The sequence below is a fragment of the Gossypium arboreum genome, chromosome 6 (assembly GCF_025698485.1).
Source record: "Gossypium arboreum isolate Shixiya-1 chromosome 6, ASM2569848v2, whole genome shotgun sequence".
Lineage (NCBI taxonomy): Eukaryota > Viridiplantae > Streptophyta > Magnoliopsida > Malvales > Malvaceae > Gossypium > Gossypium arboreum.
The window spans coordinates 140,882,189-140,946,232 of NC_069075.1; the positions used below are offsets into that span (position 1 = coordinate 140,882,189).

The following is a 64,044-nucleotide window of genomic DNA, read 5'->3' on the forward strand; positions in this document are numbered from 1 at the left end:
GTCCTTGACAAACAATAATTGTTAAATTCATTCAATTAAGTTCCGCGACTTCAAAAATTTAATGCGACAAGCATATTATCATGTGGAATGTCACATCACTTTGTTATTTCTGTATATTACTTACTCAAAATTTAGTTAATGGATTAATGATTGTTGGTTGTGTCAAGATTACAATTTCAAAATCTAAAAAGTATAAGGATTTTAGAATGGTCAATTTGGAAAATATATTTTAAATCTACAATTGTACGCGTAGTACATGACTAATAATTAAATTTAACCAAACTACTACTAATTGGATTAGGATTAACATTTCATAATTCAAAAGTATAGAGACTAAAATTGATCATTCAAAAATATAAAGATTAAAACTGATCAAATTAAAGTATAAAAATTAAATCCACAATTTTTACAAAGTACAGAGATTAATAAAAAATTTAACCTAGGTTAAATCACAAGTTGAATTAAGATTAAATTAAGGTTTAGAAATTCAACAAATTACAAATTTATCACAAAGTTGAAATAATCCAACTTGTAACAACATTAATTTGAAAAGAGCGAATGTTCTTGTGGGTTTTTAAATTCGGCAATTAAAATTTGTCTATAAAACTTTGATTTGGGGTTGGTTGAAATTCAATATCTACAATATGATTTAATGTGTTTCCTTTTTAAGTGTTTTGCTGAGGAGAGCTATTGGATGAGTCATGGTGAGCTTTTGGTATGCGTATTTGGATATATTACAACCGTCCACGTGATCGACTGAACGAGAGTGTGAAAATGAGAAGGGTTTGAGTAAAAATATAAATTAAAAAATGAGTTTAGATAAAAAAATAAGGTCCGTTTAGAAAACGGGCCACGTCTAGGGTAAGACTTTTTTGGCCCGAGCCCGGCCCAGACCAAATATACGAAAAAAAATTGCTGCTTTCTTTTTTTTTCCTGTTCTTACTTTTTTTTTGTTATTTTCTTTTTTTTTAGCACTATTTTGTTACCATTTCACTATTATATTGCTATTATTTTATTTTTATTGTTTGGATATTATAAATTTTTATTTTATTGTTAATTTTGTTACTATTTTAAAGGCATTTGATTGTTAAGTTGTCTTATCTTAGTGTTATTTAAGTGTATATACTTTTTTAAAATTTATTTTTAATTTGTTGGGAAACATTTATTTTAATGTTTTTAGTATTTTTATGTATTATATATATATATTAAAATTATATAAAAATTAATAATGGCGAGCTAGGCCCGGGGTTAATATTTTTTTATTCGTGTCGAATTTGAACAAAATTTTAAGCCCATTTTTCGGGCTGAGCCTAGCAAACAAGTCAAAATTTTTTGTTGGACCCGGCCTAGCCCATGTTAGGCAAATTCTCCTCATTATTTCTTTAGTTAAGATAATAAGTTTCAATGAAGTGATTAGATAATATAACTTGTATATTGCTTATTTAAAACCTAAAAAAGGACTTATATAGTTGATTCGTTTAAATAAACTCTTCATGCTGATAGTTAAAGGCTCTTCAGCATAAGTTTCCTCCAAAACAGCTCAAAATTGTGGGTATCAGTACATCAAACAAAATTGAATTCGATTCGATCTATTTAAATTTCAAAATTCAAATCAATTGAATCTAAATTTATCTTACACAATATTAATATGATCCAACGAATTAAATGGTTTGATTATCAACTATTTTGATAGGAATTTTTTGGACCGAGCCTAATTGTTTGATTGCCAAGACTTATTCATAACTTACAATTGCATCAAACCAGACTTAAAAGGGTAATTGAAGGATATTGTTTAAATGAAAAAAAATATTAATTTTATTTATTTAAAAATAAAATATTCATGTAATTTTGTTTTATTTATCAAGTGAGTTGATCTCACTTATTTTTATATTAAGTTGATATCATTTGATTAAGTGATATAATATGATATTTTTACTATAGTTTCAACTATCCTATTACTGTTCCTCAGTAATATTTTATTTTTAAGTTTATAGCATTTTATGTCAATGGCGTATTATCACAACACAAAAATGAGAGGTGTTTTGTTATGGTGGTCATGCCATAAAAGGGTGTGGAGAGCTGTTAATATAGGGACGGTTCACATTATGGAGAGTGTGAACAATTGCTAGACTAGGAAGTTAGGAAATAAGTGGGGTGGAGTATTGACAGTGTAAAGATTCTATGTCTCTGCCTCTTTTACCTCGATGATGAGGGGATATTTATAAAGGAATAGAGGCTCCCGTGTGCCTAAACCACTAGAGTTTCTTCCCATGGGTGCAACGATAAAGTGGCATGTGTCAACCTAGGCACTATTGGTGTCTATTTTAACGAGAGGTGTATTGTATATGACTGATTGATGGAAAAAAAACATTATATGAAATAAGGAAGCCATATAATATGTATTCCTTTTTTAATAATTTTATTGGACATCAACATATTTTTTTAATTAAAAAATAACAAATAAAATTTTTCTTATTGAAAAAAAGATAGGATAAGGTAGAATCATAATTTTATTCAATCATTTCTCTGTTTAAGTGAGGTCATAAAGCTGAGTTTCTTTGGTGTGGTATTGGTGAGGCTGTGTCATCATTTGAAGTTTTGAAAAGGTACCATTTCTTTCTGTCGTCATTTCTTTTGGGATAGCACTTCGTTTTCCCGCCCTGGTGCCTATAAAAATGTTGCCCACCAAGTTTTACGTTGCCTTGTGTTCTTTTTCTCTTGTTTTTGATTGCATAATCTTTTCTTCTTTTTGCTCATTGTACTTGGTTCTTGTTTTCCCTAAAATGGTTAGCAATTCCTTGATAAAGGATATTGCAGTGGAGGGTGAAGAGTTGCTAACGACCACTAAAATGGAAGTGATGGCAACCATGCTACGTTTATAGTGTTTGCAGTCGAGACATTATAGGTATGAATTTTTAGCTTCGTCGGACTTTCATCTAATGAGTGATGATACAACATGTGGAAGGAGCTTCTACTTGCCCTTTCATTTGTTTGAGGTAGACTTTCACCAGCCTTTTCACCTTTGGTTTGTGAGGATTATTCGAGTTTATCGTATTGCTCATCCTAGTGTTTACTAGTGTAGTATTTTTTGGATTGTACGAAGAATTGGGAAAATTCTTCTATGAGTAGCTTTGGAAATTTGTTCATATTTACCTTTGACGACCCTCTTGTTGTAGGGGAATTCAGACCACAAATTGATGAAATGTCTGTTGTAAATAATTTCCCAAGGAATGTCACCTTCTACCATCACAAATATATTTTAATAAGGAATTAAGTTGAGGGATTTTCCACTTTTGCTACTATGGACAATTCTTGCTCCTACCAGGCTTATTATTCTCCCGTTTGCTGGGTCCTCCGCCTAGGATCAATATCATCACCTTAGGACTAGGGGAATTGTATTTGTCGAGACTTGGACTCTACATGATTTTTGGAGGTTCCGTCTCGACAAGCACTGTCAAACAGACAAAGGTTGAATGAAAAGACGAACATTATTAATATGTAAGGAGTGATTATTCCTTCGATGTCACATTCAATGTGGCCTCATGACAATGAGGATTATTTGGAAACGAGAGGGAGCTTGCCGATTTTGTATTCCATTATGTGCGTGAACATTTACACATTGAGACTCCCTTTGCCATGAATCCTGAGGAAGGTCCTGTCGATGGCCGAGATGAGGGCCCTACAACTGTTGTTCACTTTTGATTATGGGTTTGCCATTTATCGTATTAATCATTTGCTTCATGCCTCCAAAGAGTGTAGGTTCCTTTAATAGATCTCGTGCTCTAGTTACAGTGGTGTTTGCAGTTGGTATTAACACTAGCGAACACCATGTGCCTTGTTGAGACAGCGGCAGAGGGTTTCGAGGTAGCTCCTTCTAACTCGTCGTCAGGGTTGGACCAAGCATTGACAGAGAATAAGGACCTGAGGGACGCAAATTGGGGCCATCATGATCTTTACTCAAATACAAGAGGAATAGACTATGTCTATTTATAGGCTTGCAAAGCCATATTCTAGTAGGATTGAAACACCTTATCCTAATCAATATAAAATAGATGGAGTTTAATAAGGTTTAAAAACCTTATTCTAAAATAAAATAAAAGAAGTCTAGTTCTTTATGGATTTTACTTTTATTTTATTTTCCATCGTATTTTATTTAAATAAGAATTTGGGTCACTTAATTCTAACATGGATATGTTAGGGGCACTTGCATTAGCTATCAAACCTCTTAACGATGACTTGATGAAGAGATCCCCGCTTGATAGGAAGGGAAACTTCATCACTAAGTGGTTTGATTGTCAACTATTCTGAAAGGATTTTCATGGGTCAGGCTTGCTTGCTTGCACATAAATTACAATTGCATCAAACCAGACTACAAAGTTTATTGAACAAAAATTTTAAAATGGAAAAATATAGTGGTTTTTATTTATTTAAGAAAACTATGGAATAAGGTAATATTTAATTTCAGGATTTGACAATTTTTTTTCAATTTTGACCCATGTAATGACACTACATTTTAAGATTACACCACATCATCACTTTTTTAATAAAAAAATAATTTTTAAATGATGATGTGGCTTAATATCAGAGTGTCGTGTTATCACATGGACCAAAACTTGAAAAAATTGTCAAATTCCAAGTTACAAGATGTGAGCGGTTTGATTTTGTTGATAAAAAGATATAAATTGCAATAGATAACAAAAGCTTTGGACATTAGTTATGGCTTCCCTTTCTCTTGTGTTCTTTCTTTGTATTCAATTGAATCAACAATGCCTCAAGCCTAAACCTTAAATCATCTTAAACCATACTTTAGAATAAAAATTTCAAAATTAATGTTCATAAATGAAAATGACCTTAATGCATAACATTTTGGAACAAATTTTTTGAAATTTTGATAATAAACAAATTGGTCCTTCTAAAAAAATCAAAGTAATTTTAACCCCTGTTATATTTTGAAAGTGAGCAACTAAAAACAATTAATCACAATGATAATATTTTTCGTTAGTTGTACGTATTTTTAGCCCTCAAAATTTACATATCTTATCAATTTGGTATTAATTTAATAAATCTAGCCCATAACATTTACACATTCTGTCATCATTTACATAAAATATATAAACATCAAAAGCTAAAATTGTTATTATACCAATAAAAATTATGTACAATTGACGAAAAATATTAAGCCGTGATTGATTGCTCTTAGTTGCTCGATTTCGAAATTGACATGAATTAAATTATTTTAATTTAAAAAAAACAATTTACTCAATATCAAACTTAAAAAAAAATCCACAAATATCTTTTCACCAAAACAAAGCATATTAAAAAACAGGCACATATTTGATAGTTACAATTCGCTGATCAATTAAGCCTGCCATTTTTCACACTATGAAGTTCTGTGCACAGGATAGTTTTCATATATGCTTGAATACCTGTATATATATCCATGGCTATACATTATTGCTATGTATATACTTAAATGATACCCTATCAAGATTGTTGCCATGTTCAATTCAAATAGAAGCATTCACTGAATTTTCTCTTAACTTATAGAATAATATCATGCATCTATAAGCATGTGCTCTGTGACATTCAGTAGGAAATATATAATATACAAATAGAATGAAACAGATAGGATAGTAATTCATTCATTACTGCTCATGATTGAAAATTTTCATTTAATTTCATTCATACTACAAGTCAGCAACTATATATATATATATATATCATAATATGATATAGTACAGTATTATTATTCTCTTCAGTTGTTGAACCGTTGTCAATTAAATTAGGTACTTATAAATTAATTCAGTGTAGGGGCAACTCTCCATTTTCAGTGTCATAAAAGTGTAGAGATCTTCTTGTTGAGTGCCACATCAACACCATTGTAAGCAATGGGAGCATACATCCATAGATCATCAGAGCTTAAAAGCTGCAACCCATGCATCATGCAAAAAACAAAAAAAAAAAAGGCAATTTCATATTAGTAATTTAATGGTTTAAGACCCTAATTTTGTTTCAATTAGGGTATCAGTAAATTTTCTTTTTCTCAGTTTACCTTGATTTGTAGCTGCAAAAACTTGACATAGTGGACAGCCTCTTCAAGCATTGTGCTGATATCAACCTGTAATTTCATCAAATTGAATGTATTAATTATAAATTAATACAAACCCCATATTTTCTATCAAAATAATATATAAATCCAATATATAGGTTATACAAGTATAATGATTTGATCTCTCTACTATACTCAAATTTGAGATTTAATTTTTTACTTTAATTTGATATATCTCATCTCTTTCATTTTATAATGTCATTAGCGAGAGCGAAGTTAAAAAAATAAAATTTAGAAACAAAATTAAATTATGTATTTTATGAGTTAAAATATAATTTTACCAGTTCGATGGGACCCTTTTATCACTAACTAAATCAAATAGGTAACACTATTAAAAATAATTATTTCGATTATTAAAATAATAAACAGGATGCCAAAATGGAACAAAAATCAACCAATTGGTTAATTACCTTAGTTCCATTGGGGACAAGGTGCTGCAAAATCCTCAACCTCTCATTAATCCTCTCTCTTCTTTTCCTTGCATAAAGACTTTGGGGATCAGTTGCTGATCCTCTACTAGCTCTTGCCTTTCCGTTCAAGTTAAGAGCTTGAGAAGCTTTGGTATCCGAGGTTGCACCCCCACCATTACTATTAATGTCTTGACAAACACTATCGTCCTCTGAACTACATGTTGTACTTGAACTATGTCCATTTTCCACACCAATGTAATTATTACATTCCCTTTCATTGCGGTTCTTCTTTGACCTCTGCACATTCTTACAACCTTTTGACATTGCCTGCACATTCCAAACCATGAATTAGAAAACGCTATAACAAGACACATACACATATATACATGAGTGTGTGTATGTACCCGAGGTCGTTTCTTTGTGTTCAAATCTTCGATGACATTGTTGACATTGCCTTCCATTGGAGTGCTGGGGAATAGTGGGGGAAACGAGTCAAATGACATGGTGATGTCATTTGTTACAGCAACATGATTTGAACAGGTAAGGTCGTAGGTTGCAACAGAATTGTAATCGAAAGCATTACTAGAAGGCAATAAAATCTCATTGATTTCAGGGTTTATAAAGCTCAAACCCTCATCATGTTCTAATGGAAACGAGAAATCAAGGTGGTCATCAATGGAGAATAATTTGTTGAATGAGTACTCCCATTCTCCATTCGGGAAATTTGCAAGTGACTCCATTGAGACAAAATAGGAGGAGGATTTTTGGGGTTTGTTTGGTACTTGAAGGGTCTCAAATGGTGGTTTGAGGTGAGCTAAGAGAAAGAGACATTTATATATCCCAAAACCCTAAAAAAAAGTTGAAATATATTATAAGTCTCTATACTTTTTAAAATTTTAGAATTTAGTCTCTTTATTTTTCAAATGTCAAAAATTAAGTTCAGCTGTTAACATTCTTAATTTTTTTTGGTAAAATTTATTAATCGACATTTTGAAATTAAAAAAACTCACTTAATAGTCATGTAAATAAAAAATAACGTAATGAACCTAAATTTAATAAAAAAATTAACAATATTAATAATTGAACATGAATTGTGAAATTTGAAAAGTAAAGTATTAAATTTGCGACAATAAGAATATAAGGATTAAATTCTAAATTTTTAGAAAGTATAAGGACTTATATAGCATATTTTACCAAAAAGAATGTAAGGGATTTGACTTATATTAGTTTATAGAGTTTCTTTTTTTATTTTTATTTTTAAATTCCAGATAATTATTGTGTTACTAATCCAGGAGTCCACTGTGTGGGGCCAAAACCAGGCAAAGTACAACTCATAAGGTGGCTAAGTTCATGAATTGATAGATTAAAATAATGCAAAAAGGGTTACAATGACCCTTAAACACCTTGGACCTATTAAAAAGTGCAATTAAAATGACTTAAGGGGTCTAACAACAATCATTGAGAGGTCACTAAATGTGATTAATTATGATTAGTGAAGTTATATACACTACTTTAGAATTATTTTTTAAAAGTGTTTTTAAAAATTATTGTGAAAAAAAGTTTTAAAAACTATCGCAACAAAAAGTTAGAATGTTTGATTTACATGTTATGTTATAAAGCAAAAGATAATAATTTAAATGATATTTTAAAATATTAATTTTAAATATTTTTAAACAATTAATATAAATTATTTGTAAATTTTAATTTAAATGAAAATATATTAAATTAACATACAATCTTTAATTCTTATCAATTAATAAAAATTCCATAATTGATAGAATAATTGAATCAAATACTGAAATATACTTCTTTCCTCATTTCTTTACTATTTTGTAATATTTTAATATTAATAAATATTTAACATAGATTATAATATAAATATAAAAAAGTATATTAACTTATTGTTAATATTATGATATATAAAACATAAAATTTAAATGTTTTAAATAATTAATATAAATTATTTGTAAATTTTATTTTTAATATATATAAAATTTGTATTTAAAATTTGACCCTTAATTTTTTTTTGAAAGTGTTATAAGCATGATACGATGAAAATATAAAATTAAATACATATCTAATTAACTATAAATATCAAATTATTACAACATAAATAAAATCACAAAACTATTACAACACAATTAAAAACTAATACAATGTAAACTAAATCGATAAGAGTAGTCTTAATTTGGCCCCAATTTTTTAATGTAAGAACGTGGGAGTCTTTCCCTTGAATATAATAAGCATGAGGAATGTTAGAAGATTAAACAAAGAAATTGGAACAAAAGGGACGGCCAGATCGTGGAAAATGAGTATGACATTTGTGTTTTTTTTTTTTTAAATGAACTTAAAATTCCGACAATGTAACCGCCAAACTCGCTCCTTGTCCTAAACGGGCTAACTGGCACCAACCCTAACACTTGTTGTTTTTGCAATTTAATCCCTTTTCTTATCTTCTTGCTATGAAAAACTATCAAATTAATATTATCCATAGGTTAGATAATTGGTAGTGTACAAACCCATCTCTTTACAACTCAGTTTTGACGCTTCAAATGATATATATACACATCTTCTAATATTATAATAGTATTTATCATACACGTAAAATTTTGTATTAAATCGAAAAAATGTTACACATTTTTAATTTACTCAAAATTTCAAATCTTTAGTATAAAGTTTAGATCTTGGACAATCCCTTCTCTTTTAGTATAAATAGATTTTGTGAACAGAATGTGATAAGTGTTTCTGATAGATTTATATTAGCCTTATACTAAAAGTATTCGATAATTATGTTTAATACATATTCGAATATGAATGAAAATATATGATCCTTGAAATATATATACACATATTTATACTTATATGGTGGGTAAGGTTGACTCTCATAGCCAATAGCTGCACAAAAAGCATGCAGCCGATGAAGAGTTTTATTTATAACCCTAAACCATGTGAAAGTTATAAATAAAAATGCAAAAAGTATAATTTGTTCCCCAACAGATGATGAAATGTAATAACCAGACAGGCATTTTTATTTTCGAATTTCGAGCATCTTTCTTTTTTTTTCATGTTTATAATTTACGTGGCAAATTAATTAAGGACATGGATTAGCCATGTACGTGGCAAATGAACTAAAAGATGCTCCATGTTTAAAATTATACCCTAAATAAAATGAACTAAAATCTCTGATCAGATTTTGTGAACACCCAAACTATAGATATGAATATAAGTAACTTCGTGAGAAATAAATAAATAAATTAACCCAAGATTCCTTCAAAGCTGAAGCACTATATCTATGACAAACTCATTATGATCCCACTTGTGGGATTTTAGTTTATATATATAATAGGTTCGTATTTAATACATTATCAATTTTGAGTGAGGTTAATTAATTTAGATTTTAAGTTATTAAGGTTTGAGATTTAGGGTTTTTAAGTCAGATCATTATAAGTTGTTCAAGTTCTTTTAAGTATTTTGGGTTTTGGTTGTTTCGAGTCTATTTATATACGCTCAAACCCATATCTTTTTTATTGTTATAATAGTAATAATATCAACTAAACTATGGTTCAATCAACATATAGTTAAGTCAAATTTGAATTCAAGTTGATTGGATCAAGTTTTTACCTTGGATAGCAAAATAATCAAATATTGAATTAAACATGGTAAAAAAATAGATAATAACATATAATAAAAAAGATTTAAAAATAAATCCAAATAAGCTGATTGAATTCGAGTACGCTGAGTCGCATTATCCTCCTATTTATGGTTTAGGGAGAGGGACGATGGGTAGTTCTAAGCTTTGTGCCAAAAAGAACATATATGATCAAAACTTATAACGAGATTATTCAAAAAAAATTCAAATAATTACATTTATAATGATGTATTAAAATCTAATTCATTAATAACATATAAAATTAAACCTCGTTGATATGTTAAATATAAATCCATATATATTTATATACTAATCCACGATGTGATTGATAATTAATCCATTAGATTACCTGAACAAAGCCAAAAACATACTTCAGAATTATTGTACTTTTAAGAACCCTATGATTCCGCCGAAACCCTCGTTGAGAAACTTACGTGTCAGCCGGAGACTTTTTAAGTTTTTTTTATAAATTTTTTATTTATGAAAATTCTTTGTTTTGAAGGGAAAATTTTCGATAAGGACACTTGGTGTTGTTAGGAGCTTTGCACCGGCCATTGCACGACCTTTCAAACAACAAAAACTCTAGCATGTCGGAAAATTTGTAGGAGCAAAATCATGTAATAAAAAAAAAAATTAGTTGCACTGAGTTTTTTTTAACTTGTCAAAATCTGATTTTATTCTTCATTTTGGAATCTAATATTAGCTGTTCCATCCTCACTAATTTTCACTAATTTCTTGGTATTGGTTTACATTTTTTCTCCTTGATTTTAGGAAATAAAAAATGACAAAATAATAATATAAGGTGGGATAAATATCAATTATATATATATATGAACTCTAATCTAGTACAATTATACACATGAAACATGAATTGTGGTTCATATATATATATATATATATATATAAAACTTTGATTTTTACTCAATTGTACATATTTAAATAAATGAATACATAGATTTATTCTTACATTGGATTAAGATAATCATTCGTGTATGCAATATATCAACATAAAATTATGATAATTCGATAATATTGTTAGTGATTTATGAAAATTGAATCAAATTAAGATTTCATGCATAAAATCGCACAACTTTAAAGTTCATATATGACATTACACATTAGATTAAAGTTATGCATAGTTTTTATATTTATCCCTATAATGATTGCAGTTTTAAATTCTTTTAAAATTAGAAGGATTGAATTCCAAATGAACAAAGAATACAAGGATTTAGAGCATTCTCATTGCCTGAATGAATTGCTACATTCTTTTCAAATTTAAAAACATGAAAAGAACATGGTTAATCCTATGATAAAAAAAAAGTATTTCTTAAAAAATTATCCAAAAATTAAATACACCATATGAAAGAAAATAATCTTTAAGACGAATAAACTGTGGGTCGACTTTAATTGACAAAGATGAAAGGGATTTTTTTTGTTTAAGTGCTAAATAATTTAAGTAAAGACTTAATTAGGTATATTCGTATATATGTATATAATAATTAGAGAGATAAGTCTCCAAGAGAATGAAATGGAGTAGTGTGAAAATTAATATAATTATTATTGATGTGTTGAGAAGCCATGTTAACGTGGGGGGAGTCGTGGTTGGTAAAACTAAGCTTTCAATTTCTTCAACAGCATCAACATGATAGAACTTGTTGGTACAAAAGGTGGGGTTCGAGAGTGGATGTGATTCATACACTGTGTCGAGGTTAGTGGTGGTCTGAAAGAATTTTGAAAGGTTTTAAAAGAGATACAATTGTTAGTGTCAAAGCGGTGTTTTGGTGTCTTCTAGTGATGAAGAGAACTTAAATTATTAGTGGTTAATTTTCAGGTTGTCACTTGTTGTCTGTTTATTTAAAGTTAGTTGTAATGGTAGTTTAGTTGTAATGGTAGTTTAGAAAAAAAAAAGTGAGAAAAATATAAGAGCAAAAAAAAATCGACGTAGCCAATCTTTGTTAACGTAATTCAGACACAACGGTCTTATGTCTACGAAACCTCATCTAATGAATGATTTTATTTTAACGATCATCTGAATCATCTGAATCATCTATTGACTTAAGCCTAATCTATCCTTACATAAAGAAGTAATTGCAGCACCAATACTAACCTCAACTGTTACAAATCACTCACTCAAATATCTCACAATACAATCAATAAACTCTCCAAAGAATACCCAAAAGAGTGTCAAAAAAATAACCACAAGAACACAACAAAGCTATGGACAAAAACATTCAAAAAATTACTCTTTGATGTGCGGCACAAAACAACCTATTTGTAGGCTTTACAAGTGATCAATCAATAGTGTTTTGATAGGTTTTAAACCCCTATTTAAAAGTTGAAATTATCCTATTAGTTATCACATAAAAGTTTTTATAAATTAGTCTTCCAACTATTCCGAAACTCTCTTGAACAAATATGATATTTATCTCCAAAAAATAGCATTTTAATAATAAGACTTTCATGTTAACTCAATCACCTCAAGCAATTCAGTTGAGAGTCTTAACACCCTAGTCAACCCACACTTCTAGTTTTGTTAAATATGTCACTTTCAAGTGAACCAAACTTGGTACAAATGAAACTTATTCAAGACCCGAGTCAATCGGCTAAGTAGAGAAACAATTTTGTTATAACAGGACATGGAATAAGCAATAGCAACTTTCCCAACAAACACATAGAATTCTCTTTTTATTTTATCAATCACGCCTTTCGTCTTTGTCACAATATCTTCATTCTTTTGTAACTATTAACTTTATCACAATAACTTTTTTTTTTGTGATAGTTAATTTTGTCACAATAGCAAATTCTTTTGTGACAAAGTATGTTAAAACTAAAATTATTAACAATAGAGCAAAAAAAAAAAAACATGTTTTCACACCTACATTTTATTACTAAGATGTGACTTAATCATATTATTGAAAGTTTGTGGTAGAGTTATAGAAGACTTTATTTTATGTGTGCTAAGATGTGATAAGAGGAGTCTATAAGTAGATCCTAACATGACCTTGCGACCATCCATTGATGGTTAGCTATTAGGCTTACAAAATATATTCAATTTAAAAGTCTAGTCAATATCAAAAGTGCACGAATATTATTGCAATAATATATTACAATGAAATACTTTCAAAATAGAAAAGGATTAAATCCCTATAGGGATAATATTAGTTTAAATTGAGCTAATGTAAACAAAATTGTTCGACTAATCTTATGGATTACCATTCTAATAGAACTCATAGAGCTATCAATATAACCAATTTGAAGGTAATCACTCAAGTAATTAAGAACTTAACAATCTCAAATTTAACTTTCCTAACAACTATAGAATTAGTGATTAGTGGATTCAATTGGTGAATTAATGGTTAAACATAAACTTGTTGACCCTAAATATATTTCCACTAATCCTAACCCCTCCGGGTCTCTTTGACTCGCCTTGAAAAGTAGAATTCACCATTAAACCCCAGCTCCCGCTTGTAAGCCTAGCATACACCACATCTTTTAACTCATTGTGCTTAACAAGCTAGATTGGTTTGGTCAACTAGGGTTAGATCTCTTATTTTTCGTAATTCTAATCATGCCTATAGTCGTCAATTATAAGCATGCGTTAAAATCACCAATCTAAGCAAGCAACAATATAAGTCTTTACAACAACTTATTTAATCATCTTATCACCAATATTCGCCACTAATCACATAACAAATTAGTTATCCGTGGATTTAACAGTAACAATGGAAGTTATCAACATTAGAATGCAAAATATAGAAGGATTAAGGTCTAGAAATGCTAATTAAGTGTAGATATCCAAATTTTTGAGAGCCCAAACTAGATCCTCTTACACTAGACTTGTCTAGTAAAATTTGAGATTGGAACTAAAGAAATTTAAGATTTTTTAATTACAAAATAATATCTAATAAAACCATTAAAGTAGATATTACATGGAAAGTAAAATTTCTACAATTGAGGAAGATAGACCATTTGGGACCTGATTTTCATGTATCATTGATACGATGGGGTTTCTCGAGGGCTTATAACAATGCCTAATTAGTTTACCTAAGTTTATTGTTAGAGCGACCTAACAGTGTGGTTAGGACACAACTATTGGCAGTTAATCAAGGTGTTGAGGCAATTAAGAGATGAGTGAAAAGAATAATGCTACAAGCAGTGCCTGCTGCATCTGGCACTGCTCAGCCTCATAACTTGCCATTTTTAAAGTTTTCAATTTTTGTAAACAAAATCTTTTAGTTGTAATCTTCGCTAATATTTTGGACGTGTGCAAGTCCATTTCTGAAGACCAAACCATTTATAGAAAACATATCTTGAAGATTGGTTTGAATTGGATTAAGCAAACCGGTTTCCTTATTTTAAGGAGTCTGGATCGGTCGGGTAACTTGGTCACATATACTGAAGATTTGAAGACTTAAGCTGGACTTATTGAAAATATTCTCCGTGATGATTACCTTGCTACTTTGGTAGGAAGATTGATTGTAAGTATGTTAGCAAATCAAAAGCAGTTTAAATACTTGAGATTTGTATAGGTTATGTACTAAGAGTTTTAGCACTTATACATTCAATAATGAACTTGTAATTGTGAAGGCATTGAGTGTGAAAACAAGTGAATTACTTGGTTTCTGGGGGGGAAATTTAGAGAATAAAGATCTAGATCTTAGGTACTAAAGTGAGGTTGTTAAACTGGTGAGTGTTAAAACTTGAATCACTTGTTATACTAGGTGTTATGATAGTAGATTATCTCTCTGAACAAGGTCCCACAAACTTCGGGAAACCGAACTACATAATCATATTGTTGTGTTCGTATTTGTTTTTCAGCAATCCATGAAGCAATTTGCATTGCTCGAAGCACTGCTTCTAGCACTACTCAAGCATACTCTCTCATAAGGTAATGCATCTCTTATTAGTTTCTGAAACTTTCAAGTAACATTATTGTTAATATGTATTTCTCTTATATTAAATTATTATTTAGAAACATAAGCATTATAAAGTTTTCAACTAATCCGAATTTTAATATAAACTAATAAAAATAAAACTAAAATGCAATTAATATTTTTGACAAAAGAAATTAAAAAATAAATCACAAACCAGATTAATACTAAAAAAATTGAAATTAAATGAAAAAAATTAACAAAAGTAAAGCCAATATATTACTAAAATTTGTTCTAAAAGGAAAGTCAAGCTACTAGAAGTTTTAATTTTTTCCTCCTTCATCTTAGTTATATATACATATACAAGTATATATATATATTTATTTATTTATGTGCATAATTAATTTCTACAAAGCATCTCAATTTTTTAAGTATTAGTGTCTATATATAGTTCATTTATATTATTGTCATGAATGGGGACAAAGAAAATATCTTCTTCAATTGGCCTCCCTAAGAATTTTTAGGTATATTAATTCTTGAAATTATTACTCTTCAATTAATAAAATATCAATTAATTGTTTTTTGGTTAAATTCTGTTATTAGTACATGTACTTTATGAAAGTTGTGGATTTAGTCCCTATGCTTTAATTTGTTCAATTTACGTCCGACCCAAACAAGAATGATTAAATCCGTTTGATTAAACTCAATTACTAGTCCTGTACTACGCATACAGTTGTAAATTTAGTCTATATTCTCCAATTGAATCATTATAAGTCCCTAAACATATTACGCATATGATAGTGTGTTTGATGTATTGGATTTTAATGAGGACTGAAATTTTAAAATTTGAAAAGTACAGATACTAATAACTGAATTCAACCATTATTTTTATATAATTGTCTTATCTTTTGCTTGTAATTATTAAACTAAAAAAAAAGTCAATGCTCACTGAACTTGTCTTTTATAGGTACATATAATAATGGTTAAAGAAAATATAAAGTAATGAAATGTCAACTTTTAGTATTAATGTAGTATTACATCATGGGAAATATGGAAAATTATACCTAAATAATAATTAAATGAAGGGGTCACTTATGTGCATAAATAATTAACAGACTTCAACTTTTATTTTTATTATTTGGTGGGAGAGTTGGCTGACTAAAATGAATCATAGAAATAAATTTAAATTAGTTTTGCTTGTTGTTCATGTAAACATACAAAAAAATTGATTTTTTCATTTTTTAATATATCTTTTGATTTTTAAAATAAGAAAAAAAGAAAGAAAGAATTTTGAAAATAAAATATAGTTGGGAAGAGCATGCAGATTTTTTTATTATAAAAAGAAGCATATAATTGTACTTTTATTTAGTTAAAATATCTGTATTCTTAATCTACAATATATAATATGTGTATGTCTGTATTTGTAAATGGTGATAAGTTGTATGAAGACCATAACTATTTCTACTTTCTAATATATATGAGGTAAAATTATAGTTTTCATCCTTCTTTAGTTTTTATACTCTAATTTCACGTAATCTTATGCTTTATTTTTATAATGTAATTAGATAGTTCAAATAATTAACATCGTCAATTATTCCACTTAAAATGTGGACGTAATTTCCTTTTTTAGAGAACTCTTCAGACTATGGGTGTAATTGAGCAAAGTTAATCTGAATATTGGAAAGTTTGGGCTTGATTCAATATTCGGGACTTGATACTCAGCTCAAGCTTGATCTGGCATCAAATTTTAAGCTGGAGCTAGAGCTTGAATAAGCTCATTTATCAATTTTCGTTCTCAAGTCCAAACACAAGCTTGAGCTCGTTTGTATTTAAGCTCTTTTATACAATAAGGATAAAAATGTAATTTCATATTATAAAAATCAATTTAAATGAAAATTTTGATTATGCCCGCAACATATTCGAATCAGGTATTACAGTGCATGAATTTGACTCGACTGATTGCTCGAGCTCAGCTCGATAATTACCAAATCAAATTTGAGTTTTTTCAAGTAGAACTCAAATAGCTTGTAGGCACCAATATCTCATTTACTTGCTTTAGACTAACCAACGAAATTATAGAAGTAGAGGACCAAATTATGTCAAAATTATTTCGATTAAAATGTTGATGTAATTTTTTTTCTTAATAACACTCTTTAGACTAGGGATATAATTGAGCAGAGTCAACCTAAATACTAGCAAGCTCGAGCTTGACTCAAAATTCGGGACTCAATAATCAACTAAAGCTTGATCAAACATCAAATTTTAAACTCGAGCTAGAGCTTGATTAGTCTCATTTATCAATTTTCGAACTCAAGCACAGTTAATTGATATTCAAGCTCAAGCTCATTCGTATTTAAGCTCTTTTTATACAATAAGGGTAAAAAAATAATTTCATATTATAAAAATCTATTTAAATAAAAAAATTCGATTATGCCTGCTACCTATTCGAATCGAGCATTACAGTGCATGAATTCAACACGGCTAATAGCTCAAGTTGCTCGAGCTCAACTCGATAATTACTTGATTGAATTCGAGGTTTTTTTTAGAAAAACTCAAATAGCTTGTGAATGTCTTATTTACTTACTTTAGACTAACCAATGAAATTATAAAAGTAAAGGACCAAATGATGTCAAAATTATTTCGATTAAAATGATGATGTAATTTTTCTTCTTCTTAAAAACACTCTTTAGACTAGGGATGTAATTGTGGCAAAAAAACAAAACAGAGACTAGGGATGTAATTGAGTAGAGTCAACTTGAATACTAGCAAGCTCGAACTTGACTCAACATTCGAGACTCAATACTCGGCTTAAGCTCGACTAAACATCAAATTTTAAGCTCGAATTGGAGTTCGAATAAGCTCGTTTATCAATTTTCAAACTCAAGTTCAAACCCAAGCTCAATTAAACTCATTAGTATTCAAGCTCAAACTCATTTGTATTTAAGCTCTTTTTATATAATAAGAGTAAATATATAATTTCATATTATAAAATATATTTAAATGAAAAACTTGATTACGCTCACGAACAATTCGAATCGAGTATTACAATGCATGAATTCGACTCAATTGATAGCTCAAGTTGCTCAAGCTCAACTTGATAATTACCAGATCAAGTTCGAGTTTTTTTCGTGTAAAACTCGAATAACTTATGAGCACCTATGTCTCATTTACTTACTTTAAACTAACCAATGGAATTATAAAGGTAGAGGACTAAATTAAGTCAAAATTAATACATGCATTAAATTAAGTCGAACCTAAATAATAGCAAACCTAAAATTTGAAGCTCGATATTTGACTCTAACTCGATCAAACATCAATTTCTAAGTTTGGGCTAAGCTCAAGGCTTCAAGCTCAATTAAGCTCACTCAGCTCTTATTATATAATAAGAGTAAAAATGCAATTTCACAATATAAAAATATATTTAATAAATAAATAACTCAATTAGACTGACGAGTAGTTTGAATCAAATATTACGGAGTTTGGCTCAATAATTACCAAATTAAGTTTTTTTGTTAAACTCGAATCACTAGCGAGCAGCAGTGTGTTAGTCTCATTTACAACCCTAGGTTATTCACTTATTTCATGCGGGAACATAGGATTAAAAATAGAATAGTAGAAACGAAAAACAAAGGTCAATAAATGGTGAATTCAGCAACTTAAAAACACAACAATGGCATTAACAACAGAATCTCTTGTATCAACAAACAAGACCTTTCACTCAAAGCCACTTTTGCTCAAAATATTATTACAAATGCAATGAACACTCGCCTAGAAGAATATCATCATCAACAACACCTAAACCTTATATTATCATGGTTCAATCCACTAAAACTTTTACCAAGTGCAGCATTTTTTATTCAACCAAATAGACTTGTTAGGCCTTTAGGCAAAGTTGTAGCTATATATTGAAAACTCTAAAAAGTGCAACAAACAATGCCCATCTACCACCACCACAACACTTGTGAGATCAAGCCGAGTTTACAAGAACAAACAGCGGTGTATCTCCTAACCGTTCCCGACCCTGAAATAGAAACCGAGAAAGAATAAGAAAGGAAAGCAAACATTAATGGGTAACTGATATCGGGAGAATATGGTTTAGTTTATGCATGATTCATAGCACACCAGAAGTCAGAAACCAGTAGCAAAATGGTAAAAGTACTATGGAGGCCCCAGTACTAGGAGTCAGATTGCATTTTGCCCCCTTACCTAAAAGATTGGGCAAATTAATCCTTATACATTAGATCAACGAGTAAACTGATCTTTTTTGTTAAAAATTTCATCTATTTCTTCTGTTAAAAACTGACATTGCTAATAGAATAACCAAATGGTTCCATATGGCATGCCAAGTCTACCTCATGATAACATATGGGGACCAGTTTTTAATATTATAAATGGATGGAATTTATAACAGAAGGGTCAATTTGCTTTTTGATATAACGTACAGGGACTAATTTGGCTTATTTTTTGAGTAAAGGGGACAAAATACAATCCGACTCCTAGTACATGGGCCTCCATGGTACTTTTACCGTAGAAAAAGACTAATGGTCAGTAATTTCAAAGCTCTACTAGAGTGCTAGTTCATACATGGTCACAAATTTGCATTTGGTATTACATCCATGCCTTTATGCTTTTGTTGAATTTGATAAACAATGGTAATTTAACATGAAATTAACTATAATAAATTTTAGTTTTATTTTAAAAGAAATGATAGAGATGCTATTGTACAAACCTCAAATGAACAAAAAGGATAACAACTAGTTCATTAGAAATCAACCACCTTTGACACCCAACATAATGTTCATAACAGAACAAATATATAGTGTTAGAAGCTGACATCGAAACTACTATATGTTTGAGAACTTACTGCTCAGCCTAACATGTGCTAGTGTTAGGCCAAGCAGTCTAAATAAGTAGGCAGGGTACAAGCAGGTCCACTGCACACCTATCAGACATGTCTTTTGGCATTAGCATAGGCTGAAAAAGAAGATTAACACTTTGCAACTATGAAACTCGAGCAGGAATGAGATTCATTGTTTCTCAAAAGAACTCGCAATTAGCTTTCTAATCATCGTAAGCAACATCTAGAATACTTTTTCCTCTACAATACTATGACATTTGTTTGTTTTCTTGCTGTTCAAAAGATGAATTATGATTCTAAATATTTATTATTAGTCCCTAAAGATGCCTAACTACAAACTTCTCCATGGCATATTTTTATTAGAGTTTATAAGCTCAACCTTAGTTTTATCAGTCATTATGGTTTCAAAATATGTGTTTAAAGCTCAGGTTCATCACACGAACTGTGATTGATAAGGCAGCAAGAGGTATGAGATTAGCACCACATACCTTTAAACCTGATAATTCGATAACACAAGCACACTCCACAACATGCACGCCGACTCGCTCTGCAAACGAAACAATCATTCATGTAAATAGCAAAGCAATGCTCTAATACGACAAAAAGGAAATCCTAAGGCAATCTCTTGTAATTTCCCCTTAGTTCAAAGGCTCACTCATAGCAGCTCACTCATAGCAACACACTAGCATATTACTTTTGACGTTTTTATATAAAATTGAACTACCAAGTAGCCTAATCGCAGCAGACAAGGTTCCACCGGTGGCAACGAGATCATCTATTATCAAAGCACGTTCTCCAGCTTGCACGGCACCGACATGCATCTCCATTTTGTCTTTTCCATACTCTAAAGAATACTCCTCGGAGATAACCTCCCCTAATAAACATCAAAAAATTTAACAATTACCACAAAGATCACTAAACAAAATGCAACAATCAACAATACTCAACAAAAATCATATTTATATATATACCAGGCAACTTATTGGGTTTCCTCATAGGAACAAACTTGGCACCAATAGCCAATGCAATAGGTGGACCAAATATGAATCCCCTTGCTTCTATACCTGCATTTTACCATACAATTATAAAGAAATATGTACAATATACACTATTAAAGTAAAAAAAAAAAAAAAACTATTACTGGAAATTACCTGCAACAACAGATATATTTTGCCCTTTGTACCTTTCAACAAACAAATCAATAGTATCACTAAATGCTTTGGTATCAAGAAGCAAAGTTGTTATGTCTTGAAACATGATCCCTGAACCAAAAAATGAAAAGAACAATTAAAGGATAAAAAGAAAAACCAAAAAAAGGGATCGAAAGTATGTTTTGTTTGAAACCTGGTTTGGGGAAGTTTGGGATGACACGAATTGCAGAAGAAATTTTGGGGATACGAGGGTCTTGTTGTTGTTCATCTTGAGACGCCATTTTTTGTTTAGTTGATTTTTTAACTGAGTTGGTGACTCGCTGATGAAACTCAACACGGGGACGGGTCGACTCGGATGATATTGATTTTGGGTTTTGCGGGAGAGAGCAAAGTAGCTGTGAAAGAGGGAGTCTGCCTAGTTGTCAGAGTGACCAACCCTAATAACCAACAGGGTAAACTACACCCAAGGTCATTGAACTATTAGTAACCATACGTTTTGGTCACTAAACTTAAAAATGTTACAAGATGATCATTGAACTATTTGAATATTTTTATTCAAGTCATTGAGTTGTTAATATCACTATTGTATGGCCTTCTTCGCTCACATTGTCAGTTCCAATTGAAAGCTCTATAGTTTAGTTTTTTTCATGAATCAGTTTTGAATCGAAATTCAAACAACTTTCTTTCCCAATCTTTGACACTGACTATCAAATCAGCTTGGATCTAATGTATGTTTTTCTACTCATCGATGAGTATTATTTTACTGTACTGATCGTTGAATTGTTACTTGAAACTCACCAACTAAACTTGAAAAAAAAAAACTTAATAACCTAATGACTTAAATGCGAACTTTCGAATAATTCAGTGGCTATTTTATAACTTTTTGAAATTGAGTCACTAAAATACAAACTTATTAATAGAACAGTGACCTTGAGTGTAGTTTGCCCTAACAAATATCAAAAATAAATAAATAAGCAACCAACTGTAATTTATTTATTTTATTTGACGTATTTGACATTGGCTTAAATATCTTCTTATTGTGTCTAGCTTCGGCACAAAAATTTAAATTTGATTTAATTCTATTTATTATAAAAATAATAAATTTAATTTAATTTATTTGAAATTAAAAACATCCAAACTCAAAACAATGAAAATTTGAATCTAAACCATCCAAATAAATAACTTAAAATAACCAAAACTATAAGTGATAAAATTGGTAATGATGTTACCCAAAAATCAACTTCAAACTTAAATAATCTGAACTTATCACAATTCAATTTTAAAATTACCCGAACAAAATTGATAAAAAAATATTAAAAGTTTATTTAATCCTATCTAAATTGACCTGATCAAAAATCAATCCAAATCAGCACGACCCAAAATTGATATAAAGTTATAATCCTAGTTCCAACTATTAAGGATAAAAAAAATTGGAACTTAGAACTAAACTTGTCTATTTTTTAAAAAATCAACTTTGTTTCAAATTTTGATTTAGGGTAGAGGTGTTAAATGGTAAAGTCGGAATGGATTGGAGTTAATTTATATATGATATTAGTATATTTTATGTTTATTCAAGCTCAACTTGATCCAAAATATAAGTTTAAAGATTTTTCTAAAGCTATTCTTATTTGTAAATGATTAACCTAAATTTATTTCGAGTCTGCTGACATTATTTTCAATTTAGTATTTAACATTTAGATGTTTTTCCTTTTATTAAGAATTTAAAGTTAAATTCTTTTATTTTTTTAAACTCAAATAACTTAACATATTTTTAACGTTTACATAGTATTATATTATTGCATATAACAATTTTTTGTGATATGAATCACATAACATATAAAAATAAAATAAAATATATTAAAAATGTAAAACGGGTCGATCGAGCTCAAGTCTTGAATGTTGAAGTCCAAGCCCGACTTATATTTTAAACAGACATATTTTTTGCTCAAGCCCATTTTTTAAAACTTTGTACTTTCAGCCTGGCTTGAATAAGTAACCCAACCCAAGAACAGATCTAGTTTAAGAAAAAACGAGTACATTAAGTTAGAAAATATATTAAAATCATGAATAGTCATTATCATAAAATAAAATAAATATTATCTTATAATAATCTGGCAAGTTATTAGGTGGGCTTTTTTTCACAAGTGAGTATAAATAACAAAATAAAGCTGGACCAACTAAATACTTGGGTTGGGCTTTGTCCAAATGCACTTGTCTGAGTTTGTATAATGTATATATGTATTAATTATGCTCATTTGTTTTTAAATTATACTATTAAAATAGTAAATTGTTATGGGTTTTAGGGTGTAGTGTTCGGACATATAGTACTTGGAGAAATTAGGTTTGATTTTGAAGATGACATTAGTAGAAGGGGTGGCTATAAACTCGAAAAGGATTAGTTTGTAAACTCTTCAGCTTTTGAAAAGAAAAAAGAAGTAAAAATACCATGGAGGCCTTTATATTGGATGGTGTATTTTGTCCCCTCGACTCAAAAATATAGGTAAATTAGTCCTTGTACTTTAGCTCAAAGAGTAAATTAGTCATTTTATAAAAGTTTTCATCAATTTCTATTCTTAAACTCTGGCATGAAGTACACGTTGCATAACTGTCTAGTTATTTTTGTGAATCACGTTAGTTTTTAACTGTAGAAATGGATGAGGTTTTTAAATAGAAATGATCAGCTTACTATCTAATCTAACGTATAAATACTAATTTGCCCATATTATAGTAAAGAGGGGAAAATAAAATTTGACTCCTACTATAGGAACATCTATGATACTTTTACCAAAAAGAATAAGAATATCAAATTGCACGTTGTATCTGTCCATCCAAAGAGACCTTTAAGACCAATCTTAATTGCTCGATTTCACACAAAGCACCTCAACATTTGGGGCAAGCAACATAGATCATTTGTTACTTCAAATCAAACCCAATGACACTAATATGCCTTTTGAAGAAAGAGTAAGGTGACTTATGACATATACAATTAACTAAGATAAAATGGATCAATTTTTCATGTATGTCATCCATGACACGACCAAATGCATTTATGATTGACCCACTTCTATTGAACTAAAACACACAAAAAAAAAAAAACCCATAATTTGCGTAATCCCATAATTCTAGAAAATGTCAAAGGGTTCCTTTGACAATAAGCCAAAATTTCCAGAAGAGACCAACATTGCTATAGTTATTTGCTTTCGTGTAGTGTTTTGTTTTCCGACATAAACAAGTTTTGCACCATAAAAAGGAAAAATAAAAATAAAAAAAACCCACATGTCTTTCGTTTTCGTAACGAACTGTGTCTTTGAAAAAATATATATGTGATAAGTTCAATGATTCTTCATCGATTGGATAAAATTTCAGAAAACGAGAAACCCATGTTTGCCTTTGTTTTTGTACCCAGATTTTCGATAGGTGAGCTGAAACTGAACTATAAAAAAGAACCAAAACAGAACAGTGCTTGATTAGGTAAGTGATGACTTAAAAGGCGGTTTTGCCTGCCCCTGTTTGAACTATAATGTTGCCATTCTTATGTATTATTTCATGCTTATCTTATTTTTTTAATTTGGATTAAATTAAATGTTTTTTTATGCATGGGTCATTTTTGTTCAACCGTCTTAAACATTTTTTTTTTCCTTTAGTTTTTTAATTTAAAATTCATAGCAAGGCGGATTTTACATTAGGAGAAATTTTCATTTAATTAATGAGCTAAAAGCTCCTACTTGCACTTACATTGGTCTCTGATTCATGGATTTTAGTGATCTAACTTTTTTTTAATTAGTAGTTTAAACTAGTTGGAGATCAACTCATATGAACAACGAAATAGAAAAGATAGAAAAGATCAAACACAAATTTTACATAAAAAAACTCTTCTGAAGAGGATAAAAATCACGAACAAAGGAGGTTTCGACTTTTCACAAAATGAGTAAACAAACGAGAGTACAATATGGAGAAAATCTATATATACTAAATGTACAAATTCAAACCCCGAAATATAAAACCCTAACTCGAGAACAAAATGCTCTCCGTAACTACCACGAAAACTCTCACCAAAACTCATCTGCGACTATATATTGTCCCCCCCCAAAAGAAAAACCTTATAGTACTGCATCTTTAATTGACTTCTTAATTGCCCGCTCAAAACAGGGGTATGAGATCCCTTTAAATAAGCCAAGACTAGAGGTTTTAACTAAGAGAAGAAACCAGATTTATGTAGGGAACACGCCGCCAAGTCGCAACGTCCTCATTCACGTCATCACAGTGTCATTTGTCGTCGCAACGTCGAGAAGCTTCTCATCGTGACGTCACTGTCTATTCGACACCTCACAGAACCCTACTTAAATTTGTCAATTAGATGGATAGAGTTTGATTTTGAATCAAGTTAATTAGAATTTTAATTTTTGTAAGGGTCATTTTGTATTTAGGTTATTTCATTAGTTTAGGTCATTTAGGCTAGTAAATCAGGATTTTTTTGGATTTTTGTCGTCATTTTCTAATTAAATTAAATTAAACTAGTTTGACTTAAATTAATTAGAATGTCTTTTTACAATTATAAATATAAAAACATGTTCGAGGAATTATTTGGTGCATAATCAAATTATTATAATATAAATTACTTAATTAAAAAATACAAATCATAAAACTAACTAGTTAATAATAAGATTCAAGATTCACGTATTTTAATTAAAACATATTTGCAATTCAAATTAAAATCAACATATTCATAATTATCATAATTTTTGAGAGGGAATTTATTCAACCAGTCTAATCGAAAATTGATGAGGGTATCGATTCAGAACACGATATTGATTCTATTAATCGGGGAGTGGGTGTTGCAGTGTTTATCCCGATGTTTCGCGTAACTTCCTACAGCTTTCTAGAGAACCAACATAATCAGTTGCAACGAATTTAAACTTGTCTTAATACAAAGAACCAGTTTGGTCAGTTGGTTCATCTATTTAATTTTTTTCTTTTTTACATTTTTTTAACGTTGTTTTTAAGAATATCATATTCCACGACTTTCAATTCCCAACACAGAAAAAAAATCTAAAACTGTCATAAATTCCCACGTGTTAAATCAATACAGATAGAACTAAACTGCCAAACCAAACCCTTAACTAACATGTGAACACAACACAAGTTGTCAAGTTTTCAGCCTCATGTGAATCATAAGTCTATAGTATTTATAACTAATTATTTGTAAGGATAAACTATAAAGAAAGTCATTTTTGTTTGTCTCAGATTACATTTTGGTCATTTATATTTAAAATATTATATTTTATTCACTTACGTTATCGTTTTGTTACGAAGTGGTCACCCTACTGTTAAGCTCCGTTAGCTCCCTATCAGTGGTCCTATGTGGCGATCTAAAAGGGTTTTAAATGCCAACTTGAATATCTTACATGATAGTCCAAATTAAATTTATTTAATTAAAAATCTACTTTCATCCTAGCACTTGGACATCCAAGTTGGCATTTAAAACCCATCTGAAATGCCACATAAGACTGTCATTAGGAAAGTAACGGATTTTAACGATAGAGTGATCGCTTCGTAACAAAACGATAACGTAAGTGACTAAAACGTAACATTTCTAACATAAGTGACTAAAATGTAATCTAAGTAAAACAAAAGTGACTATTTTTATAGTTTACTCTTATTTGTAACAAACCCAATTTTTTAAATGTAATTTTTTATGATTAAATTAATTATAAAGACTTGATTTTTGTTCACACGAAGTATTAAGCTAAGATTTGCTGTAAAGGTAATAATTAAGACAGTAATAAATTAAGACTTGATTCATTGGAATCATATTCATCGGCCAATGCCGATTTTCCTGTCGGAAGGTGCGGAAAGTGAGGAAATCAAATCAAATCCCTTTGAATACAACAACAAAAAAGGGTTAAATTCTATTATTAGTCTCTATACTTTGTGAAAGTTTTGAATTTAGTTCTAGTGCTTTTTGAATTGGTCAATTTTAATCTTGTAATTCGTATGGTCAAAATGTAATTTGATCAATAGTAGTTAAATCCGTTTAATTAAATTCAATTACTAGTATTGTACTATATATACAAGTATAGATTTAGTCTATATTCTCTAATTGTATCATTCTAAATCTCTATACTTTTTAAATTTTGAGATTTCAATCTTGATGCAAAATGATAGTCCACATATGGAAATAGCAAGTTGAAATGTCATTAGGCATATGAGAAGGTTAAAGTACTTGGGAGATCCCTCTATCATTAAATGGACCAATTTAGTCCCTATACTATTCAAAAGAATCAAATAAGTTCAAATTGTAACAAAATTAACATTGACTATATAAAAAACGTCTTGAATTTGTAGTTCAATTTCTAAATGTAAGATTTCATTTACGAATTATAAAAACTTTAAAAATATTAATTTTGTTAAACAATAAATGATATTTTTAAACAATAAAGTTAACTCTATTCTAATTTGACATTATTTGATTCTTTTTAATAGTATAATGGCTAAATTGATCCATTTAATAATAGAGGACTAATTGAATCAGTCCCTATACTAGAAGGACCTTTTAGCATATTCACCTATACAATAATATGTTTGTCTCAACAGATTTTGAAAATAATAAAACTTAACTTACACATTTCGTAAAATAGAGGGACTAATAGCAGAATTTAACAAAAATAAATTGTTAGTGAAAGTTTCTAGTGAACGTACATTGTATGAGGTTTCACCGCCCCCCATTACGCCCGTATGATCGGCAACTAATGATCGCTTGGTTCCAAAGTACTATCCCCCTCCCCGATTTTGCGTCGATTCTACTTAGTGAAATGAATGCATTATGGGGTATAGCCTTTGGGTGGGTCTTCACTATGGCATTATGCATGTGACGTTAGTTTTCAACCAAAACTAATTTAGATTTTAAAAATTTTCGATTATTTTAAGTTCGGGTTTGTATTATCTTAAATTTTTTAAAATTAAATTAAATTCATTTCATATTACTTATTTAGATTCAAAATATTTTAAATTTAAATTTATTTTTATATTCAAATTAGGTGGATAATTTAAAACGACATCGCTTTAATATTTTGAAAGGTGAGGGGTGTTAGTATTTTGACTTGTAAGATATCTTCATTTCCAAGTCTTTTCAAGAGAAGAAAAAAAAAAAAAAAACAACTATACTCGCTTGAAATGTAAGGACCCACGTAGTCTACTAATTACTTCTGTCACTTGCTTGCTATTTTCCCAGATTCAATTTTGAGGTTTTTCTTTGACCCACTATTTAAAGGAATCTTCTCTTAGCCAGAAAGAAAAAGAAAAGGGTAAATGTATATTTTGGTACTTAAACTTGGTTTCACAGTTACCTAAACTTATTTTTGTTCAATTAGATACACGAATATGACTTTTTAGTTTAAATTAGTACTTGAACTTGACTTCATATTTCAAATTGGTTTAAATAAGTTATTTACTGTAAGTAAACACGTTCATGGGCTGAGCTATCTACTGAAGCCCAAAGGCTCGCTCAAAATTTGAGGGGGTTTGGGCAAAATATTGGGCCCAAAAACGGGCTTGGGTAAAAAAATAGGCCCCTTTAAAACATTAGTCGAGCTCAAGTTTAACCATTCAAGGCCCAAGCTCAACCCAACTAGACCTATTTTCTATGTTAATAGTATATTATACTATGTTATTTATATATATTATAACACATAAAAATGCAATCTACAGTAATATATAATATTATTAAATATTAAATTTTAAATAATATAAAAAAATTAAAAGAAATTATGGGTGAGCTTAAAATGGGCTTGTGTTAGTCATTTATAAATATGGACGGACTTAGACAAAATTTTAAGTTTATATTTCAGTTTGAGTCTAGCTTGAGCAAACGTAAAGAATATTAATATAATGCTTAACCTCAAACCGAACCCAATCCAACACATGAATACCTCTAACTATAAGTACTAAATTCAAGTACCAAAATATATAGAAAAAGAAAAACTCGATTAAACGTGCTCCTCCATCTCCCCTATTATATTGCTTCTTTCACTCTCATCACAATGCCCAAATAAACTCTTAACAATATCTTCGACTTTAGCTTAACTTTCTCACCACTTGTCACGCAATTTCCTTTCGCCTACCCAATTCCCCCTTTATAAACCCTCAGTCACTCTTTTTTAGCTCACAATTTAGTCCCCAAAGCTTCAAAAACTTCTACTTTTCTCTATTGTTTGATTATGGCTTTAGAAGCTATTAACTCTCCAACCTCAGCCACCGCTCCTTTCCGCTTCGATGATACTAATTTACACTGCCTTGAATCCTTTACTAAGCGTAAGCGTTCAAAACGACCACGTCATCTCGACCATGTTACCGCCGAGGAAGAATATTTAGCTCTGTGTCTTATCATGCTAGCACGCGGCGGTGGCCAACGATTTCCATCTCCAACCACCATGCCGGAACCCACCTCGACGGAGGAGCAGAAACCGAGTTACAAGTGCAGTATCTGTAACAAGGCGTTTAACTCTTACCAGGCTTTGGGTGGACATAAAGCCAGCCACCGTAAGCTTTCCGGTGGGAACGACGATCAGACGACATCGGCGACCGGGACAGCCGGTGGGGTTGTTACATCATCCGGCGGGAAGTCACATGAGTGTTCCATCTGCCATAAAAGCTTCCCTACGGGTCAGGCCTTGGGAGGCCATAAAAGATGCCACTACGAAGGTGGAACGGGTAATAATAACGCCGGCGCCACTGCCACCGCTAGCAGCGTGACGGTATCTGAAGGAGTGGGGTCAACCAACACAAACACCAATACCCATATCAGTAACCGGGATTTCGACCTCAACATGCCGGCTTTACCGGAATTCTCGCCAGCTAATTTCTTTGTTTCTGCCGCCGGTGATGATGAAGTGCAAAGCCCACACCCTGCTAAGAAGCCATGTTTATCGATACCACCCAAAATCGAAGTCAACTAAACAATTTAAAACCCTCTTTTTAGTTTTAGATAACAATTCCATGAATTTCTGTTGTTTTTTTTTTTTTTGGTGAGACGATTTTTTCCTGTACATAGAGCTTTGAACAATTCTTCAGTCTACTGTTTTTTTTAATTAATTAATTAGTCGGCTCAATTCAATTAAATTTATTTAATTCCATTAATTATTATTTACAACATATTCACTGTTGTATAAGTTCGATAGCTTTAGTCTCAAGTTAGTGGTGGGTGGCAAAGACGGCGGTTGAAGCTTCACTTTTGGTGCATGAAAGGGATGGGTGGTTTCTTAACAGGTGGTGGTGTTGTGACACCATAAGGATCACGTTCATGTCCTCTTTTATGGCTTCTTTTATTGTTATGTTCGAGAGAGAAGCATTCAATCCGATTAACTCCAATTAAATTTCATCTCCTTAATTTATAGTGATGTAATTCGAAGAACTCAAAATTTAAATACGAATAATCTAAACTTAAATTAAATGTAATTTAAATTAATTTAAACTCAAATGAATCTAAAATTAATCTAATTTAATTTTACACGATTCAAAAGCAAATAAAGATGCAGTAATAAAGGTATAGAAGTAGGGAGTGACTTGACTTCTTAAAAATGATAAATTTATTATTTAATTTTTAAATTTTATAAAATTAGGTGTTAATATAATGATAAAATTATATTTTTATCTTTTAATAATTTATGAAAATAATTTTCATAACCTAATAAATTAATAAAATGGGATCTTAATTATAGTGTATAAGAAGTTTTGAGGTGGAGGGTGATGTTTGGTGTGGATAAGAAGATAGGCATGAATGAGATGGAGAAGTGGGGGGATTTTCTTTATAAGGGGTTTTGTTTAGGCAAAAATTAATTACAATTATAGGAGGAGAGATCATGATTTTTGGAACAGTCAGTTTATTAATTTTTAATTTTTTATTCAATCGATTCAATTGAAGAATTGATTTAATTTTTTTAGTTTCAATTTAATTTTTATTTGAATTAATATATTAATTAATTTTAATTTGATTAAGTCGATCAATTGATGTAGAGAAACTTCTTCTTTGCTAATTTTTTTATAATTACCATGCGATTGCCAAGCCCTATATTTTATTCATATAATATTAGTTGTATTTGATGAAGATTAAAGAGTTGATTCGATTCCCCTTTGATATCTTTGTTTGATATCCTTTTTCTTGTTTGTCATATGCCACTATTAGTGTACAGGATGTGTGAACTATGAAGGGGCTGTGTGCTGTATCTAAGCTAATAGCCATATGGGAAATGTCCGAGGGGTGGTGGTGCTTTCCCTTGTTTTGCTGTCTTCCATGTGTCGCTATTTGGGTGTGTGCAATTCATTTTACGCGTATAGCAACATAAAGCTAGCTATGCCTATGATTTCTTCGATGTAGTCATCCTTTTCTTTTTTTTTCCCCCTTTCATTGCAATATAATAACACGACATAAATCGGTAAGAGTCTTATGAAAGATTTTGTATTAGTGGTTATATTGTATTTTTTATTTTTTATATATTAGATTAAAAAATAAATTAATTTTTATTAAAAATTTAATTCATTTATACTATTAAAACTGCAGAATAACCGAACGAGCTTATGTAGCGTACAAGTATACTTTATTCTAATATACAAGGATCGAGTTAAATGTATAATTTTTAACATAATAACCAATTTACTATTTAATTTAACGTATAGGAGTTAATTTACCCCCTTTTTTTAGTTGAGGGGAAAAATGCAATATAATTTTTAATATAAGAACTTTCATGATATTTTTAGCGATTTAAATTTGTGTCATCTAAATATCAAAAGTGTTAAAGAACTTTAACCTTTGTTTTAAATAAACCTTGACATGTTGGCATCGATAGCTCTAAATGCGAAAATAGAGATAGACAATGATTTTGGCCCTCTCAAAAATGATAAATTAATTTATAGTCTCATTAAATTTTATAAAATCATAAATTAATTTAATGGTAAAATTACACTTTAACTTCTCAAAATTTATTCATTCATTTTTTAACCCTGGATAAATTGATTGGGTAGATAAAGTTGAATGCAAATTTTTTTTTCTTTTTAATTGATCATATGTTTCATACGGACATGTAATAGGAATATGGAATAATATGAAGCAACCGCCCATGAAAACCCATATACTATGCAATAAAGTTTACTTTTAATCTTGTAGTTTTCCCTCAATCACATACACTTGACAAATATAGCAAATTAATGTATGACACATTCATCAATCTTTAAATACAATGCATGTGTATGGTTTTTTTCTTTCTTTCTATCCTTTTTTATCTGTTTCATAATTCATATTTGAGTTGGTAATAGTTCATATTTGAGTTGGTAATAGTAGCGAGGTTAGAAAATTTTTTAAAAAATTTCAAAAATCTACCATATGCTAATTTAAAATTTTATAAAATTTAAAAAATAAAAAGTTAAATTTATTTATTTAAGAGGGTTGGGAACCTATTAATCTGTAGCTATCTCTTTCAACAAATTTTGTTTTCATTTCCTTCAAAGTGTATGCATGGACTTGAATAAAAAAAAAATTATCTCCATTTTTGTAGCTAGCTTACATGTAAATGTTGATAAAGTTAATGTACCTTTCAAGGAACCTTCTTCCACAAACTACAAGATTAATTTACGTTGGAAAATTGATTTTGTCTTTGAAGATACCTTAACCAAAACTCAAAAAAGTAGTGCTTAATCCTATGTATATAGGGAGATAATTAAGCTCTAAGTATTGTTTTAGCTAAGTAATATGACACTGCATTTGTCATTTGCACTCATTCCAATTTTTTTCATTGAGTTTCGTGAGCCCATATACTCTTTTAATGCTCTTTTTTTGTTGTTGCCCACAAGTGAATGTTCCTCTTAGAGAGATTGAAATTAAAAAAAGGTGAACATAGTACAATAGATGCTTACTTTTAGCCTTAATTTAAGCGCAAAAAAAGTTTACTTCTAGATCTTAGACTTTGTCTAACTCTAGATGGGATTTAACTAAAAATATGTAGAAAATAAAATTCAAAATTTTAAATTATGAATTATGAATGAATTAAATTGAATTAAATGTTAAGACATGCATGCATTTGTGGCTGACAAAATGAAACATAAATAAATAAAAATAATGATGAAGTCAACTAGACATTGTCGATAGTCTGAACTGAAAGGTAATGGAACTATAAAAACATGGAAAACCGCGTGGAACAGTCATGGGTTACTGTTGAAATTCATGCCAACTATGGATTGAATTATGTGTTGGAGTTGATTATTATTTCCAATTAGAGTTTTGTGTCTTGATTTTGTGGGAATCTCACTTCAATAATATAATAGGGTGTTGGTATAATTGTCTGTTCATACCATTTAGAGGTATGAGTTCAAATTTTACCAAGCTCTATGTTTATGTCCCTTTGGAAGGTGGTTGTGCGCTAAGCATTGGCCATCCTAATGAGATAGTCTCGTTCTGTTGAATCCTACCGCAAGCATTCAGGGTTCTCTACAAAGTAAGGCGACAAAACTCTAGTTTGAGACAATACTGACTTGTTATGGGATTTGTTGCTCTCGACAAATGAAACTTCGCCCTAAAAGAAATTAACCTCCCCTCAACATATATAACATGTTGAAAGTGTCATTTTAACACTAGTTAAATCTAGGCATAATAACTTATTCAGCCCTCTAACTTTAAAAAAAAAAATCATTTTAGCTCCTCATTTAATTTTTCACCTCTTTAGCTTCTAAACCTACATTTGTTTGTCAAATCACCTTAAAATGAATAGAAAATTAATGTCTATTAGCTTTGCCGAGGTGTCAGTCTATGTGTATACCATGACAATAAAGTCAACAAATATTAATTTTTTTATCTATTTTGGAATGATTTGATAAACACATAATAAGGATAATTATTACTATTAGTGATTACATATAAACACATAATAATTTTTAATTATTATTATTAAAATTCCACCGAATAGTTGTTAGTTTTCCAAATAGAAAATAAGGATAATTTTTTGTCCTAATTTGATATTTAACTTTATCATAATATTTGTATTTTAGATTTCTAAAGTTGAATAATATAAGTTTTTGAAATTAAGTGACATCATCATTTGAAAAATGAAAAATTCATGTAAATTTTCGGGTGATGACGTGGTACAACTTTAAAGTGTCACATATAATATTCTAATAATTAGATTAGTGGTTGTACCGATTGGACTATTAATTCTTGATTCAATCGGTTTGATCAATTTATCTATCAGACCAACAATAACTAAATAAATAACTAAAAAATCATACAGAATAAGAAAAATGAAAATTTTATTAAACCGGTTCAACTATTGATTTTTGTCTCAATTTTTTATTTTTATTGGTATACTGATCAATTCTTAGTTCAATTGGTCCAAGCAATCAATTCGCTCTTGTTTTAAAAACACTAATCACATCATCAAATCTTTGATAGGATTCAAATTTAGAGACTAAAATAGATCTAATTTTCAAATTCAAGTACTAAAGTGAACTAATTACTAAGTTAAAGGGCCAAAAAACTATATGAGGAGAAGAAAATTCAAGCTTCAACAGTCAAATGTCAATCGCAAAGCCAAGAAGCTGTGATATCTTATATCTAACTTCTTTGTATTTGCATATTTGACCGTACGGTTTGACTTGGACTTCCACACCACCTCGGCATTCTAAGTTGGTGGCCAAATTGTTTACAACTAAATATGATATCATCGTAAATAATTTAAATCACAATAAATTTAAAATATTCACATAAAATATTAATATATAGTGAAATTTAAACCTACATTTAAAATCTCAAAATTTTAGTTTTTTACGTATATTAGTAAGAAAAAAAATTCCAAAACCCTTTTCACTGCTATGATTTATTTCTAATTATTTAATGATATTTTAACAATTTTTTCATGTCATTAATACATAATTTTGATAATTTTTTTATCTTGAACTCGAACTTAAACTTAAACTCTAAATTCCAAATCTTAAATTCAAGTTTAAGATTAGGGTTTGAGATTTAAGGTAAAAAAATTACTAAAATTATATATCAATAACATAAAAATTTATTAAAATATTATTAAATAATTAAAAAGAATCATAAATGATGTGGTGAGAAAGATTATAGTACTTTATCGATAATTAAATATTCAATATTAAATAGTAATTCATATAATATATATACATATATTGAAGTTAGGACTGAAACCGATAAGCGTAGACTGAAAAGAAAAGGTTAGGCAAGTGGGTTTAACACAACTATAACTCTCGTCTCTTTTTGTTTTTGCTTTTTACAAAAATTGGTGAGTATTCATTTTAGTAAGTGATAGAAAATTCCTGGAAAAAAGGTTAGATAATTCATCTTTGAATCAGGTACCAGATTCAATGTAAATGCATTATCCATTATATATATATATATAAATGTCAACTTTACAAGTTATTTCCCTCTAATAATTATTGACTATATTTGCAATACTAGATTGAATGGGGGATAATTAAAAAGAAAACAAAGGGGTAACGTGCAGCTGCAATTTCATAAACATTATATATATATGGGTATTGAGTTGAATGATATGAAATGGGCCATTGATGATGGAAGCAAGAAAGCAGCAATGGAATTAGTGGAATGAGATGAAGTGGGAACATGTGTGGTTTTCCACATTAACCATTAAAGCTCACAACTTTGAAATGGGTAAGTTTTTGCTTCTCTTTTTAAATGAAAAAGGGGGGATAATCATTAAGAGACAATGTGCGGACAATAGGGTTGAACTGGAACAGCTTTTTAAATGGGCAAAAAAGTGTTGGAAGTGGAAGAAGGTGAACACTAAGACAGAGATATAGTCTGTGTCTATATGATGTTCGTCAAAATGCTCCAATCAAAATGACATTAAAAGAAAAAAAGAAATCGCCCACCGTGGGGCTCGAACCCACGACCACAAGGTTAAGAGCCTTGCGCTCTACCGACTGAGCTAGACGGGCTTGGTTGACATGTGAAAATGAAATATAATATTTAACATAAATAACTTATAGTTGATCACCGGAAGCCCAAAATAAGCCCAGGTGTGAGGTAGGCCTTAACTGGACCAATTAACTGCCTTTAATTTGTGGAGGCTAAGATGATGGCAATGGTAGCCCAACCACTCTTTAAATATAAATTTAACCCAAAGAAATACTATAAAATTTCATTCAGAGATTTGTTCTTTTGTTTTTAAATGCCGGCATTTACTGCAAAATTAATTATTAATTAATGTAATATTTACTTTAAAATTGGTTTTTAATTGCTATTTTGGTTGTGCTAATATATGCCTTCTAATATGTTTTTTCTGGGTATAAAGGATATGGATGCCTTCATATTAAGATTCAGATTGCATTTCGTCCTGTTTATTTAAAAAATAAGTAAATTAGTTTCTACACGTTAGGTCAAAGAGTAAATTTGTCCTTCTATTTAAAGTTTTATGAATTTCTACAGTTAAAAGCTGGTCTTTATACGCTGTCATGAAGTACACATGACACACCACGTGTAACCATACCTGTCCTTAACAGTGGAAATTGATGAAAATTTTAATTGAAAGTACTAGTTTACTCTTTAATTTAACGTACAATGACTATAATATTTTTATTTTTTGAGTAAAGCAAGCAAAATATAATATAGTATAGAAACTTTCATCGTAGTTTTACCATATTTGAAGATTATTTAACTAGTCTACAAGTAGAGTTTGAAAACTAGATAAGTAATCATAGGGTGACACATACGCTGTAGAATTGGAATTTTATTTGATGATGTATTGAATATTAAGTCTTATATAAATAAATAAATATGTAATTATTTAATAAATATAAAAATAATTATATTAAATAATTACGCACTCGAAATAGAAATTTAAAGCAATTTCTAATCAAAACATCAAATTATTTAAAATTACTTTAACCAGTACAAAATTTTTAAGACAATCAGAGACAACACTAAATAATACAGTAAAAGAATTAAGTTGTGGTTTATCGGTTCGGTGTTAATTTTCTTAAGGATAATTTAGATTTGAGTCATAGTTGTATAAAAGAAATAAATCTTATTTGGAAACAACTCCATAGCTATCGAATTGATATTTCAAATGGTTCAGCGCGTTTGAATCTACGTCTTCTTATACTATTATTGACAATAATATTAATACCAACTAAACTAAGACTCAATCGGTAGTTAAAACAATATTAACTGTGAGTCTCCAAATTGGTGCATGCTAATGAGACAAAAGTTTGGATAGCACTAGGGGAAAAAGGCAGTGCTAGAAGAATACAAACACAATACCCCAATCCTCACAAAAACATAGATGCTTTTAACTCGATGCTCAGCCATTGGTTATTACAAGTACAAAGACAAAAATGGTTTCATGTTGATGTTCTTCAAGTAGATAGAAGAATTTTGTGCTGTTGGTTGGGAACTGATAAAGCCATAAAAACCTGTTATGTTCTAAATATGTATATATAACTTAAATCTGCTAACTTTTTTGGTTTTTTCAAAGGTGGGAGACAGATTTAAAGCTTAATTTGACGTGGATCTAAGTATGCAGCAAATAGTATTTTGACAGCCAATAGAAAAAAGAAGAAACATAGAAGGTAGGGTTAATGTCATAAATGTCAAAATAATAATATATTCCATGGTAAAGTGTAGAAACCTTTGGCGATGAGATAATGAGGATGGTTATCGGGTTCTGTTTTAAAACTTCACATATATGGCTGTTTTCACGTCACGTAAGATTCCCACTAATTTACTTACCATCAATCATATCATATCAATCTCAAACCAAAACTTTTATTTTTTTCTTATTTTGAAAAATTTTAAGTTATAACTTAAAACTATATAGTTATAAGTATTAAATTTAATACTTAATTCAATTTATTAGAGTTTATATTTGTGTGACTCGAATTTCGTTATTTATTGAAAAATAAATATAGTGATAAAATAAGGGAATCCATAGAGGCGAGAGGCTAAGGGTTGTAGGCTCAAGTTGAGCTCGTATAGAATTATACTTTTACTATTTGATTTTAATTAGAATAGATTTTTTAACCCTTAAATAGATGTAGTCGAAACACCTCCTGTATTATTTGTTTTTTAACATTAGTGAATTCCTTCTTCTCTGTACATGATTATTTCCGAAAGGGTTTTCACATAAGATCTGTGTTTTTATTTTTTCATTTTATAATCATTCTATTTCCAATATTGAAATTTATTATAACATAACCATTAATTGATGTGAAGTTAAATTATAATATATTATGTTATATATATATACACGAGAGTTTGGGTTCAATTCTAAACAACTTATTTTTTACTTTCAATTATAAGAAAATGTGATGCGAAAAAGTTTAAATCATACCAATGACTTTTATTTTCGAATTCATAGTTTTGAACAAAAAAAAAAACCTTGTATTGCTTGATTTGTTATTGTTGTTCACTAAATTTTGAAAAGTTACATGTCGGGTATTAAATTGTTCGAAAGTTTCAAGTTGGTCATTAGCTCACTAACTTGGTAATGGACGTCAAATGTGGGGACTAGTAGATCTAGACTAAAAAAATTACAAGTTGGTTATTGAACTATTAGTAAGTTTATAAGTTTACACTTTAGTCACTCAATTTTTGCACCATTACTCCTTAATTCGATAATCCAAATAGTATCAACAAGTAGCAAAGCCATTGTCAACCAGATGTCTCACTTTTAACTCAACCAACTTAACAACCCTTCACTTTTAACCCATTCACCATTTACCCTTCAACCAAAACTATAACTCAAGAAAATCCACAATCAAGCTATTCACACACCTTTAACTCGAATTAGCAACCATATATAAGCACTAACACAACCAAAGTAAACAAAAATACAAAATAAATAGCAAAAAAAAAAAAGAAGAAGAAAGTTTCCTATTTTAGGAGTCCTAAACAAGACATACATAAGCAAAGGGACAAAAAAAATCAGAGAAAAAAGAATAAAATATAAAAATAGGAGACTTAAACGTATTAGTCTACCGGATTTTTCCAGGAGCTAGTTGGAGAGTTCAAAGTAACGGACGCTCAATCCAAAAATTCAATGAAAAAGTCTCACCGAGAAGAGGAACTTATAGAAGTTAGGCTTCAATCCCACGATAATGGACAGAGATCAAACAACTTCTCTTTTAGGGCTTCAAGTTTAAGTCAATAGAGTTTCAGTCTATTTCAAGTAAAATTAAATTATAAAGTTGAAAATGAAGGAACAAGTCTAATTTGATGTGTTTATTTGCATCTAATCAAAGTTCCCTTAAATAAAAATTTGATCTCTAAAGGAGATTAAGTTTGAGAAGATCTCTACAAGTACATTAATTGCTTGAAGACCTTTTTAACAATTCTCTTAGAGGAATTAGTGATTTTAATTGATTGAATCTCAACAAACCATCTATTGCTTATATATTACATTTTAGGTTGGAAGTATCAGATTGAAAGCACATTAATTGTTCAATTATAATTTGTTTTTAAGTGTAAAAATTATAAGTAAAGTGTGTCGTGTTTATCAATTTACATCTAAGTTTTCAGGAGGAAAGATTTAGAGGAAGAGTGGTTTAGCTCGAAGTATAAGAGTACATGTTGCAATTTGGTGAGTGAGTTGGACTTAATCACAACTTGTTATTTATAGTGTATTACTCTCTGGATAAGGCTTTGCAAACATGGGAAGTTCTTGAACAACAAGAAATTTTTTTTGGTGTTCATCTATATTTTCTTACCCGTAGTTACTTCGACTAGTAGTTGCAACTGGGCAAATAGCTAATAGGCAAAATCAACAAACTTTCAATAACTAAAATGAAAACTTGCTAATAGTTAAGTGACTAATAATGTAATTTTCCATCTTATTATTAATTTACCCGTCAAGATTAGGCTTTTAAGAAAAATATTTTGAAAATGCCAATGATAAGATGAGTATGTGGATTCTATTCAAATTTATTTTGACTTAAATCGAAATCACGTTGATATTATGAGTGTATGGATCATTTGGAGTTTTTTTTTTATAATAATTATTGAATCTTAAAATTCAAGCAAGGTGGTGTATTATAATTAGAGACAACGTACACATTAAAAGGATTTTGGCTTATACCAATTAGGAAAAGAAAATAAAGCAAAGGGTCAAAGAAACATCGATAAATTATATATATTTGATAACTTTTAACACAAATATACTAATATAATACAATAAGAATAATTAAAATATCAAATATGTATCAAAACTTTATCTAATGTAATTAAATCAAAAATTGTTTTAAGAGAGATCAAGATAAATCATAAATTTTAGAGAGTCAAAATACAATTTTATCATTATATTAATTTATAATTTTATAAATTTTAAAAAATTAAAAAGCATATTTACCATTTTTAGACATCAACGTCACTACTTGTCCTATTATCTCTAATTAATGTATTAATATATAAAATTTTAAGAATTTATATTTAATGCATGGATGATTCATAAGTCTATAGTCTATACACATCATCATTAAATAGATGATGAAACATAATCAAAAGTTTTAACAACAATGTGTCATCTTTTCATTCACTATAGTATATAAAATTACACACTCGGTGAATTATATATACATACATACATCTTTAACCTATTTCTTATATTTTAAATTAACCCCAAACTTTAAAATATTCTAATTGAGTCTTTAAAGCGTCAATGCCATATCAAAATGGTTCTTCAATCAACCTAACAATTATCTTTAAGTATTAAATGCTACCTCAAATCTAGAGCAAAGCATAATTAGAATACAAGGATCAAATTGTAAATGTGTGTGCGCTTATTATATGTACGGCTTGGATTTGATATTCAAGAAAAAAGGAAATAACCCTCCTAACTTTCATATTAAATCCAAGTTATTCATGTGATAGGTACACACTTATTTACACTTTGATCCACATGTTTTTAATATGTTTCCCATCAAATTTGAATTGGTAATTAACACCTAAATTAATGACTATGCTGACAAAAAACCCTATTAATACAATATGGATACTTCAAGATTTAATTCAAAATAATGTTCTAAGAATTGGACTGATAGTTAATCTGATCAGAACATCTATTTAACTAGTTAAATTGCTAGTTAAACTACAATTAAATAAAGTAAAAATATCCATTCTATTTCTTGTTATATATCATTGATTGAACCAATCAAATCGTAGATTTTCAATTCAATCAATATGTTTAAATTTTACAACACCAATGGAAAACACTTTTAAACTTTAGAAGAAGCCCACTAAAAATTTACCCATAGAGATGGAAAAAGAATCCACGGGTGGAGATAAATAATAAGGAAATGGTAAGTATATATTTTGGTACCTAAACGTGGCTTCAGGTTAAAATTGATACTTAAAAGGTTTTTTTTGTTCAATTAGGTATTTGAATCTGAACTTAACTTTTTGATTCAAATTATTACTTGAACTTGGCTTTTTTGTCTAAATTAGTACTTAGTTATTTGAACCAATTTGAATTATGATGCCAAGTTCAAATACCTAATTGGATAAAAAAAAATTAATACCTTGAAACCAAGTTTAGTTATCTAATTGGACAAAAAAAAAACCCTTGAATACTAATTTGAACCTTGAAGCTAAATTTAAGTATCAAAATGTGAATTTACCCACCGTCAATTCAACCGGTTTTTATTCTCATTCAATCGTTTAGTAACAATTCGCGAATCAACCGATCTAATATTTTCCTATACATTAATATTTCAATAGATTTTAAAATAAAGAATAAAGTAAAATGAAATCCAACGGCGCAACATATAGAAAAACAAAGAAAGAATAAAAAGGAAGCGGAAACACGTAGCCGGTCGTGCCCAGAGTTGTGGAAAATATTCCTTTCCTCTCTCGATTACCGCACCACCACCATCACCATCACAACATAAACTCTTTAACCTAACCATGGTTAGTTTTTAACTCAAATCCACCTTCATCACCTTAATTTAATTTAATACCACCACCACCACCCTTACAACCTTCCCTTACGTCCCACTTTCTCATTGCTATATTAGTATTAACCCTCTTAGCCTCTGCTTACAAACTTTCACTTCACTTCCTTTGCTTCACTTTCAAGTATTCTCTTCTTCTCCGATCAACAAAACAAAATCTGGGTCTTTTTTTTTTTTGTTTGAATCGGAACGGTGGTGGTGAGTTGAAGAAGAACAAAAAAATGAGCTGCAATGGCTGCCGAGTTTTACGAAAAGGATGCAGCGAGACATGTGTGTTACGGTCGAGTTTACGGTGGATTGAATCGGCTGAAGCTCAAGGCAACGCTACCTTGTTTCTCGCTAAGTTTTTTGGCCGGAGTGATCTCCTTTCGCTTATCTCCTCCGTCCCTGAATCTCAACGTCCCGGTAAGTATGTTATGACGTCCCTTCATGTTTACGTTGATACCCATTTGGTTAAATTGTATTTTTGGTCACCTTATTGTATTTAAATTTGATTTAGTCCATACAAGGGCGAATTGAGGAAATTTTGGTAAGAATATAAATTTTTGAGGGTTAAACTTAAAAATTTCATGCTAAAAAGGATTAAATGTATTACAAAACAAGATGAAAGTTTAAAATTACAATAAATCCACTTTATCCAAGTGGTGGATTAGATTTGCCCTGATTTCATATAAATTATTTACATAATTTTAATTATTAAAATAATACTTTTTTTAAATAAAAATTCTGGTTGGTATTTTAATTGAAATAATTAATAAGTTTATTTGAATAAACTGATGATTATAAAGGTAGAGGATGAAATTATATTAAAATTAAAGTATAGTGATTAAATTATAAATTTGAGTATACTAGAATCACCATAACAAAGTTTGACCTTTTATATAATTTTACGTGTATTTATTTTATTATTATTTTTTTTTGGTTATAGCTTTGTTTCAGTCTTTATTGTTTGAGGCATGTGGACGAACTGTGAATCCGGTGAACGGAGCGGTGGGGTTGTTATCGAGTGGTAACTGGCATATCTGTCAAGCGGCGGTGGAAACGGTTCTTCAGGGCGGAGCTTTACGACCAATTTCGGCTGGATCCTGGACACCGAGTTGTGACGAGTCATCAGATCGTTTCTGTGTTAACTCGTGCAACTTTGAATCGAAGCCGTTAACGACGACGATGATGATGACGGGGAATCAATCGGTTTTGACGGCGCCGTCGGATCTTAGCTTGTCTGTGACGGCTAAGTTGGGCGGAGAAATGAGAACTAAAACGGCGTCCTTATATTCAGAAGAATCGGAGATTACCACTCTTGGAAGCAATGGAAATGAAGAAACCCAAGACACAAAAATTTTGAATCTCTTTGTTTAAGAAAAATAATTACTTTTTTTATATATAAAAATTTATCTCTTTTTTATATATATATATATATAAACTGCCCATGTAGTCAATACTTAATAATGAAGAAAATAATATTATTAGCATAAACCCTTTTTATTTTTTTTTCCAATTTTTAATTATGAAATTGTTTGTTTTATAATCGAGCCGAGTTCGAACTTAATTCAAAAGTCGTTGTTTGAAACTTGGTTTGGAGCTTGATTAAATGTTATATTATTTTGGTTCGAGTTTAACTCAAAATAAAATTGAATTATCAAAGTTTAACTTGATTAAATTTGTTTATACAAATTACTCGGGTCTAGTATTAAGATATTCTAACTCAAATCATTCGATTGTCTGAGTAATTCAAGCTTGAACTCGAATTGAGAGCGATTAAGACATTAATCGAGAATAAATAAAACAAAAATGATTTTGTTTGGAGGAAGAAGAGAATGAAAGAATATATGCAAAGACATTAAATAGATGAAGGAAAATGGAAAAAGAGAAAGGGTTTGATTTTGATGAGAATGATTAATGTTAATTAAGTAATGAATGATAAGTTTCATCATTAATTTAATTAATAGTAATATTTCAAATATAGCAAAATGGATTAATCAGCAATTTATCTAATATAAGCATTCATTAGCCTTTTTATCTTTGGTTTGCTGCACTCTCTAATTACTATAACTTCTTAATTACACCCATCTTCTATACATAATCCTTGAAATGATTGCCCCATAAAATGATAAGTTTCAAATTTCAATTATTTTTCTTAAAATGGTTTAGGTAATATTGAGGGATCAGTTCGAATTTCACTTAATTAAATTATATGTGAACGAGTTGTGTTTGTACTTATATTTCATGAACCTACTTTATAAAATTCATGACCTTAATAATCAACATCTTGCGAGCTTTAATCAAAAGGATCGCACACTTGACATGTCACACATATTCATTCCCCAAGACATAATCCTTGAAAGGCTCATTGGCATCGAAAAATGGGACAAGGAAACTCTCTTTTCTTACTCTCAATTTTCTCCTCTTCTCTCCTATCTTCTCTCGGTACTCGTATTCCGATCATTTTATGATTCTCTACTAAGCGAATTCTGCCACAAACCACCATCTTATATCAACACTAAAAAAAAACTCTTTTAACTTTTAATTTATATTTAAACCCTCAACACAAATCATTAAAATAAGAGCTTACTTAAATAGCATAATAATAAGAGTTAAATTAATTGTAATAAACGTATGCATGTATAAGGACTTATCTAACAAAGCAATATAACTTAGGGGTCTTTTTTTAATATAATGGAATATTTAATCATTTAACTAAAACATAGAAAATGGAGCACATGAAGATGAAGTCAGCTGATTTGATTATTGAAACTGTCTATATGCAATGAGTGTTCTCATATGCCATATTACATGCAACTTTAGAAAGTGTAATCAAATTAAAAAAGACAATTAATTAAATTTTTTTAAAAAAATGTGTTGGGGTTAGTCCAAAAATTAAGAATTATTAAATAAAAAGGAAAAAAAAGAAAAAAATGATGCAGTACACGTCAGCTTCACTAAAAAAAATTGGTGGGTTCCACGGCATCACCCATAAATTCTTTCTTTTTTGCTCATTTGTTATTAGGTCAAATTTTAGTTTTGCTCCTTTTACTATGCCCACATTTAGAATTTAATTTATATATTTTAATTTGACATAATTTAATCTTTTTATTTGTACTATTCTTTAAGAGTTTGACTGAGTTGGTGTCACTCATCAACCGGGTCTTAAATCAGTTGTGAAATTATTAAAACTTATTACTTTTTACAAAGCAACAAATATTATTTTGAGGGTATTTTATCTTTTATGTTTTCATATAAAATATGAGAAAATATATACACATGATGATATTTGAACCCAAAGTATCATAGTTTTTATTATATCAACTATACTAATTGTCAAGGGAATCTAAAAAACCTTTTAGGGGTCAAAATTGAACTATAAATTTTATCATGTATTAATTTATTAATTTATTATTTTTAAGGGACTAAGTAAGAATTTTTCATTTTGAGAGAGGGCAAAGCATAATTTTCTCCTATATTAATTTATAATTTGATAATTTATAGAGGAATTAGAATTATAATTTTTTTTTAATTTTGGGGGCCAGGGCCAGGGCTGTTGCAGCCTTACCCGACCCCATTGTATTTTTTTTTATAAATTTGTTACATAAAATTTTCACTCATATCGTAGATGTTTCATAATCTAATTTCTTCGATATATTATTAGTTAGTCTAAAAATAAAATTGTTAACTATTCCTATTAAAATATTGACTTAAAATTGTTACACTGACATCTCATCTAAAACAAAAAGAATCGGAAGTTCAATAAAAGAAAAACCCCATCAATATTTTGACGAGAGTAATTAATGGTGTTAACAAATTGGATTAGCTAATAATAGTATAGAAACGGAAAGATCAAATCATTCTAAAGTATAGGGATTAAATCATAAATATAAGCAAAATAGAAGGATCAAAATTAAAATTTGACTTTTCATTATTATTTAAATTGTTAGAAGAGAAAAGTGGTGATTGAGAGGAAAAAGCAAAAAAGCTTATTTGTTCGATTCCATCGCTTCGCCGCGTCTATTTGCATATGCTGTGGATCCCACTCACCATTTTTGTTGAACTTCATTCACTCACATTTCGGATTTTGGATTGGATTGAATAGAATTGAATATTAGAGTACTTTATTCGTTATTTTGGCATTATTCAAATTACATCACCAAAGTCTGTAAAGCATGCCTCTCGTTGTCCACAATTCAGACATAAATTAAGGGGAAAAAAAAGTGAAATAAAGAAAGAAGAAGTACTCATGAGAATTGATTCGGATGGTAAAAAAAAAAAAGTTGGGTTTTTTTTTTAAGCATCAAATATAGGAGGACTTATACAAGCTTCGGTTGTTGGTAGATTTCAATATATATGTATTAATGATCATGAAAGTTAGAGGTTATACTTAAAAGCTATGACTTGAACCAGTTTTAATCATTGGATTTTGTCTATTGATGGTAACATGAATTATTTTTATAATAAAAATATATCCTGCATAAGATTTATTATACAATGAGACTTGCCTAATAGATTACCATCAAAGGGGACATTTGATTTGGAGTCCATGCCTAACAAGCTCACGATCAATGCCTTAAACCTTCAACTTGTTCCGTGAAAACTTAATTCTTTTTTTTTTTTTAAAGACAAAAGGAGAAACACTAGGGATGGAAAAATGCACAAAAGGTGCGAGAAGAATAAGAGTGAAGCAAAAATAAAGGTGAAAAAAGTTCACTTTTTTCATTTAACTAGAGCTTGGTTCTTGTGAAATTGGCTAATTGTAAGCAAAATAGGGTTTTCATCTTTTCTGTCGTGATTTGACTACCTAGTCGATACCGCTCATCCTTCCCCCACTCCCGTCATTATCCTCTTCTTCATCCTACTCGTCATGCATTCTCCCATCTTCATATTTGTTGATAGGATACTAATTTTTGGCTCTAATCTCACATTAGTTTGTTTCATCATGGTAAAGTATTTCGTAAGATCCACTTAAATTGCTAATTGTCTTGTAGTTCTAATTTGTCAACCTTCAGATTTTTTCCTCCAAAGTTGTGCCTATGGGCTCTTTGATAAGAGGTGAAACTTAAATTGCTATAATTAATATTTTGTAGGTAAAAATATTATAAAAATTTTATACTAAGAATTAAATTGCATTTTATCCCTTTTACTTAAAAAATAAATAAATTAGTCCATGTTAGCTCTTTAATTTAATGTATAAAAATTAATTTGTCATTTTTGAATAAATAGAACAAAATGCAATATAATTTTTTAACATATTTTGTAACCTCTTCTTTGTACGAAGAATAATTTTTTTATTATAAGAAGAGCTTGGTGAAAGCAACATTATTTATAGTTAAAATGTTGATGTAAATTTGATGGTATAGTTTCAAAGCATCTGAAATAAATTAAATTTGTGAACATCAAAATGGCACTCTTAATCTTATCATTTAGTATTGCGCTTGAAAATTGAAGGAAGAAAAATAAAGGGAATCTTTTTGGTGTCTTCTCAATGTTTGGAATATAGAAGTCAAATCAAGGGTTTTCTTTTTTCATTGCTTAACTAATCAAATATCATCAACTTCTCCTTATTTTATACTCTATTTTTTTTATTTCAATTTTACAATTTCATCTTATAATAATTTTTTAAGACTACTTGTACAATAATAAAAAAATACACTATCAGAGTACCAAATATTTACCCAAAAGTTCATCTATTATTTTATTTTGATTATGGAGTTACAAAATTCCTCCCTCAATGTACAAACTAATAATATTTTTTTATTGCTATATTTTAAGAGTATATGTCACTATTTCAAACTTGATTGTAGAATTTAAAATTACCAGAGACAAAATATAAAATATTTTTACATTATTTGGAACTTTTTAATTAATCCATAAATTTAGTAATTGTTTTCGTATTGAAACTTGAATTAAGTAATTGTTCCCGCGTTAAAGCTTGAATTGTTTTTTTTTTAAGTTAGTCACTGAACTTAACAATTGTCCCTATATTGAGACCTAAACTTAGCAATTATTTCCAAGTTGGGCATGAACTTTAAGGCTTTTCAAAGAAATATTAGGAACTAAATTAGATCAAAAAAAACTCAAGCCCCAAGTTGAAATAATTACCAAGCTTAAGGACTTACTTAGACAAAAAAAAAATTTAAGGCTAATAAAAAAATATTTGCCAAGTTCAGGGACTAAGAAAAAGAAAGTTCTCAGTAGTTGTTAAATTCAAAACTTAAAAATTGATTTAAAACCTGCTTGTAGTGGTTATGTAAAATACTCCCCATTACTTTTTTATACTAACCCTAAACCCAACTTTATATACATATGCTTAAATGTATATATACACATATATATCATATTTGTAGCAAAGCAAAGCAGAAGTTGGGGTCCGTTACACAGTTACATGTAATTTTCATTCTAATCAAAATACACAAGATTACACAATCACTCATTATATGAACACAAACAAACAAACAAAAACCAAAAGCTTAAAACCTAAGGAACCCCCCATTGACTAAAGTTGGAAAGCCATCATTTTATACATATTTATATGCTTTTCCTATAAAAAAAAAAAAAGGAAAGAAAAGAAATACCTGTAAAACTATCTAACTTCACAATCAGAACACATTTTTCCTTAACCTACGCCACTAAATTACACATAACCATGAATTTTTCATGTATTAAACAAAGACCAAATCATCACTCTCATGCATATAAAACTCAATCCGTTGAATTGGAAAGTTATTATTGTTACCTTTTTTTTTTTTTCCTGCTGATGAAATGGAGATGGGGGAGAGGTTGATGTCAGGTTAGTATTAGGGAGGAGTGAAATCACATGAGCTTTACAATTTTGTCGTCAAGTCAAGCCGGAAGGTATGTGATTTAGTTGTAAGACGTGTGTTTTCAGGCTACATTCTTTCACCTGGTTATTAGCAAAATTAGCATAAAAACGGGTTATATGCTGTGATTTTTGTAATAAAACCGGACAAAGACTATACTTACCTGCATGGCAGCAATTGCCAACAGAAGATCTTTGCACTGGTTAAGTAAAGCAAACTCGTTTGCACTTAAATTTCCAAGTTCAGCCAGCAAAGAGTTGAGTTTTGCAACCTAACAACCAAAAATAAAGAGACGAATTAGGAGTATAAAAGAAAAGAGCCAAATCGATATTGCTACTAAAATCGATATTGTCACTTCCAATACAGGTTTGAATAAGTACACAGAAAACCAATAAAACTAACATAGAATTGAAACAATTGTAAAACTTCACTCTTCGAGTATCATAAAGAATTTTACAGCAGCCACCACCAATCCACTTGACTCAAAAGTTCACGTGTAAGAGAACAAGCTCTAAGATTTAAGCTTATACCAAAGGCCAAACTTTGACAAGTGGTATAGTCAAGGGAAGTAGCAAAATATTCTATATAGGGTAGAAACAAGTGTTATAATATGTTGATGAAGGATGCATCAAAATTATGAAAACGAGGAAACAACTAGCAGGATAGACTGATAACCGGATGACTTCCTGTAGTATGGATGATCATTTTCATTTCACTGGGTCATTAATCAGCCAAATATGCCGGGCAACCATAGTAAAAACCCATAATTCAACAAGATTAGGAGCCAAACTAGGGCCACAAGACATAAACAGATTTGTACAGAAGGAGAGTCACAAGATCATCATTCATTCATTCTTCTTTCTATCATCGATAGTTTTTAAAAGATGTTTATCCTTAACTGTAAGAAATCTCTATACTTAGCATAACACCCAATGAAGAAAAATAATTAGTTAATAGAAGAGACTCAACCTTCGTATCTTTTTCCAAGAAAAAAAAAGGTCAGACAGATATGCATTAATTTTTTCAGGTTGCAGCTTATCTAAATCTAGTACTTAGGAAAATAAAAGGTTTGCACACAGAATAGGGGCAAAGGAAAATTCAAAGCTTGCGAATAAAATAGAAAACGAAGGGAGGGTGGAGGGTAGGGGATGATGAAAAAGAAAAGAAAGGGATACCCTTGATAACAAAGAGCATATTGAGGATGCCATAGCCTGCATTACATCAACTGCTGAACAAATAGCATCCTTCAATTTCTGGACATCAGCCTAAACAAATGAAGAGACAAGAAAGGTATCTCTTTTAGGAGCCACGCAAGCCAATGCATTGGAAACTGAGATGCTACAGCTCAAATGAGCCAATGAAATTGAAGAAATTCAGAAGATGGAACTTACCCTCGCCCCAGAAACAACTGGAAGGCGGAACGTGCTAGCCTTCAGAGCTTCAGTAGCCCCAGATAGTGAACTGAAATAATCATGGTCCAAGAGAGCCCATTCGTCCAAAAATATCATCTGCACTCATCGAAGGAAATAATATAATACCATATTAGTCAATAGATGAAAAAGCATTTGATCTCATGAAACTTAAACTTGCAATTCAAATCAGAGTTCGGAAACTCAAAAGAACATAACTAATGGAAGGGGTAGACAATGAAAAACCAATGATAATCTGAGTTAAGATCAGCAAAGCAATGAGAAATCATAAAACAATCCAAGAAAACATCAAGTCAACAAGAAATAAATGCACAATAGAGTGATGGTTCTTACTTGCCCCTTGAGGATGGAAATCAGCTTCAAGTTTTGCCTCAGCAACTGTAACTCAGTTCTTTTGGCTCTAACAGATTCTCGCAGTTTTGAGGTAGTTGTCAATGCATTATAGAGGCTTTTCTGTTACAAAAGCATGATAACGATTTTTGTCATATGATAACTAGAATGAAGATAATTACAGACAAACCATATGAAACTTGAGAATCAAAAGGACAGTTAAAATGCAGTGCTGTACGCTAACAAACAATGCAAAAAGATAAAAATGAATTTCAATCACATCAACCATTAAAATATGAAAAATCACAATGCAACTCTTATTTCCTCTGTTTCTCCTTTCTTGGGCAGCAATATGTCATCAACTATAGCTGTTTCTAAGGCACATATAATTAGAAACTCTGGTTGCCTCCAATTGATCAAATTGTTACCAACTGGTGACTACCCTCTTTGACTCATTCCTAAGCCTATGTCTTCCTCTTAGAAATTTAGCTTTTCTGTCTTTCAATCTTAATTAGAAATCAAAATCTAACGAAACCAATCTCTCACATGGCTTGTGCTTTCAGAGCAAAAGGAAAATCGTATGCAAAACGGGCAGTTAGTCTCTTTTCATCCCATCCAATCATCAAGTTCCCCCTTTAATTTTAGATCTTCATCCACTTATCAAAGGCGGCATTATGATACCTTAAAAAAGCATTTCGGATGGAAAAGCTGTTCTATGAAGGGATGAAAATTTTGTTTACAAAAGAATTCAAAATGGTGAAACCCAAACATGTAATCATCCAGCACTTCACCACTGCTTCAGCTTCTCTCCCCTCAATATGATCAGTCACATTTTAAGCCACAAAACAGCTATTAAAAGCTTCCCGCATACAATAACAGAACAGCTTCTGTGCCATTTAAAGCAATTATAATCAATCAAGATCCAAAACCGAATAACCTAAAAACCAGAATGCCAAGCTCTCTCAAGCAGAAGTGACCTAGAGAATTCCAGTTCTACCAAGAATATAACTGCCTGTGTTTGCACCATACAATATAATTTAGCCACAATTTGTTTGTTAACTTTCTTGAGTTTTTGATGAAAAGTTCTGAATTCCGAAATTCTAACATGTCGGTGCAAAATTTATTAGCCAGGCCATGTTCATAGAAAATTAACATAACAAAATCCATGATAAAGAACTTGCAATATTGTCAAAAAGAAAGGCACTCTAGGCACTAAAACGCTACATTGCCCGAGGAAAGATCTAAGGCACTTTGTTGAGACTCCCATAAAAAAATTCACATGCAAATTTGACAATTTTTTCACCTGTCACCTAACAAAAAGGCATGTCTTCTAGCACCAGACGTTCAAATGCGTTTGTTCAAAAAGATCTATGACGTTTTGCTGAACCTCCCATAACACAAATCCTAGTTATAATCCTTTACCGGTAAAGGTATGCAACCATTTCCAAAGAGTGGTATAGTAAAGCATGCAAAATTGAAGCATGGTACCATAAATCAAGCAACTATAATGGCCCAACGCAAGAAGAGAGAGCCATACCTCTGCGTTAGACCTCTGGGAAGACAAAACAGCATCTGCTCTAGCATTAACAAATCGCCACTGCAACAACCGATTATAAAGTAGCCTCAGCAAATGAGCATTCGAAACCTTGTTCTCCCCAATCTTACCCATCTTAATAACATCACCAGAAAAGCTCAAAATCGACGGCGTATTTATGAAACTACCACCCAACCCATTCCTCACTCTAGAGGGACTCATTCCCCTCATAGGAGACGAAGTCAAGGACGCTGCAAGCTTACTCGGTGATGCAGGCCGAACAGGACCACGAATTGGCGATAGCTGTCCTCTGCTGTTCATTACACCTTTCGGGGATGACGAAGGACTATCAATTCTAAACTTATCCGGTGCAATTAGCTTAGATGGTGCCGTATTTTTCCTAGAAACCGGCGAGTCCGAATCGGAGCGGCGTGAACGAGTAGCTGTCTCATGCCAGAACCGAGCCGGGACAATTATCCCCCGTCGCCCACGGTTAACGTCTCCGTTACCGTTACAAGGACTGTCTAGAGCACCTGAAGTACTAGCAGAGGAAACACTTTCAGTATCAGAAGCCGTGTGATCAGATTGAGCCTCAGATCCAACGGCCATTAAATCTCTATTACCGACCATGGAATTTTGTAGTGCCCTAACTACATTGCCGTTAACAGATCCGTTTAATCTCTTCCTCTCGTCGGTGCAATCCACGCTTCTAGTCATGGAGTCCGGTTGCTTTATCCTCGCTGGCCACCGCTCCGTCTTTGAATTCTCCGTTTGAACCGTTCCTTTTACCGGAGTCGTTGTCTCCGCCGGCTTCCGCCTCTCCGGCGTTCCTTTTCTCGTAGCGGTTGGAGATGGAGATGGAGATGGTTTAGCTTTGCTAAACTGATACGAAAACGACTCTCCCTGAAACGAAACGGACAAGCTTCTCGTCGAAGTGAAAAGCAATTTCTGAGCAGCTGATACTTCGCCGTTGCTTTTCCTGTTGTTATCACCGCTCAAATCCGTAGAATTATAAGACCGCGGCGTCACCGCCCGCCTCCGTTCCACTGATTGTGACCTCTTGACAACCGACGGCGTTGTAACAGTAGGAGTCCTCGAAACAGACGGCGACGGACACCTTTTAGTGTAAGCTCCGGAAGACGAAGACGAAGACGTGGACGAATTAGACGATGATGACGTGGACAAATAACGGGAAGTAACTTCTCGGAATTTTAGACTTCGTGGAACGATGGCATTGTCGGGGTCGGAAGGTAATAACGGAGGCCGTTGCCGTGGCCGTGGTTGTGGCTGTGGCTGTGGCTGTGACCGTGGCCTTGGTCCTCCCCCGTTCCGTTTAGAGATTACCGTAGCGGATACTGCAGTTACCATATTTGCGTGCACTCACAAAAATTCAATTCTCCCCCAGATTCTTTAATTCTACCCAAACCCTAACCGTATCTATTAAAAGACCTCCCAAAAAATCACTTCCAAAAAAAAATTTAAAAAGGAAAAATCAGAGATTAGATTAGAGTTAATTAAAACAACTTTCCAGAGATTAATAGATTTTTTTCCTTTTTAAAACCTTTAAAGAACAAATTTTTCGAAAGGAAAACAAATAAAAGAGCCGGAAAAAACGACCGTTGCCGGCGGCGAGAGAGAAAGTGAAAGTGGGGGACTGTTGTGTAGTCGAGATTTGAGAGTATAACGGTCGTACTAGGCATTTTTGTGCTTAGGACGTTGCCATTGGAGACTATATGAATAAGTATATAATTTATATATTTTTTATTAATTCACCATTTTTAATTTCCCTTTTTTTAAAAAAAATTGACGGAGAGAGAGAGAGAGTACTGTACTCGCGTGAGGAAGTAGCAACGTGTGTAGGTGAGGGTAATTTTGGAATAAGGTTTTACACGTGGAAGTTGGTTTTGGGGGATTAAAATAGGAGTAAAAAGGTAATGAAATCGGATTAAAGGATGGTCGGGGTATAATTATGGTTTTAGTCCTTTTATTATGTTAAAAGTATCGTAGAAGTTACTGTATATTAAGAGTCGAATTATATTTTATCTAGAAAATAGATAAATTAATTTTTATATGTTAGATCAAGAAATCTAGAGGATTAATTCAGGGTAAATTATTAACAAATAAAACTGAAATTTTTACATGGAGGGACTAATTTAAGAAACTTGATAATAATATTTCAAAGTGCAATTGAACTCACGATTCTTACATTAACAATAATATTCATGTCAATCAAACTAACACTCAATCAACAATCGAGTTAATTATATTATTAAATAACATCTTAATTTTTACGACAGAAACTATACTTTCATTAGTCTGACTTACTAATAATATTTTAAAATTAGAATAAAAATTAAATTCCAAATTTTAATATAATAAAAAATAAAATTAGACCAACTATTGCGTCACGTTTGCATATTTTATTTCTTCGAGGAAATGACTGTGAAATGTTGGCCGAGACGTTAGGCTTACGCAATAAACCCCATCCAAATTAATAATCAATACAACATTAATTTAGTTGAAAAATTATTAAATTATTATTTTATATATAAAATTAGTTATATTATTATAAATATTTTGTATTCGATTTAATTGTACAGAATTTCGTTTTAAATTAGTCCTTAAACTTTAAATTATTTTAATAATATCTCTAAATTATTGATGTTATGTCGATAGATTTTTCTATTACTAAAATTGTTAATTTAACTAATAAACAACACGTTAGATGTTATATAACTTAGTTTAAAATGAATTTTTTTAAAAATGAATACAGTAAAGATGGATGATTGAAAAATCTTTTCTTTATTTTTTAAAGTTAGCTACATAAGATTGATGTGTCATTTAATGATTTAAATAACAAAAAGACGTGATTGATATAATATCGATAATTTAAGAATTTAATTAGAATATTATGAAATTTATGAACCAATTTACAATAAGGATTATAGTTTTAAGATATTTTGTGCAATTAACTCTTTATATTTTTATATAAACTCAATAAAAATTCAACCTTTGTAGATTTTAACAAATTACTTAATAAATTTTAAACATTTAATTTTTATCATTTCAATCAAACATTCATTTAGTTTTTTATATAAACTTTTAATAAATATATTTATTCTTTTTCTTCTCCTCTTAGTGATGGATCTTCACCCTTCGCTCTTTGCCCTTCAAAAGTGAATAGTCTTTCACCTTCGCCTACACCATCCTTCGCCTTTGTTAGTTCTTCCTTGCTTAGGGTTTAACCATTGGTGTTAACAAGTTATATTTTGTGTATTTATATTATATATAGTGTGATTGTGTTTGGCGAATCATTTAATTTGGTTGGTCTAATTAATATATAAAAAATAATTGATTAAGTTTTAGTTCGGTTGGCATAGAAATTATTGTCAGTGCAGAAGGACGTAAAGTCAAACATGTTGAAACACGTTTATCCTCTTATTTAAAGATTGAGAAATGATTATAAATTGTTAAATATGACTCCTATTTTCAGTCAAATTTGAAAAATAATTTTTCGGTTAAACTCTGTTTACTTGTTTTAATCAAACACTGATTAGTTTAGATTATTTTATTATTATTTGATCTATGAATTTAGCCTATAAATAGGCTCTTTTACAACCTTAGAAAACACACCCATTAGAGATTAGAACTCATAACACATTTAGAGAATTTTGTGTTTACGTTTTGTGGGTTCTTTGTTTTTGGATTTTCGGGGTTTAGTTTTTATCTCCATCTTTTGTACTATTCGTTCTTTTGCCATTATAGTAAAATTATCTTTGCCCGTGGTTTTTTATCCTCTTTGGAGGGATTTTTCCACGTTAAATTTGTGTGTTCAATTTCTCAATTTATTCTGCTATTTTCTTATTCGTTACTTAATCGGGTCGAGATCCTAACAAGTGGTATCAGAGCTAGTTCAATTTTCATAAATCAGCCCGTTCAGAGATGGCAGCAACAAGGTTTGAAATTGAGAAGTTCGATGGTGAGACAAATTTCAATCTGTGGCAAGTTCGAATGATGACAATTCTAGCTCAATCCGGTTTGAAAAAGGTTGTTACTGGGAAAAAGCCTGAGAATCTAAATAAAACAGAATGGGAAGAGCTTGATGAAAAGGCTTTGTCTGCAATCCAGTTATGCCTCGCGAATACGGTATTGCAGGAGGTATTGATGGAGAAGACTTCATCCGCCTTGTGGAAAAGGTTAGAAACTCTTTATGCGACTAAGTCTTTGGCTAATCGTTTAGTGTTGAAACAACGTCTATTTACGTTTCGCATGAACAAAGGTGAGCTTCTTAGAGGTCACATCAGTCAATTTACTCTTTTAAATGATTTAAAGAATGTTGAGGTTCATATTGACAATGAAGATCAGGTTATGCTATTGTTGTGCTATTTACCCCCTTCATACAAGTCTTTCAAGGAGACCCTGATTTATGGCAGAGACAAACTCTCGTTCGAAGATGTGAAGGGTCATTTGTTGAGTAGAGACAAACTCGACAATGAGCTTCATTTGGATAGCAAGACAGAAGGCAAGCTTCCGTTTTGGTAGCATCAAAGAAACGAGATAAAAGGTGTCGCTATTGTAAAAAGTTAGGTCACGTCAAAGCAGATTGTTATAAACTGCGAAATAAAAAAGCTGCTAAGAGTAACGAGGAAGATGTAGCTGGTGCTAATTTGACCGATGAAAATGGTGATGATTTCTTGTTAGTGTCAACAAGCGATAACACCAAGCTCATGTCCGAGTGGATCTTAGATTCAGGATGTTCTTTCCACACGTGTCCCAATAGAAAATTGTTCTCCACATACAGTTCGATTGAAGGTGGAGTTGTGCGCATGGGAAACGATTCATCTAGTAAGGTAAATGGTATTGGTACTGTTAAAATTAAGATGCACGATGGGACGATTAAGACACTCTCAGATGTCAGGTATGTACCTGATTTATGAAAGAATCTCATCTCCTTAAGTATTTTAGACTTGAAAGGATGCAAAATCAACATCGAGATGAGCGGCATTAAAGTATCTCGTGGAGTTCTTGTTTTGTTAAAAGGTAAAAGAACCGGCAGTCTTTATATTCTGGAAGGTTATACAGTGACCGGTGAAATCGGACTTCCTTCGTCCGTTACGGAGTTGAAGTCAACTTGTTTGGAGCGGAAGCAACTTGGTCATAGAAGGGAAAAATGTATAACTATTTCGTTGAAGAGAGGTTCTCTTTTGGATGCAGGTTTTGAAAAGTTAGGGCACTGTGTTCGTGAAAATCAGACCCGGGTTAGTTTTAATTTGGCAGTGTACAAGTCGAAGGCTAGAAGTCTTCCAGTTTCTAAGCACAAATTCGACTCAGTTAATTCCCTGCATAGTTCAAGATAGGCTCGTGGCAGGCTTTGGCAAAGATGGCGTTGTGGAAATATGAGTCAAGGTGGAGATTTGTTAAATATGACTCCTATTTTCAGTCAAATTTGAAAAATAACCTTTCGGTTAAACTCTGTTTACCTATTTCAATCAAACACTGATTAGTTTAGATTATCTTATTATTATTTGATCTATGAATTTAGCCTATAAATAGGCTCTTTTACAACCTTAGAAAACACACCCATTAGAGATTAGAACTCATAACACATTTAGAGAATTTTGTGTTTACGTTTTGTGGGTTCTTTGTTTTCGGGTTTTCGGGGTTTAGTTTTTATCTCCATCTTTTGTACTATTCGTTCTTTTGCCATTGTAGTAAAATTATCTTTGCCCGTGGTTTTTTATCCTCTTTGGAGGGGTTTTTCCACGTTAAATTTGTGTGTTCAATTTATCAATTTATTCCGCTATTTTCTTGTTCATTACTTAATCGGGTCGAGATCCTAACTTAAATAGTTTTAGATATTCGTATAATATATATATATATACATATAAAAATAAATTAGAGATAATTTAATGATTTAAAAAATCATTCAACTTTATCTATGCTTTTTTGAATGTATCTTGTTTGATCATATCAATCCTAATAAATCATTAATGACCAAATAACACTTTTAAAGTATTAATATTTGTGAAGTCTCTTTTAAGCCTTTGAGTTGTACTTAAAAAAACAAATTATTTTCTTATTTTTTATTTTATTTTGATGCAAATTAAAATTGATTGAAATGTAATAAAATGTAGATTAGTTTATTAGCATAATTTTTTTCATATTCGATAATATTATAGTTGTGTAAAATAAAATAAAATAGAGAGGTAAAATAGGGGGATCTATGAGGGCGAAAGAGCATGCCGCACAAGTTAAATCTGTATAAAATTATACTTCTCCTATTAGATATTTATTATAACAGAATTATTTAACACTTAAAATAGGTGCAGTCGAACTCCTTTTGTATTATTTGTTTTCCAACATTAGTGAATTTTTCTTCCTCTCCTTGTGGGTTTTCTCGATAAGGGTTTTTACGTAAAATCTTTTTGTTCTTTTTTTTTACTGCTTTATAATAATTCCTATTACCATTATCGACGTTAAGTATAACAGATAATTACATTAGGTTTTAACTAAATTAACAATTAAGTCAAAATTTTAAATTGAGAGTAAAGTTTTCAGTGTGATGTTTACGCTATTTATAAAACTTGAATCTATTTTTTCCAGATTGTCCCCTTCTAACAGTGTCATCTCTAATATTTGAACTTGCGGTCTCCTTTGAGAATGCAATGTCTTTTATTATTACATCCAACCAGAAGTGAAGCCAAAAAAAAAATTAGGGGTTGAATTAAGTTATAATTTTTGATAAGCCTTAACATGAAATTTCACCATTGTATTAACTAATATCTTTATAATTTTTAAATAACTAAATTAAAATCTTATCATTTTTTAGAGGTCAAAATGTATGTTACCATTATTAATTTATGATTTTATACACTTTAAAGAGAAAAAAAATGTAAATTTTCAATTTTAAGAGGGTCAGAATTCTTACTTGCCCTCTCTCGTCACCCCTGTACTCAATACTTATTGATACATAACTCAAATCTTAATCTTTGTTTAAATGACATAAAACTCTTCACTAGATTTAATCCAACAAATATTTTTTACATTAGATCAAGTTCGTAACACATTTAGGATAAGTTTGGGTAGGTGGTATGTTTACTTGTAATTAGTGTAAAAACAACGGTGATAGTGAAATTAGATACTTTAGCAATACCGTAACGTGAGACGAAAATAAACTAAGACTATCATATCATACCCAACCATCTATCTAAACCCACCCTTAACCAATTAACTCAGTTGTTTTTTTCTCCCGTGGTACTAAAGTTTTTATGTTTATGCATCACTCAAAGAATCTACCATGAAAAACAAATTTGATTCGATGAACTACATACAAAAAAGAAAATCCCCCCCAAAATAGAACCATATTTTTGAGACACCTACACATGCTTCTATGCTCTCAATGTTACAAATTCCATTATAGGACCACCCACCACCCCTCAAAACACACTTTCCTTCTCTAGCACTCAATTTCCTGAACATATATCACTTTTGTAAGGTTATTGTCACCCCAAAAAAAAATAGTGAGGTGGGTTTTTTTAAAAATATATATATATATATTAATCTATTGAGTTAAAAAATAGTGCTTTTTTATCTGATTGACATCAGCTCAATTGATTGATATGAACATTGTTGTCTATGCAGGAGGATGTAAGTTTGAGTGGCTGAAACGCGTGACCCTCTTATTTATGAGTTGAGGAGAAGTTATGGGTAGTTTTAAGTATTATATTAAAAAGAATAAATATGATCAGAACGTATAATGAAATTGTTAAAAAAATTTATATAAACAAATTAATGTTTTTTGTAAAAACGAAAAATTATAATAAATGGATTGATTATTCTTTTTAACTACTAATTAGTCATTTCAAACAAATTATTCGTTAAGTAATGGGAGTAACTAATAATTATGCAATATGATGACAAAAGAAATTTCTTTAGCAAACATTACTCATGACTAAGCAATCATTCTTCCAATAAGATATTGATGTTTAATTTAGTTTGAATGATATGAAATTTAAGTTTTATTTGCGTAAATTATATATAAATAAATCTATTAAATTTAATTGAGTTAATTATTTAAATAAATGCTTGTAATAATTTATTGTAATGATGTAGTCGTAAATCATAAGTTGATATATAAGCACTGTTGCATTGGTAATGCAAAATGGAAAGAAGAGAAGGGCTAAAAAAATTGCCCCCACTTCACAACATAAAGAGAAGCACAACACCTCATAGGTTATTATGGTTTAAGCCAAAAGCATTGGTCATTTTCTATGATGCTTCGTCCCATACTGTCCATGTCTTTCTTCTTTGCTTTATGATAAATGGATTCTTGCCATTTCCCCTCATTTGTCCCACATCGACCAACTCTCTTTATTTCTCAAGTTTGTAGGATTATAAGGTTTGAAGCAGTGTTATTTGAATCGGACTAAATCAAATGGTTGAATTGTGAATTGATTATGAGATGGAGAAAAAGAAAAATTAAGTTCTAATTTTGGTTTTAGCCCCTCTAAGTATGCTAAAATTTGGGATTTGTTATTTCTATTTTAATTTGGCAACATCGTTAATTGTTGTTAAAGCGATGATGTGGAATTTCATTTTAAAAATAGTCTTGAGTTGAGGTGTAAAATTTTCTTTAGTAAAATATGGCTAATTGGATTTACACGTAGCTCTAAGTAATTGAATAACAGTAAAAAAAAATCACATTATCACTATAATGATAATAACTCGAAATTATCGATTTGGACATACTAATATTATTATAAAAGCATAGTATTAAATTATATCAAATTAAAATATAACGGTTAAATATGTGGTTAGAGGTTAAATCTCTTATCATGAAAAAATAACATATTTTATGCGGGTTGTTTATCTCTTTAAAGAGCACAATGAATACTCTGATTTTGGCAAACATAATAGGACTAAAATCAAAATTAAACCAAAAGGAGAAAAAAGAAAAGGTAATTGAACCAAATGGATAAACATGGCAGAGAGTACTTCAACTTTTGTGTCAGTTTTAATCAGGGAGTATCAAAATAAAATCCCAAATTTCATACCAAAACCAGACTAGTTTGTCTCTCTGTCTGTCTTTTTGCTTGAAATAGAAGCACAAAATGTTTGAATTTCCCTTTTTCTTTTAAAAAAATTCAGCTATAATTTATTGAAATCCTATTAGATTGAAACCCATAATTGAAGTTAACTCCAATGGTGGTTCAATGATTTAGAAATATTTAAGGACAATCTAACACGACCATTTAACTAAAACATCAGTTTAAACATGATTATAGTTTTTTAATAAATGAAAAGATTTTTGTCGATTGAGTCTTAATTTAATTGATACGGATATTATTTTCAGTACAGGAGGACATAATTCGAGTGCGTTGAAGCATATTATCCTCTTATTTATGGGTTGAGAAAGAAATTTTCAGGAAAAAAAAAACAAATCAAAGGCTGTAGAAGTACCATTAAGGTCTTATACTAAGAGTTAAATTGTATTTTGTTTCCTTTTACTTAAAAAATAGACTGACTAGTCTTTGTACGTTAGCTTAAAGAGCAAACTGGTCATTTTTATTAAATATTTCATTCATTTCTATTGTTAAAAACTAATATAGCTAATAGAATAACCATACAGTTACAAATGTCGTGCCACATGTATCTCATTCTGACGTGCAATGACCAATTTTTAACAGTAGAAATAGATGAAATTTTTAACGGAATGAACAGTTTACTGTTTGATCTAATATATAGGAACTAATTTGTCTATTTTTTAAAAGAGAGTAAAGTGTAATATAAGGGTTTTGATGGTAGTTTTCCTAGAGGTTTGTTTGGTTTCAAAGAAATTTAGGGAAGAAAAAAACCACTCTTTCTTGCATTTTAATGGGAAAATTATCAAACATGAATTGAGTAAAGAAAATTTAGACAACGATTGACTGAGACAGCTTATGGGTTTTATTAATAAATGATGAAAACATCCTTGCCTTGAGTATCACTTCATTTTATAATTGGATTTAAAGTAATTAACCTTTTCTTTTATTTAGATATAATAATAAATTTAATCCTTAGTATTTATAATTTCTATCAATTTGGTCATTATTATTTTAACTGAATTTAACTTTCAACCTCTTAAAAAAATCGAATTGTAATTTTTTAAACGAAAATACTAGCTAAAATATTAAATTTTTAAACATGTTAGCTTGCATTACAATTCATGTCAACATGAAGTGGCATTTTATTTTTTGAATATTTTATAATTTTTAAATTATTTATTTACGTGACATATAATACAAATAATAACATATCAAGATGAAATACATATAACGCTATGCAGGATGCCACACCAACATTATTAAAAATTAATATTTTAATTCTATAAAAAACAATTTTACTCTTTTGAAAAATTAGTAACAAAATTTAATTAAAAAATAAAACCAAATTAATTAAAAATATATATAAATATTAAATACTAAATTTATGGATTTACCTTTTATTTAATCAGTGTTTTCTTAAAAACACCCCCACAAACATGTGGTAGCTGAACATGATTTTTGTTTGGTCCCATTTGCTTTAGTGATTATAATATCTATACTTTCCACACTGAAAGTAAAAACAACAGTCACTTTAGTTTATTTTTCCCCCACTTGACACTTAGGTTAGGATTTGAGCTAAATTAATCATATATGTAAAAGAAAATGTTAATACATTAAATAGTTCGGTTTTTTTGAAAATTTAAGGAAATAAGTCGTTTTTTAAAAGAGAATGTAAAAATTTATCTAGCTGAACGTATTTTCACACACTCCTTTTAAAAAACGACTTATTTAACCAATTAACTTTTTTTTTGAGATATTCAATTACTTTAACTTAGAATTTAGATAATATGAAAAGAAAATAGTTAAGGATAATGGAATTAACTTGAGGAAGAAGAAAATAAGTGACTTTTTTGTGTGTTATTGTCAATGAAGTTGGGTGATATATATATATATATATATATAATACAGTTAGGTTGTGAAATTTGGTCACCTTTTTCTTTTGTATATGGCTTCCAACTGAAAACCACTTTTCTATTTATGCTGGTTAGCTTTAGGGTCAATGGGGGGTGGGAACCATTATTCTTGTTTCCATCCATGTTTTTGTGCTTGTTTTGTGGTAGTTTTGCCTGCTACTGGCTCAAAGGGCACAACTCATTGTGATACTCAAAGCATACACCAGGCAAAAAACTATCTAAAATCAATGGTTTATTATTTAAAGATTTATATTTAATACATATTCGGTGTATGATTTTATATATCGGTGATTAATGTATAATCATACGTGTTAAAAGTTTAGTTTGTGAAATTATAGTTTATTATGATAATTGAGTTACTGGAACGTGAGATTACTTAGTTATGTGACATTATTAGAATTGATAATGGGTTAGGTCGAGGTAAAATTTTAGGCCTCAACCTGAAAAACGAGTCTAAAATTTTGTCAAAATTCGCCTTAGATAAAAATTTTAAAACCCGAGCTCGACTTGGCTCGTCCGTATTAACTTTTTATATAAAAATAAATTCAAAAAATATAATACACCAAATACATTAAAAACATTAGAATAAATATTTTTCAACAAATTAAAAATAAATTTTAAAAAGTCTTTATAATTATATAACTCTAAGGTGCAACTTAGCAAGTAAATGCTTCTAAAATAATTACAGAATTAACAATAAAACAAGAGTTATACAATATCCAAACACTAACAACAAAATAGTAGCAATATAATAGTAAAACAGTAGCAAACAGCATGAAATCAATGGCAAAACAATATTTTATCTTTTTGCAAATTTGGGTCGGATAAAAAAAAAACTTACCTAAGGTCAAACTCGTTTAAAAAACAGACATTATTTTTTTTTGTTAAAATCTATTTTTCGAGCCTATATTTTATTAAACTTACCCAAGC

At 30.2% G+C, this 64,044-nt stretch overlaps 6 protein-coding genes and 1 non-coding gene across 8 annotated transcripts in view; 3 read left to right on the forward strand and 4 right to left on the reverse strand.

Annotated features, from left to right (window-relative positions):
- LOC108486537 (calcium-transporting ATPase 1) overlaps positions 1 to 57 on the forward strand; it is a 5,646-nt gene extending 5,589 nt beyond the window's left edge. For both annotated transcript variants that reach the window (XR_008284255.1, XR_008284254.1), the window contains exon 9: positions 1 to 57. This exon is cut by the window's left edge and continues 178 nt beyond it. The gene's annotated coding sequence lies outside the window, so the exon portion shown is untranslated.
- Positions 58 to 5,833: 5,776 nt separating this feature from the next.
- LOC108484862 (transcription factor RSL2) lies at positions 5,834 to 7,259 on the reverse strand. The gene is made up of 4 exons (XM_017788752.2): positions 6,924 to 7,259; positions 6,520 to 6,846; positions 6,053 to 6,118; positions 5,834 to 5,926 (listed from the first exon to the last, which is right to left on the reverse strand). The coding sequence occupies exons 1-4, from the start codon at positions 7,257 to 7,259 to the stop codon at positions 5,834 to 5,836; spliced, it is 822 nt and encodes a 273-aa protein (XP_017644241.1).
- Positions 7,260 to 18,695: 11,436 nt separating this feature from the next.
- LOC108486773 (adenine phosphoribosyltransferase 1, chloroplastic-like) lies at positions 18,696 to 21,507 on the reverse strand. Its single transcript, XM_017790990.2, has 6 exons — positions 21,242 to 21,507; positions 21,049 to 21,159; positions 20,869 to 20,961; positions 20,622 to 20,771; positions 20,386 to 20,444; positions 18,696 to 19,060 (listed from the first exon to the last, which is right to left on the reverse strand). Exons 1-6 carry the CDS (start codon positions 21,327 to 21,329, stop codon positions 19,007 to 19,009), a joined length of 555 nt encoding a protein of 184 aa, XP_017646479.1. The 5' UTR covers positions 21,330 to 21,507; the 3' UTR covers positions 18,696 to 19,006.
- A 7,563-nt stretch (positions 21,508 to 29,070) lies between these two features.
- On the forward strand, positions 29,071 to 30,165 carry LOC108486772 (zinc finger protein ZAT10-like). The gene has a single exon (XM_017790988.2). The coding sequence runs from the start codon at positions 29,265 to 29,267 to the stop codon at positions 30,000 to 30,002; it is 738 nt and encodes a 245-aa protein (XP_017646477.1). The 5' UTR covers positions 29,071 to 29,264; the 3' UTR covers positions 30,003 to 30,165.
- A 5,771-nt stretch (positions 30,166 to 35,936) lies between these two features.
- On the reverse strand, positions 35,937 to 36,009 carry TRNAK-CUU (transfer RNA lysine (anticodon CUU)). Its single transcript has one exon. It is a non-coding gene; the product is annotated as a tRNA-Lys (tRNA).
- Positions 36,010 to 41,798: 5,789 nt separating this feature from the next.
- Positions 41,799 to 43,585, forward strand: LOC108486374 (LOB domain-containing protein 39-like). The gene is made up of 2 exons (XM_017790407.2): positions 41,799 to 42,420; positions 42,944 to 43,585. The coding sequence occupies exons 1-2, from the start codon at positions 42,237 to 42,239 to the stop codon at positions 43,372 to 43,374; spliced, it is 615 nt and encodes a 204-aa protein (XP_017645896.1). The 5' UTR covers positions 41,799 to 42,236; the 3' UTR covers positions 43,375 to 43,585.
- Positions 43,586 to 48,366: 4,781 nt separating this feature from the next.
- On the reverse strand, positions 48,367 to 53,932 carry LOC108486373 (QWRF motif-containing protein 2-like). Its single transcript, XM_017790406.2, has 6 exons — positions 52,122 to 53,932; positions 50,588 to 50,707; positions 50,216 to 50,332; positions 50,000 to 50,089; positions 48,988 to 49,095; positions 48,367 to 48,907 (listed from the first exon to the last, which is right to left on the reverse strand). The coding sequence occupies exons 1-6, from the start codon at positions 53,484 to 53,486 to the stop codon at positions 48,842 to 48,844; spliced, it is 1,866 nt and encodes a 621-aa protein (XP_017645895.1). The 5' UTR covers positions 53,487 to 53,932; the 3' UTR covers positions 48,367 to 48,841.
- Between the last annotated feature and the right edge of the window lie 10,112 nt (positions 53,933 to 64,044).

Coding starts and splice junctions, on each gene's coding strand:
- LOC108484862 (XM_017788752.2), bottom strand. CDS start 7,259: ATGGAGTCACTTGCAAATTTCCCGAATGGAGAATGGGAGTACTCATTC. Junction 6,119..6,519: donor TTGTCCCCAATGGAACTAAG/GTAATTAACCAA, acceptor ATGAAATTACAG/GTTGATATCAGCACAATGCT. Junction 5,927..6,052: donor TTTTGCAGCTACAAATCAAG/GTAAACTGAGAA, acceptor CATGGGTTGCAG/CTTTTAAGCTCTGATGATCT.
- LOC108486773 (XM_017790990.2), bottom strand. CDS start 21,329: ATGGCGTCTCAAGATGAACAACAACAAGACCCTCGTATCCCCAAAATT. Junction 20,772..20,868: donor GAAACCCAATAAGTTGCCTG/GTATATATATAA, acceptor GATGTTTATTAG/GGGAGGTTATCTCCGAGGAG. Junction 19,061..20,385: donor TCGAATTATCAGGTTTAAAG/GTATGTGGTGCT, acceptor TTTCTATTTCAG/GGTCGGGAACGGTTAGGAGA.
- LOC108486772 (XM_017790988.2), top strand. CDS start 29,265: ATGGCTTTAGAAGCTATTAACTCTCCAACCTCAGCCACCGCTCCTTTC.
- LOC108486374 (XM_017790407.2), top strand. CDS start 42,237: ATGAGCTGCAATGGCTGCCGAGTTTTACGAAAAGGATGCAGCGAGACA. Junction 42,421..42,943: donor CCCTGAATCTCAACGTCCCG/GTAAGTATGTTA, acceptor TTTTGGTTATAG/CTTTGTTTCAGTCTTTATTG.
- LOC108486373 (XM_017790406.2), bottom strand. CDS start 53,486: ATGGTAACTGCAGTATCCGCTACGGTAATCTCTAAACGGAACGGGGGA. Junction 50,708..52,121: donor CCCAGAGGTCTAACGCAGAG/GTATGGCTCTCT, acceptor CTTTTGTAACAG/AAAAGCCTCTATAATGCATT. Junction 48,908..48,987: donor TGGCAATTGCTGCCATGCAG/GTAAGTATAGTC, acceptor GCTAATAACCAG/GTGAAAGAATGTAGCCTGAA.